Below are 72,089 nucleotides of genomic sequence, written 5' to 3' on the forward strand. Positions count from 1 at the left end.
AATCCAAATTTCCTAAGCGCTATACCCAATACAAATGTTCAGGAGTGATGGAAACTGAAAAATAAAAATGTTCAATTTTCGAAAAATCCAAAATTCCTAAGCGCTATACCAAATACAAATGTTCAGGAGTGATGGAAACTGAAAAATAAAAAAAAGTAATATTTAATGATATTTTTTGTCAAATTTGTTTTCATTCAATTCTGAAAATTTCGTTATTTGCAGGCTAGTGCATCACCGGGGAAGCCTCAGGTGTGAATGAAAATGAAGAATACAAATTTCGAAATTTTTCGAAAAATCCAAATTTCCTAAGCGATATACCCAATACAAATGTTCAGGAGTGATGGAAACTTGAAAAAATAAAAATGTCAAATTTTTCGAAAAATCCAAAATTTAATGATATTTTTTTGTCAAATTTGTTTACATTAAATTCGGAAAATTTCGTTATTTGCAGGCTAGTGCAGCACCAGGGAAGCCTCAGGAGTGAATGAAAATGAAGAATACAAATTTCGAAATTTTTCGAAAAATCCAAATTTCCTAGGCGCAAAACCCAAACAGAAGTTTGGACGACTTGTAACTAAGGAACGACTTTATTTTCTTACAATTTTTGGTGTTTGTAGGTCAGCACAGCAATCAAGAAAGTCTCGGGAGTAATGGAAACTGAAAAATAAAAATTTCGAAATTTTTCTAAAAATCATACAATTCCTGATATTTTTTGCAAAAATTGGCTTTTTTCTTAAATTCGGAAAATTTCGTTATTTGCAGGCTGATGTAATACCGGGGAAGCCTCAGGAGTGAATGAAAAGGAAATATCCAACTTTCGAAGTTTTTCGAAAAATTCAGATTTCCTAGACGCAATCACCTATACAGATGTTTAGATGACTTGAAACGTACCAACAAGTTTTGGCTTTTGTTTTTTCTATTACTCAAAATAGCAAAACTTCGGTGTTTGCAGCATAGGGCAGCATCGACGAAAACCTGTGAGTGATTGAAAATGAAGAAACTAAAGTCCAAAATTTTTTGAAAAATCCAAATCTCCTAAGCGCTATACCCAATACAAATGTTCAGGAGTGATGGAAACTGAAAAATAAAAATGTCCATTTTTTCGAAAAATCCAAATTTCCTAAGCGCTATACCAAATACAAATGTTCAGGAGTGATGGAAACTGAAAAATAAAAATGTCAAATTTTTCGAAAAATCCAAAATTTCCTGATATTTTTTGTCAAATTTGTTTTCATTCAATTCTGAAAATTTCGTTATTTGCAGGCTAGTGCATCACCGGGGAAGCCTCAGGTGTGAATGAAGATGAAGAATACAAATTTCGAAATTTTTCGGAAAATCCAAATTTCCAAGGCGTAAAACCAAAAAAGAAGTTTGGACGACTTGTAACTAAGGAACGATTTTATTTTCTTACAATTTTTGGTGTTTATAGGTCAGGAGAGCACCAGGAAAGTCTCGGAAGTAATGGAAACTGAAAAATAAAAATTTCGAAATTTTTCTAAAAATCATAAAATTCCTGATATTTTTTGCAAAAAATTAGCTTTTTACTTAAATTCGTAAAATTTTGTTATTAGCAGGCTTATGTAATTCCGGGGAAGCCTCAGGAGTGAATGAGAAGGAAAAATCCAACTTTCGAAGTTTTTCGAAAAATCCAGATTTCCTAGGCGCAATCACCTATACAGATGTTTAGATGACTTGAAACTTACCAACAAGTTTTGGCTTTTGTTTTTTCTATTACTTCAAATAGCAAAACTTCGGTGTTTGCGGCATAGGGCAGCATCGAAGAATACCTGTGAGTGATGGAAAATGAAGAAACCAAAGTTCGAAATTTTTCGAAAAATCCAAATTTCCTAAGCGATATACCCAATACAAGAAAAGAAATTTTAAAATGAAAATTCAAAAGTTTGAATATAAAGTAAAATTCCGATATTTTTTGAAAAATTTTTTTCTATTTAAATTCGGAAAATTTCGTTATTTGCAGGTAATTTACCGGGGAAGCTTTGAATGAAAAGGAAATAGGGCATACTGTAGATGCAAAAAATCCAGATTTCCGGCGCAATGGAGAAAACCAATACAAAACTGTTCGAAATTTTGACAAAAATTCAGTCAAAGTTCATGACAAAAAAATTTAATATTTTGAACATATTTAAAAACCAAAGTTAATTTTTAAAAACAAATATTTCAGTAACTATATATAGAAAATGTTCAGGAGTGATGGAAACTGACAAATAAAAAATCCGAAATATTTTGACAAATCCAAATTTCCTAGGCAAAATCCGTCATACTGATGTTTGGACCACTCATAACTACCGAACGATTGATTTTACAATTTTTTTTTTCTGAAAGTCGAAAAATGTTTGCACATTAACTATGATGGAAAATGAAAAACAAAAATTTCGAAATTTTCTGAAAATCCAAATTTCTCGAAATTTTTTCTTAAAAGTTATTTATATTGCAGACCGGAGAAAATTGTAATTGAATGAAAATGAAAAATTCAAATTTGGAATTTTTTCGAAAAATAGATTTCCTGGCACAAAAACCAACAGCTTCAAGCAACAAATACCTTGTTCAATTTTTGTTCACTATATAAATACAAATTTTGAAAGACATTTCGAAATTTTTCTAAAAATCCAAATTTCCTAGGCGCAATACCTCATACAGATGCATTTAGGACGAATGTAACAAAACGTTTTTTTTATTTTTTTTTCCCTGAAATCGCAAAATTTTGTTGTTTATAGGACAGAACTCCGGGAGTGATGGAAAATGAAGAATACAAATTTCGAAATTTTTTGGCAAATCCAAATTTCCTAGGCGCAATACCCAATACAGATGTTCGGGAGTGATGGAAACTGAGAAACAAAATTTTCAAAATATTTCGACAAATCCAAATTTCCTGGGCGCAATACCTCATACAGATGCTTTGACGACTTGTAACTAACGAACGATTTGTTTTCATAATTTTTTCCCTTGAAAGACGAAAGTTTTCGGTGTTTGCAGGTTAGAGCAGTACCGGAAGAGTCTCGGGAGTGATAAAAAATGAAAACAGGAATTTCGAATTTTTCGAAAAATCCAGATTTTCTAGGCGCAAAATTTCGGTGTTTGCAGCATAGGGCAGCATTGCAGAAGACTCGTGAGTAATGGAGAATGAATAATACAAAATTCAAAATTTTTCGAAAAATCTTATATTTTTAAGCGCTACACCCAATACAGATGTTCAGGAGTGATGGAAACTGACAAATAAAAAATCCGAAATATTTTGACAAATCCAAATTTCCTAGGCAAAAACCGACATACAGATGTTTGGACGACTTGTAACTACCGAACGATTATTTTTTATAATTTTTTTTCCTGAAAGTCGAAAATTTTTGTTGTTTGCAGGTCAGGACAGAACCAGGAAAGTCTAGGAAGTGATGGAAACTGAAAAATAAAATTTTCGAAATTTTTCGACAAATCAAAATTTTCTAGACACTATACCTCATACAGATGTTAGGACGACTTGTAACTAACGAACGATTTTTTTTTACAATTTTTTTCTTGAAAGACGAAAGTTTTCGGTGTTTGCATGTTAGAACAGCACCGGGAAAGTCTCGGGACTGATAGAGACTGAAAAACAAAAATTTCGAATTTTTCTAAAAATCCAGATTTCCTAGGCGCAATTACCTATACAGATCTTTAGACGACATGAAACTAACCAAAAATTTATGGCTTCTGTTTTTTTCTTACTCCAAATAGCAAAAATTTCGGTGTTTGCAGCATAGGGCAACATCGGAGAAGACCCGTGAGTGATGGAGAATGAAAAATACAAATTTCGAAATTTTTCGAAAAATCCAAATTTCCTAAGTGCTTTACCGAATACAGATGATCAGGAGTGATGGAAACTGAAAAAGAAAGAATTTGAAACTTTTTGACAATTCACAATTTCCGTCATACAGATGTTTGGACGACTTGTAACTAACGAAATATTATTTTTTTGCGAAAGTGTAAAAAATTTGGTGTTTACAGGCATTGCAGTCCAATGAGAAATATGAGTGCAGAGACAGTAGCAGGCATACTTGTAGAAGAATTTGTATGCAGATATGGAGCCCAAGTGTCATTCACTCGGACCAAGATTCTCAGTTTGAGAGTGCCTTGTTTCAGATTCAGAAGACCCGAACCACTCCCTACCATCCTTAATAAGTTGGGATGGTCGGGAGATTTTACAAAACGTTAGTTACCATGCTACGGGCCTTTGTGAATGACCGATACACTGACTGGGATAGACACTTACCATATGTCATGATGGCATATCGGTCAGCTGAACACGAGACAACTTCCAGCTCTCCAAACTTTATGATGCTAGGTCGAGAGACAACTACTCCATTGGATATACAATATGCCATGTCGAGAAACCTAAAGACAATACCACAGAATCAGTGGGCTCGGGAGCTACAAGAGAAGATGGAAGATGCACACCAGTGGGTCAGAGATCATGTTAACGGCCAGAGGTAGAAGAAACGTCATGACCAGAAGTTTTATCATGACACTCATTTCAGGCTGGTGATGATGTGTTTGTCTTCTTCCCCAATGTAAAGCCAGGACAAAGCCTAAAGCTAGCTTGTCGCTGGAAGGGTCCATTCCGTGAAGTGTCGAAGCTCTCTGATGTCACATATAAAGTACGTTGTGGGAACAAAGGAAAACTACAGGTCATACATGCAGACCGCATGAAGTACGGAAGTCTCAAAAACTTAGAAGCGAAAAGGCAGAGGATTTCGTTAAGGAAAAAGGCAAAAAACCCCAGATAGATAACAGTTGCTTTAACGATGAAAGAGAAAGTGATGATGAAAACATTAACTGGTGTGATAAGGGTGTACTCTTGGATGAAAGAGCAGAGAGAAATTATGAGAGAAAGAAACAAAGCATGGGTATGAACAATACAGAACCTAACTTTAGACAGAGTCATAGGTCTAGGAAAGCACCTGCCAAACACCCTGACTATATATTGTATTAGCTACGCGTTAAATCACCCTTATTCCGCGCGTCAATTTGTCACCTTAACATTGTGCTGTATATATCAGATGTGAGATGATTGATGACTAACTAGGTCATTTATTAAAGTTGTTCTTGTAAATAGTTTTGCTTCAATTCTTTTCGTTTGGTTAGGAAGCGTGGACGCTTCTCCTCGGAGGCGTGGGTAGTGTAGTACATATTTGCAGTAGGTATGCGAAATACAGGTCAAAACATACATTTGTCTAGGATCGTTGTTTACTGTTACTCATTACTTCCGGGTTTTTATTACTGACGTACACGCTTGAAAATAAAACATACATAATGCAAGCGCATTACTGATCATGAGTACTCGAGCGGGAGAGTACAAAAGGAGAGCCGGAGAGAGCGAAAGGGCACTTTATTCTCAACTGTCGGGACGATAACATCTCCAAGAAGAACCTACCTGTAGCTGCCTGTAAGCATTAGGAAGATGTAAAAAGACAGATCTGACTACGGCCTTCTTCTTGATCCGACAACAGCGCTTAGAACACAGTGTTTGGCAGTCTATGCTGATAGACACACAAATAGGTGTTAGAGCTATCGACTAAGTCTATATCTATGTCTGCCTCTGAGATTATATAAAAAAATTGAAAAAAATCGTCGGATAGTGTATGTTTCAAATTTTTGAACAAAACCTAACCAACGACAAATTTATCAAATTTTAGACAAAATACTAATTGCATATACCAGATTAGTCTTGAAGGGGGATCTGAATATTATAAATGAATTAAAGATAATTATTATGCTCAATGGCATTAGTAAACAAGGTGAAGAAGGATTAATAGCAGAAAATATCAGTACCAGTTATTTACCAGCTGTTATATTTTCTTTAATTCCAAGTAACAAACGAAAAGAAAAGAAAAAAGAAAAAAATCCATTCCTTTCCATTTTTGCATATTGACAATGGTTCCTAATGGAAGTTTTTGTTTAACTTTGAAATTGAACTTGTCATGTTCATGAAACAAATATTATGAAATAAAGGGCACTTTCTTGTCGACAATGTGCTACTCTGCCAAAGCATGAGAAAAAATCCAAACATATCTACTAACTAGCGTTTAATACAACGTGATCAGAGCAATATACAAAAATTTAGAGAATATCTTTTTTAAATCAACGTGTCTGCTAATCAGGGAATAGAGGAACTATTCCCTCTTCCTTACAGGAGCTAGGTGCTATGGCATAATTGTATTTCAACTACTATAATGCATTAAAACTCAACTGGTATTACACCTGTTAGTTCTAATAAACGATATGTGCAGATGTCCGAACTATGGGCATTTACCTTTTGTATATGGTCCCGATACATCTCACACATGCCAGATTCTAGAAACAACCAAGGGGGAAACTGTATTCACAATTGCATGCTAATGAAATCCAAGGTATATGTAGTTAATGAATCAATCATACCATGCTTACCAGGTAATTAATTTTATTAAGTACTACCTATCATGAGACCAATTACCAGTAAAAATACACTGATTATCAAAGCATCATTATTAAAATTTCGGTGATTTTTTCCCTTTTATTTCTTTATTATATTATATTTTCTCCATGTTTTCTTCTCAATCTATATCAGCTCACCTTTGAAATGTCGATTCAGATATTGGTCTGGACTCACAAGCAGACACATATTATTGGTGGACAGTTTTGTAGGTTTCAGTACCTGGAGTGTAAATTGGTGGAGCAAACCTATTCATTCAAAATAGTATGTCTATCGGATTCCTATGATTTAGCCATTACAGGTTACAGTCATTGAATAGAATATATCTATCAATTTGTAAACTTCACAGTTGTAAATATGAAAATTGTTTGTCAGGTAAACATGTATATAATTTGGAAAACTATTTACATCAATTTACAAATTCCATGAGGGAAATTACCAAAATGTACATTTTTAACTTAAACATACAGTGAAAGAATAATACACATATATATACTCAACAAAAAAAGAAAGGTTAACATGTTTCCTTGGCGAATACCTGTAAATGAGTGAAAACAAAATGACGTTTGTGCAATATTAGAAAATGATAATGTTTTACATCACAAAATCCAAGGGGGTTACCAAAAGCATTCAAATTGACAACTGTTCCTTAGATCCTTAGGACTTAGAAATCACTGAATCTTGCTATCTATCAACTTTATCATTATACCCCGGCTGTCACAAGTACAGAGAGAAAGGGATGTAGGCATGATCCAGGCTGGGGAGTCTCGCCGTCGAGTTGCACGGCATTTTAGTTGCCAATTGGTAAGTCGTTTCAACCAAACTGGGTCAACATCCATTGTCCCCGAAGCGGCAACAGGTTAATGCACCAGCGCACAACAGTCGCGTCAGCAGAACTTTCTTGCAGCAGAATAACGTACAGGTGTTAGATTGGCCATCTAAATCACCTGATTTGTCACCGATTGAGCATGTCTGGGACGTTCTTGGGCGACGCGTGAGAGAACGTCAAAATCAGCCGTCAAACTTGCAGAAACTGGCCCAAGCCTTGATCGCGGAATGGAACAACATCTCTCCTCGAATTATCTGCCGGTTTACGAGTTCCATGCGACGACTATGCAATGCTGTTTACTTCGCAAACGGTGGCCATGCCCGTTACTAATGGCATTACCTTTGAAATTGACCCCAAACGTCCTTTACAGTCGAATAAAATCAACTGAACACAAAGTTTATAATGGACCATGACTGCAGTTTTATCAGAATTGATCAATTACTTTATTCGTACATGATTGGTAAAGATTTATGAAGGGGTTAATTAATTAATCACAGAATAAAGTAGTGTTACCTTTCTTTTTTTGTTTAGTATATATGTACTAGTGTTTTGTATTTACATGTACAATGCACACTATATATAAATCAGATAAACGATTGCATGTTATATAAGTGTAATGATAACACGATATAGTATGTTTCAAATAAATATCAATCATCCATATGGTAATAAAATTACAAAAGGAAAATAAGCACATTACATTACTATCAGAATAAATATCTGCGTGATTTTTGTGATCAAAATAAATATGTGTCTGCCGTATAAGCTATATATATAAAAGACATTACATGGATGGCTTTGGTGGTGTGCGCACTATAATTAAACCATGCGGAGTTATTTCCCCTTGGTGAACTCTCGTTAAAAAGAGGTATATAAGTGATATTGGCTTGGACGTCTGGCGCGAATTCCAGGTTGGATGGCAAGCGGTGACTTCAACGAAAAGGAAAATGGACGTGTGTTCAAATTTAGTATATCATTCAGAGTACAATGGGTTCATATGAACTGGACAGCAATATCAACTCTGTGTCGGCTATAATAACAGTGTTACTTCGATGTCGCGACGAGAGTATGGTAGGCCTACGTATACGTACTAAACAATACGAACTATGTTGATGTGTTTTGAATTTATACATTGTATAGCGGCACACACTATGATTATTTGCTAATTTATTATTGCTATGTATATAAACTTGTTAATGTAAGAGAACGTCTCTGTTATTCCTCCAACTCAGCGAAAGCACAGCTACCTGAAGAAACGACCCACAGAAAATATAAATCCATACGTCAGTTTATCACCCTCTGACAATTACCTCGTTATGAACTGTACATTGTGCTGTATTGGGTCATATGTGACTGCATGTTTTGGAGTTCTAGTATTCCCATGTCTCCTGGGAACCGCCCCCTCAGCATACGTTTGTGTCCGAATCGCTTTCAGGATACTATCACCAATGTTGCTAATGTACAGGAAACAGTCCTTGCATACAGAGGGAAAAAAATGTATAATCAAATCGGTGTCTTTTCCTGTTGCCTGCCCTCGTAACATCACCTCATTTTCAGAACATCCCGGCACTCATTTGTCGTAGATTGAATATTCAGTTTATGATAAAAAAAAAAAAAATCTTTATAACTGAATTGAGACATGCACTTAGACTGACAGGAACTGTTTCTGATGATAATTTGTCTTTCAATATCCTGGTGGTTTCATTATCATTGTTAGTTATAACCTCAGATTTGGTCGGCACAAATCTATTGCCACCATCTGCATGTTGATCAACATCTTCGTCGGTCTCGTCTGACACGGAAATCGATCGCAGAAAATTTCTGATATGAGTCTGCATAATTGGGTTTACAACTGAGTTAGCATATTCGGAATGTGCAATAGGTCATTTACAGCATGATCAGGTTTGTTTGCATGACGAGATGGTCGATAACTCGAAGAAAAATACTCACTAAGTTCTCTGTCTATGTTGTCCAATAAATCCCCATGAGAAACACCAACAGTACAAAATCGATCAGGAATAATGAAATTGGAAACCATAGTTTAAGCATTCTGGTTCAACTCAAAAGTACCTTCAGTGAGATCAACGTGTTGACATCGTTACAAGCTGTCACTGCAGACACACGTCTAACACCGAAGTAACGTTTGGGATTCCCAGAGGTTTAACCTGTCAGCATCGCAATTCGAAAAGGTATTCTGCTTTAAAAACTCATACTAAAATGAAGTACTGAGCAAAAATATTTAGTTAAATTTCTTGTTTTGTTTATGTACATATACACAATATATGCCTGTCGTTATTGTCTTGTATTTGATCATTGTTTACAGCAGGTGATAGTTTATTTTTTAGCGCGGGAAACTTTGAACCGGGATATCATTTACGGATTTTCCCGTTTCTCAACTTTCAATGGCTATGTCGTATCTACCTGTATCTACATATAAGTAATCATATCGTAAGTGTCAATTAGTGTATTCGCTTCATTTCATTTTGGTAACGTCTGCGATGGTGTAATAAATAAGGTCGTGGTGCTGCGGACTTCCGGTTTGGACTGAGATGGAATTGACGTAGTTCATATCGCGGACCTTCAATCGTAAGTCATCGTTGCCTTCTTTGGCCACACAGGTGCCTAAGGTGTAGTGTAGTTGTGTCATATTTTGATTACTATTACATTGTAAATGGAAAAACTGACAAAGTAAAGTATTTTTGTATTTCACTGCCATTTCCTCGGCGTTGGCTGTAATGGCGGCGCCGGACATAACAGGACCCAGAACAGGTCGTACAAGAAAGACTGTTCTTATTTTGTTGATGTTGGTGACAACAAGATTATTACGCCTTTGAACATTATTGACTGTGTTGAAAATCGATGTGCTCTATTTGCCTGGTAACGATTTTATCCCCATTCCAAAGACGGAAATAGCGGATGGCACGAGATTTGTCAAGGTCAGGCTTACCCCTACACTTCCGTCCATACCATATACTGTAAAGTTAGACAACGCATATTACCGTGTGGTACACAACAATCAGAAACGTATGTTCTCTGTGCCATTCGATTGACCATCTATTCAGAAATTGTCCACAATTCAGCTGTTTCAAGTGTAAGGGGCAGGGACAGTATGCTCATAATTGTCAGACCGAGCCATGCAAGCGCTGCGGGGACGTCAGAGCCGATTGTCCGTGTGGAATGTCTACACCTGAGGGCGCGGAGGAAGTCACTATCCGTAAGATGTCCCTGTGTGACGCGTGTGAGTCCTTTGACTGTCGATGTGATGGCGATGAGGTAGACGACGAGCATTGTATTGACTGTGAAAAGTTAATCTGTGCTTGCCCGAAGTCTGATGATCGCGATGATACCCTGCAGATTACCGTTACGGATGAGGTAGCACAGCCCTGTAACAGCATGGACGTTTTTTAGAACAATGTTGACGTACATGTTGAGGACACTGTTCTCTCAAAAGTTGATAATGCATATAATAAAAGTATTTTGACGGATTCTGTTGTTAAAGTTCCACGTTCCCCCGATGTCTTTTGGTGGAGATGAGTGTGGAGAGGTTGAAAGGGAGTTCTTGGAAAGTCTGATACATCTTGTATGGAGGAGAGTATTCGGTGTGAGATGAATGATTTTTAGAATTAAAGAAGTTATGAAGTAAAAAGGTTAAAAGGCCGCCACAAACGTCGTCTTCACAAGTCCAAACACGGCAAAAACAGCGCATAACTTCCTTTCAAAAGTATACAAAGTAGATATTTTTGATATATTATTATTTATTATGTTTAACTTGTTATCTTACAGCTGTAATGGGTTGAAAGACATAACTAAAATACAACAAACTTTTGCTTGATGTAATGAAAATTGCTTTATTACAAGAGACGCACTGGAATGACACTTTTGTAAGTCAGATCAGTGACAAAAGGAATTACAGTGGTCATCAGGGTGTAGCAATATTGATTAGTAATTATATGGAAAAATATGTGATACATTCTGAAGGTCATAATGGTCGGATTTTACATGTCGATTTCGATATAGATGTTTCTATTTTAAATGTCTTTAATATTTACGCGCCAAATGTTCTAAATGATAGATTTGATTTTTTTTTTTTCATTTTGTAAACTCGAAGTTGAATAATGTGGACGGTAATATCATATTGGATGGAGATTTTAATACCACTCTTAGTCATTTGGACACTTAGTCATGTTGTTGATAAATGTGTTAGAAAGTTAAATGATATAATGAATTTATCTAATTTAACTGATGTATGGAGAAGAAGAAATAAGGGTTGTTCTGTTTTTTCGCGCAAACAAATCAGAAACGGCAATTTGTGTCAAAGTAGAATTGATTATTTTATCCCGTGAATGATTAAGGTGTATCCAGAACGTGTTCTATAATGACACTTTTTTGCTTGACTATGCGTTTGTTTCACTGAAAATTGATTTAGATAACGTAAAGAAAGGTCCAGGGTTATGGATTCTTAACAACAGCCTTTTATTGGAAGCGGGGTTTGTGTCTAAAATTAAAAAGATTAAATCTTATAGAAAACAGGATGAAATATATTACACCTATCATTTCATTTGTTGGGACAATCTAAAATATGAAATTTAAAAAGTTTCCCAACTGTAAGGTAAAAGTAGTATAAAAAGATTTAATTCCGAATACTATAAAATAAATCAAATAAATGAAGTGATTTATCTGCTAAGCTTGCTGGTGTTCAGATAGATACATACATTGACCAATACAAAGAACAGCAAGCCAAGTTTGAAAAGTTTGAAAAAGAAAAGTGTGATGGGGCGATTTTGAGATCGAAGGCTAAATGGGCGGTTGACGGTGATACGAATACTAGATATTTTTTTAGACTGGAAAAGTATAAACAATTTTTAAAAACTATCAAACAACTTACAAACAAAAATAGTGACTAAGTTTCTGATACAGATTTACTACTAAATGTAATATATTCCATTTACAGAGATTTGTATTCTTGTGTACAAGTTTGTGAATATAAAATTGATTCCTTTTTACAATGCATTGATGCAAGATTGTTTGAAAGAGAACGTTTATCATGTGATAATATTATTAGAAGAGAAGAAATAAAATCAGCTCTAATTGGAATGTCTAATAATAAAAGGGGAAAGACGATTTGACTGTAGAGTTTTAAAAACATTTCTATGATGATTTTGAAAGTATACTTTTGCATTTGTTTGACAATATTCGTGAAAAAGGGGAAGTTTCTAAATCAATGAAACTGGGTGTGATAAATCTGTTATATAAAAATAAAGGTGAAAAAAACTTGCCTTAAAAATTGGAGGCCTATTAGCCTTCTGAATGTTGATTATAAAATTCTAGCAAGAATTATGTCAAATAGATTTAACAGGTTTTTCCTTCAATTATCTCCCCTTTCCAGAGTTGTCGTGTATTGGGCAGAGACATAGCGGACAATATATCCAGTGTTAAAGATGTTATTTACTTGGTGGAAAGGAATAAATTAGAAGGCTATATTCTAAAAATTGACCAGGAAAAGGCTTTCGATAGAGTTCACCATGGCTATCTGTTAAAGTGTTAGAGAAGTTTTGATTTGGCCCGAACTTCATAAATTGGATTATTTTTACTGATATCAATAGTAGTGTAAAGTGTAATGGATTTTAAACCAATTTTTCCCCTATCCGGAATTCAGTAAGGCAGGGCTGTCCAATATCTGCGTTACTATACGTCCTGGTTGCTGAACCTTTTGGACAGACAATACTAAAGAATAAAGCTATTTGTGGTATTCCTATTCCTATGTCGGAGAATGAATCTAAAATCTGTAAACACACTGAAGATACCACTTTGACCCTTTCAAATAAAAATCTATTGAGTTAAAAATTGAACTAAAAATGTTTTGGAGACATATAGTCGATCGTCTGGTGCGAAAGTTAACAAATCAAAAACTGAGTGGAGAAATATCTGATAATGAATGTAACTTGTATCAATTCAAATTGTTAAAAGATGTTATTGTAATTCTCGGAGTATATCTGGGAAAGAGTGTCGCTTAAAACACTTTTACAATTATGGTCTCCGTGAAATTTGACTATACACGGAAGAGCTGCAGTCACCTCATCTTTGTTTTTGTCTAAATGTTGGTACACACTTGCTGTTACGAGTATACCCGATGGTGTGTACAATGAATTAAATAAGTTGTGTATTTGTTTTCTATGGAATAAAAAATCTCATCTTGTATCGTATGAAACTATGATCGGTGGACGTGACGGTGGATTACAGTTTCTTGATATAGACCTAAAGATAAAAGCTTTTCGAATTAAATCTGCATTCCGTTTACTATATGCTAATGACACTTCATACACTTTGTGGAAGGATACATGTAAATAGTTTTGTCTGGTGTAGGTGATATGAATATTGGAATTTTGTGCTTTTATTTCAAGTATACTTTTCGCCAGCTGACGAGCTTACCCCAATTTTATCAAGAAATGTTAACAGCTTGGTCAAATTGATATGAATTTTTTAGAATTCAACTATGACACGCAACATATTTATTGTCAGCCAGTATTTTGTAATTCTATGATTGTGAAGATGGTAAAACTTTATACTACAATCATTTTGTTGAAGCAGATTTATTGCAATTCAAAGATTTTACTTACGAATGTGTTCCCAGCTTCCTTCCTATGTCAACGATAACCGGGAGTATACGTGACGTAAATCCCAATATAGAAAAGAATGTAATATCCTCCATGTATTTGTCCATAATTGAATGTTTACCACAACTATGGGTTTCAACATTAAACAGTTACGTTAATCCGGTTACACGTAACCGTTTACAACCACATCCTGTTATGATCAACGTGACCGGCACGCGGTTCGTTCCTAGAACTACACGTGAGATTTGTATAGCCGGTATCCATACAGTTCTGGTCGAACACATTTCCTAACTTTGATGTTGACCGGATTTTCCAAACTGTACATGTATCTTACTATCCATGTGGTTGTGCAGAGTTAAATTTTAAAGTTGATCACAATTGTATCTTTACTCGCGATAAAATCTACCGCTATAAGATGTCGGATAGTGATCTCTGTCCTGTTTGTCAGCTTCATAGTGAAGATGTTTTTCATCTTTTCATAAAGTGTCCAAAGTTTAACAGTGCATTGATTATCTTGTAAATCTGAGACTATTTTTTCGATGGCAGATGTCGATGTCCTCAATTCTCAAAAAAATGAAACTTTCTTGTTTGGTTCGTCACAGAAAAATAAACACGCGAATATGTTTTTGTCAGTTTTTTTATGTCTGTTGCCAGATTTTGTATCTTTAAACGTCGTAATTTAGTGATAAATGGAGAAGGTCTTGTTGATATTAAGTCTTTCTTTGAATTTACAATCAAGGAATACATTAACTACAGCTTTAACTATTACTATTTCAGACAAAGCGGTGCTTTGTTTTGTAAATATTTTACAAACTCAAATCCTATTGTACATGTTATTGGATCTGAGTTACGAAGATTACTGTGGTGCCTTTTTTATGCGAGTAAGGCGAGTGTGAATGGTTAGAGTGTAGAAGTAAAATATAAGTACACGAGTGTGTATAATAATATTACATCCTTAAATAATAAATTAATTTTACAAACAAAAAACAAAAGGTCGCGGTGCTGTAATTTGAGATGTAATTCTCGTAGCCGAGGTTCGAATCTCGAACGCTACTGAATTTTATTCTTGTATCTTTCATATATCCCAAATTTCTATTGAACATATGGTATAGCGAAGAAGGATTATGTGATTATGTCTCGTCTACCTTACTTATGTTATTCTGTTCTGATTACTGTTGACATAGGTCATGTTAATACACACTGTCTCGGTGTAACTTATGACAAATGTGGAAGGATCGACTTTTAATATAATGTGAATTGTATTGTCTCCGTAATTGTTAAATCTTGTTTATTAGTTTACGTCTATACTGCATCGTGTTCATTAGTCACGTGCATACCTAAGTAGTCACTCTCGTTATTGTCTTTTTATATAATGTCGTGTGGTCATTGGTCAGTAAATTTTATTCTTACGTCACAGTCTTATGTCTTATTTCATTGATTCTTTCTTGAAATATCTGCGAACCAGTAAAGTAAAATTATATCTATTTTAGTATCCACCACACTCTCGCCAATTATTATTGTATTTGATCATTAGTATGGACGCAAATGACAAATGACAAGGAAATTCGTGAAGCGTTCCATATCTTAAAGTTGTGTCCGAATAGGGTTTACAGGAGAACATTTCCAATATTAAGATATATTCCTTGAATGTGCACAGAGATCGCAGGTTTGTGATATCGTATTACTATGTGAATGTTGGCTAAACGAAGAGTTTTCAGTTAAGTGCTTTGAGTTTTTTCCGCCTTTTAAAAGAACCAAATGTAAAGGGGTGATATGGTTTGTTAATTTAAATCATGGATGAAAGAATATATTTCGTTAATAACATTTGAAGCCGATCGTGTTGCTTATGAAATTAGATGGTAGTCTCTTTAAAGATAAGATTGATTCATATGCTTGCGACATTCTATAACAGTTATGATGTTGACATTTTTGATATTTTGGAATCTAGCATTGCCAAATATAGTAATATGGAGCAAGTTTTTATTGCTGACGATTTTGATAGCAGAACTGGTACAGATGCTGACTTTATAACATGTCCTTCATAATACATTAAACCAGATGGTGGATGGCGTTATTTCATATGAAAATGAAAACTGTAATGTCATTCGTAATTCTCAATATTCGTGTGTGAATCAATTTGGGTCGTCTGATTCAACTGTGTAAAGTTACTGGTTTAGTAATTTTGAATGGTCGGACTCCATGCAATATTGACGGTAAACTTACATTTTTTAATGCCTTAGAAACAAGCACTATAAACTATGTTCTTGTCCATGCAGATCATATGGACCTTGTTGAACATTGCACAGTTTGTAATTTCAATGAATATTCTGACCATGCACCACTGTATTTTAACTTGTATGCAGATACTAGTCGTTGCAAGTGTTGTGATTAACCAGATAACTGTTGTACAATAAAATCTGTCAATTGGACAGACGATGCTAGAATGAATTCTGCTGAATGCTTGAGTGAAAATACAGAATTAATTGCTAGTTTATTGGATGGGTTAGAGAATACCGAAGTTAGTGTTGATTCTTGTCTTGTCTTGGGAGACAAAGACGAAGCTTCATCTGATCATCTGATCAATGATATTTGACAGTGGATCGAGACGCAGAAGAAAGGTACTGACAAAGGTCAGGCAGGAATGTGGACAATCGTGGCTGACCTTCATGAGGAGCTTAAGGTCAATACATACATTAAACAAGAACCTAAACCTGAAGAGAGTAGTACTACATGTAACAAGTCAAGTGTAAATACAGTGTTTAAGAAGGAATTCAAGGTTACAGGAATAACAGTACGAGATTGACTATCTTACACAAGCTTAATGAGACAGATCAACAACACAATTAAGCGAGGGTATCCTGAACCAGAAATCATTGACGAAATCCTTAAAGCATTACCAATTGGCTCAGGTTTGAAGAACTATCTAGAGAGTAGACCCACATTAGATATAAGTTCTGTTAAGGGTATAATGCACTTGTGATGGAAAGGACATGTTCTGAACTTTATAGTGAATTGGACAGTATCATCCAGGGAAATAAGGAGAGTCCATGGGAGTTTCTCCTCGGAGCAATGGACTTAAGGAATAAAATTCTAATGAAAAGTGCGGAGGAGGAAATGAAATATTCCCCAGTATTAATGGAGGGTTTATTCAGACAAATCGTTTACACTGGTTTGAATGAGCTGGCAATACGGCTAGAATTCCGAACTACACTGGACAACTAAGCAGAGGATGAAGTTTTGTTCCACACCCTATTAAAGATTGTAGCAAAAGAGAATGAGAGGAAAACCACGGCTCTAATGTACATTCAGTGATTCAGTCAACCTTGGGTCAGGGGATAGTGATGGCAATGTGTCTCCACATTCTGAGCGGGAAGTTGGCGACGAGTCAATTGTATCTGAAATGCGGGTTCACCGGACAGAGGTTGCAGCACTGTCAAAGATTGTCACTCCGACTTCCTCAGAGAAATCCGCGAATGAGGAGAGAAAAACCGAACGCGGCTGTGCCAACTGCAGGAGTTCTGGCATAGGTAATTTGTGTCGCCACTCCTGGAAATGTGTTGGAAATGGACATGTTCGTCAGAACTGCCCAGAAATGCATAAAACACAGTCGGGAAACTGACCAGGACTGCTGGAAGTGAGGATACAGTAGTCCAAGAGCAACATATCCCACCTCAAGAAAAAATTATATCATTAGAAAGTGCACTGATTCTGAGAAAGATTACAGAACTCTGCAGGGACATGTTTATGAATTTTGAAGGGACAAAACAAACTGACTAAATTGGTAGGCCACAGTGCATTGTGAGATTAATGTTTAGTGATGGCAAACTTTCCAGTGAACAAGATGTATTATGGGATACAGGTGCCCAGGTCAGTCTTGCAAACATAGATTGGTTGAACACTCATCTTCCAGGCATGCAAGTAAAATAAGTAACAGAGATGTTCAACAACAATTTGTGTTTGAAGAATGCCAGTGGCGACATATTACCCTATGTAGGCTGGGTCAATTTTTCTCCGAGTGTATTACAATCATGCATTGATGTGCCATTCCTAGTCACCGAACCAAATTGTCGGGTACAATGTTATTACTTATTTTCAAGATGATTTAAACTTTGGGCCACATTTTTCGAGATAAGGATGATAGAACAGTGAGTTCAGTTAGTGCAGTATTGAGTAGTGAAGGTAAAGGTCATATTGGTAAGGTCAAGGTTGGTCGTAAGACTATTGTTATTCCAGAGAACAGTACCAGGTCTGTAAAATGATGTGTGCACACAGGTGGAAATCAAATGTCTCTACTGATACCCAACAATGCCGACCAATCGTATGGCGAGAACCTACAGATACAGGAAACATTGGTCAAAGTGGCTAAAAGTTCATCCTCCAGTGTAAGTATACTGGTAAGGAATAATGCTGTAAAATCTGTGGTGACTTTAAGATGTCCTGAGGTAAGAAATATATCTAGTTCTGAAGAATCGATCCAAAGAGTATATGTTACCTATATAAGTGATGCAGGTATAGGTGAAACGACGAAGTCCTGAGTTCACAGACCAGGAACATTGGGAAAACATGACAAGGAACTGGTACAAAAAACTTATACCTCCATACAACCGCCATGGTATCGTGAAGTAAAAGATCGCATATTGGACTTAATCAACCGTGATTGGATCAAGAAATCAACCTCACTGTATTGGAGTCCAGTGGTTTGTGTAAGGCATAAGGACTTGAACTTACGCCTATGCATTGACTACCGTGCTTTGAACCAAAAATCAATACAGGCACGGTGACCATTACCCAGGATACAGGATTCTCTCAACTGCTTGAAAGGAAATCGTTTGTTCTCCACTCTCGACCAGGGTAAGCCTATCACCAGGGTTTTGTGAAACCAGACTGTACACTGTACACGGCATTTATCACACCATGAGGTCTTTATGAATGGCATCGAGTCCCTTTTGGTTTATCTGGAGAATCTGGTGCTTTCTAAGAGTTCATGGAATTGACTCTGGCTGATCTGAGAGATGAAATATGACTGCCTTATTTAGATGACGTCCTACTATTCAGCAAGACATTCGATGAACATTTGGATGATGTTAGGAAAAGTTCTTCATCGATTTAAGGGATCTGGTGGCAAGTTGAAGCCGTCAAAGTGTAGTGTTTCCAGAAGGAGGTTCGCTTTTTGGGGTAGTTGGTTTCGGAGATTGGATGTCGAATTGATCCAAAGGATTTGGAGGCAGTTGTGAAGCTGAAGACACAAGGTCCAACAACTGTGCAGGAGGTGAGGCAACTCCTAGGACTTCTTAGTTACTACCGGAAGTATATCCCTAACTTCAGTCGCAGAGCCAGCTGCTTGTTCGAACTTCTGAAGGAGGATGAAGTGGCTAAGAGTGAGAAGCCGAAAGGGGTCCTATCAAGCGGTCTTGTCAGGGCAGTCTGTGAAGCGGACAGATACTTACTAGAAGGGTTTAGAGGTGCTGGTAGACGTTCTTACCACCTCCAGTGTGATGGATTTTCCTGATTTTAAGAAGCAGTTTATTTTGCATACAGACGCGTCTAAAGAAGGCTTAGGAGCAGTTTTATATCAGAAGAGAGATGACGGATGCCATGCTGTCATTGGATATGGTTCCAGGAAACTAACTCGTGCACAGAACTATCACCTTTATAGTGGGAAACTGGAGTTTTAGCGCTTAAATATTCCCAAGACTTTCTGTACTATTCCCTAGGATTTATATTTATAGATATGTACAGATAATAACCCGCTTACGTATATTTTGACGTCCGCGAAACTGGATGCTACCAGACAACGGTGGGTTGCAGAGTTAGCAGACTATCGACCAGGGCGTTTGAACGCTGATGCAGACACCCTGTCTAGAATGCCTGTTGATGTGGAAGAACTGCAGCGACAATATACTGAAGAGTGTGGGAAAGAAAATATTGTTGGCTGTTGTGGATGTGTTTGCTACAGTGGAGGGCTTGACGCATTGTAATCCAGCCATAGCCGATGAAGAAGAGGCAAGTGTCGATGCTGGGCGGCGGACTCCGCTAAAGACTATTCCCCACAATGATCTTGCTGTGGCACAGGACAAGGATTGGTTTCTAAAGAGAGTCAAGTGCTTGGTGAGAGGAGGTCAGGAACCCGACTGTAAACAGTTGAAGCAAAAGCATTGATATGTTCGTTCATGGTTGAGAGGCCGGAAAAAGTTGGAGCAAGGCAATTTGTTCGATGGATTCAGGGATCTCAGTCTCAGCCTGTAGAGCAGATCTGTCTCCCTTCGGAACTCCGACTAGTTGTGTATCGAGAACTGCATTCCAATATCGGCCATCTTAGAGCCGATCAAGTGACTATTTTGGCAAATGATAGATTCCATTGGCCTGGTATGGCTGGAGATATAACACACTTTGTTAAGAATGTGTGTAAGTGCATCAAGGACACGGCGTAAAAGAATATATATCAGTCCTAGTAGACCACTTCACGCGATTTGCTCAAACTTACCCTACAAGAAACAAATCCTCCAGGACCGCAGCAGACTGACTTTTCAACTTCATTCCTCGATTTGGCATCCCTGAGCGTATTACCATGATCAGGGGCAAGAGTTTGAAAATTAACTATTTGACCAGTTGCAGAAGAGGTGTGGAATTAACCAAATCTCGTACGATCCCCTACCAGAACCAGAATAGAACGTACACCGGATAGAAATGAGAAGACCGACTGGAAGAGCCATTTGAACAAGTTCGTCCATGCGTATCATCTTACGAAGAATGAGACCACAGGATATGCTCCATTTTACTTATTATTTGGGAGAACTCCGAGACTCCCTATCGATGTTGTTTTTGGAATCAGCCAAGATTCCGACAGAAAAGACGTACAAAAATTGTCTTCGGCTTACCGCATTGCCCAGGAAAGAGCACAGAAATCTTCATCAAAGGCCAAGGAAAGATACTACAAGGGCTTCAAAAGTGCTGCTTTGGGAACAGGTGATCGAGTAGTGGTCAGTAATCTCAGGTCAACTCTGGTCATATTAGAAGGACACGATACACGTTGTAAGGCGCAGGATGTCGTTAGATTCTCCGGTCTATGAAGTAGCAGATGGTTCAGGAAAGAAACGTATTTTGCACAGAATCTTGTTATTCCAGTGGGACTACCTTTCGATCGAGATGAAACCACTCCAACAACAACAACAACAAAAAAAAAAAAAACCCCAAAAAAAACCAACAAAACAATTGTATCTCAACAAGCCACTATGAAAATAAAAATGATACTCTCTAAGTATAGGCTGAGCTCACATAAGTTGAATGTTGAAACGGGTAGATACCATGGCGTTAATATTTCTCAAAGAATATGTACTCTGTGCGACAGTAATGGAATAGAAGATAAAATTTAATTTATCTTACTATGTCCATCTTATTCAGAATTGCGTATCTTATATATCAAGCCTTTCTTTTATCGCCGGCCATAATTATTCAACTATTATCTAGTAATGATGTAAAAATTCTCAGGGATTTTGGCAGGTTTCCGATTCACGCTACGGCAAAAAGAAAGCAATTATTAAATACTTATTATTTACTTATGCTATTCGAGATATTTTTGAGCAGTTGGGTGCTTCTGAATTAATCTATACATTTCCATTTGTCAAAAGTAACACTTCCGAGTACTGGTGCTTCAGAATACCACTCTGTTTAAAATTTGCTTGATATCTATGCAGATTTATGAATTCTGTGTCTTAATCTTATTTGCTATGGCTAATGTTCTCCGCCATCTTCTGTAAATGTTATTATCATTATTATTATTTGTGTATTCTCAATCTTATATCCTGTTGCACACGGAATGAAATAAAATCGAAAATTGAAACGGACACTATAATATAGGTATTGTAAAGATTACTATTTGACTTAGCTGTATTTTCATATCTTTATGACGTTGCGTTATTTCAAATTAATCTATTTGGATCTGCTGGAATGAAATGAAATCTATATTCTGATATTTTCATTAGAATTACAGTCTATTCATTTACACTCAAAAGTTTTATATTTCATTTAATTTAGCCAGTTTATTTATACATAATGTACTTATCATAATTGCAGATACATTCATACTTGTACTGTATCTATTATCTATTCTATATACTTTATGATTATATTGTATCAAGTTCTAATATGTTTTAGTCTATATTTGTTTGATGTGTATGTACAGTGTAGTTATATTGATTTATTTTTGTATATTCACAGAGTTCATATTCTTTCGGTTTAACAGTAAACTATGGTTAGAACTCTCAACAGGTTTCATGTCTTTCTTAGAACCTGGCTTAACCAACCTGTTGCATAATCATATGCGAGATGTGAACCATTAATGCTATTGTATGAGTGAAGTGATTAGCATGTCGTCATTTGTATGATGCTGATCAAAATGTTCATCATTCTCAATGGCTTATTTTAATTTGTTAAATGTGCGTTATTGTGTGTGTTTCTATTGAACGTTCTGTTTTTAATATATTACAGACGAATGCCTTTCGTCTAAATCTGAAATAAAGAAGAAACGGACTGAAGCAGAGACTGTTTTTTCTGCTGCTTACATACGAATGTAGACAACCAGACACATATACAAAAAAAGATATAGCTCAGAAATATTTTAGAGGGAAGTAGTGTGGATTTAAGAAGAGAAAAGTAACTAATAAGTAGGAAAAAACAAATCGTTGTTTTTTTTTTTTTTTTTTTTTTCAATCGTTTCCATCGTAGACGGTATGGTCCTGAAATGTGGTGAATATTAATGTCAGAGTCATCAGGTGGCATGATATCAGGGTGGTAAACACAGGAATTGAAACTGACATACGACACCATTAACAAATTTAAATAGTAGAAACACGTACCGCAGGATGTCATACATAAGTAGAGAGAGATAGAGAATTGGTCCGTCCGTTGCCTCCCAACTCAGGGGTACATATAGTATCGTTACAGATTTGGGCGAGATTCTGACTTATAGGCGTTCAGTCATAATCCCTCAGATGGTAGCTTCGCACCATTGGCTTATCAGCCAAGCACATAAACCAAATGTCTGAACCTGCGGTTCCTCTCATACTGAGCAGGATAACCATTGCAACGACGTGTCATCAGTAGGGTAAAACTAACCTGTCTCACGACGGTCTAAACCCAGCTCACGTTCCCTATTAGTGGGTGAACAAGTCAACGCTTGATGAATTCGGCTTCACAGTGATAGAAAGAGCCGACATCGCAGGATAAAAAAGCTACGTCGCTGTCCAAAATTTTATCAAACACAATAATTGCGCAATAATATAATAGAATGGCATCTCTGGCTGCCGTGTCGAAGTTCTAACAAAGTCGGAAAATAACAACACTTTGTTCGCTTCCTTAACATTCCCACTATTTTTTTTAGCTTAATTGAACCAGCGGAACTGCAAAAAAAAAGACAAATGTTTTCAGGATGGCGGCAATGGCGGCCATCTTGGATTTCAAACACACCTAAAAAATAACAACACGGGGTCAGGACTATATCAGGACCATTTCAAGTTTAAAATCAAACCACTGCTGCTGAAACGTAAGAAGTTTGAAATACGTGTTGCACAGGAAAACCACCATTTAGCAATCATGTTACAAAATGGCTTCCCTGTCTTTCCTATCTGCCACGTCGAAATCTAGACAAGGTGAAAAATAACAATACTCTCTTTGCAACCTTTCCCCAACATTTTTTGCCCAATGACCCTAGTGGAACAGGTGAAGATTAAAACATGTTTCTCAAGATGGCGGCACTTGGTCAGGACCATCTCAAGATCATTTCCTGTAAATTTGCACTCAATCCTACAAGTGGAACTTGAGAAGAAGTTTAAAATGTCAAAAGTTTACACATGGTGTACGACGACCGACAAAGCACTGGTCAGATGACCTAAAAACGTTTTTTTTTCTTTTGTATGCAAATCAAATATCATTCCTTTATACTTACAGAAATACATTTAAAATGTAACAATAGAAAAAACAACTACATATCAAATCAATAAATTAATATACCATATAACATTACTCTCAGGTAAAACAGGTAAAAACCCCTTTCATGAGCTCTTGAGAAGTATGTGTAACAACATGTATAACAATAAAACTGTGCATCACATAAATACAGAATATCAAGAAAAATAACTCTGTTACTCATTGTTAGACATACACACATACATACCCTGGAAAACCAGTAGAACCAAAAATTTGGCTTGAATTCCAAAATTCAAATTCAAAATGCCAGCATATTTTCTCAGCAAAGCAAAAAAATAAAAAAAAAAAAAAAAAAAAGAAAAAGGAAAGAAAAACCAAAATGGAAATGCACATTTAAAAGCTCATTCATACTTGCTGGTTATAAATCCTTAAATTTTGTATTGAAAATCGTAAATACTATTTAGTAGTTAAAATATATGGTGTCATATCAAAAGTTTAGAGTGACTTTTGATTTTCGTAAATAAACAAATAATTTCATTTCATTGGTAAGATGTCCAAACACCACACCCAAACTGCTGGACAAGAAAGCATAGAGATACAGTATTGAAAGTTATAAATGAACGTCTTCAGCTGTACGAAGGTAATCACTAATCCATAAGGGTTTGACAAGTATCTACAAATAACTCTGTAGGATTCATACATTGACCTTGTCTTGGACCCATTCAGCATGTCTATGGGACAACAGAAATTCACAGTTGACTATTATATTATAATTGACGAGGTAGTGTAGAATCTCCATGAAATTAAGATCTAGCTTGTCTTAAGATGGCGAATTTCTTTCTCCAGTACTGTGGTTACACGGATAGCTTCCTCTGCTTTTTCTCCTCCGATTCGTCTAAGAGCAGCAAGGGCTGCCTCACGTACGTTAGAAATGATGTCATTACGCCTGAAAACATACAAAAATAAGGTTCATTACACAGTATACCTATTTTTGTTTTATTAAACTGAACCAGAAGCATGAGCATGTTAAAAAAATCCAAAGATCAAAATTAGTTTTGTGGAGAAAAAGTGATTGTCTCCTTATCTGACACCTGCTTTCTCTGAAAACCTGTCAAATCTCACATACTCTGACTTTGTATCTAAAGGATTATATACGAGAATTTAACATTTTTAAAGACCTCAAATACTAGCATTTTGTAGATTTATTTGCTTCAATCTACATCTATGAAGTAAAAGCCTATAAATAGTAAAAGTGAACTAAATATTTTATTTTCCTTTACTGGAACTAACTATAATTTCACCAGATGTACTTTGTCAGTACGATAAACTATATTAAAACTGACCATAGATCCACCAACTTTTCTATGGATACAGTTGCTTTCATGACACCAAGGGAAAGACAGGAAGCCTCACGAACGATTCTGTCTCTAGAGCGAAGACACCTCATCACATTGCTAACAGTTTTGCCATCATTGGCTCCCGTTCGGGCTAAGGAAATGATAGCTACCGCCTGTACGTTAGGGTCTTTGTCAGTCAACAGGTCCCGCAAAGCATCAATGACAGTCACACTTTTGAATTTTCCTGTAATCAAAATTGTTCAAAATTTCATTCCAGTAAACTACCTGATGTCTGTACCCAATGTTTATTATCATTTCACTGACCTTGACCATCCATAATGACCCTGACCTTTTAAATGCAAAACCTTGACAAGCAAAACCTACCATCTTTCATGAGCTGGACTCGCTTTATAAAAACATTCCTGGTATCTTAGTCTGTATTTTGAAGTCCAAAGCAAAATTTTTTGCTCATTCAAAACAAGAAAAAATATCCAAGAACCAAAATGTTCAATAAATTCAATATTATGCTGTATCTTATAAACTTTCATTACCTAAGTTTTCGATGGCTTGAACTCTGACAGAGGAGTCCATTTTGAAAACCTCACGCATGGCGTAACTTTCTCGTGCCTGGTCCTGAATTCTTATCCACAGTGGACGAATGTGATCATCAATAGTACAAAACTCTGAATACAAAACATTGTACATTTGATGATAAAACCTTATCACAGACAGAAACAAAAAAGGGTTAGAGAAGTCAGATGGGGCAGTGTTTATATCTGGTCTTTTCTTGTACTTAATTATACAGCTAGTGCATTTCTCCATCTAGATTTTTACTTTTCTTCTGATCGCTTTGGATTTTTCTCAGTCGCCTCCTAGGCTTCAAAATGTAGGCCTAGAGTCCTCAAATGATCAAACAGCTATATATGCAGTTTAATTCATAGTTAAGCTTTACTGTATCTAACTCCAAATTTGCATTGAAAGGTGCTTTTCACTTGTGTCTTTTGAAGCAATGTCATCTATTTTTTACTATTAGATGTTGCAGATGGATTTTTAAAAAATGGATGTTCTCTTCACTCCATTATGTTAATGCTGACAACTTATTGTGTTTTTTCCATATTCCCCTAATGTGGAATTGTTTCAGTGTGTATTACCCCCTGAACAGTAATTTTGAGGCATCTACTTGTATAGAAGCTGATGGACACCGCACTGAACAATATACAGAAAGCCCTCCAGAGCAATTATGTCTTGCCCCAGGACACAACCATGCAAGTATTATGAGAAAACAAAACCACCTTAATTAAGTGGGGATCGAATCCAACAAAATTATATAAACCACCCACCTATATAATTATCTCTCTTTACGATTTCCTCAGCACCGATTTCCAGTTCTCTATGTAGAATAGCCAGTAACCATTCTGTATCTTCTTCTCCAAACGTTTTGTCGAAATCCTCTTTAAAGTCAGTCAAAATCTGTCTTTTAAACCTATTATAGAAAATAAAGAAATTTTCATTTCACATTTAGGATTACATTGACCTTGAAACCGAGGCTGACAAGGTCAGTGACATTGACTTGAAAAATGATATAATGGCAATGACTTTGACATTAAGACAAACAAGAAATCACACTGCACGTAGGCAGTAATGGTATAAGACATTCTTCTGTATCCAAGTATGACTATAAGTGTATATCGTTATCATTAATTTAGCTCTAATTCAAATTCTAAATCACCTTCCATGTATTTAAAACTAGACACGATTCAGAGCTTTATTTCTTAAATCTAGGTATTCTTTCATATGCAAAACTTTAACTCATTTAAATTTAATCCTCTACCTTTAAGTTATTCGACTGATGAAATTTACAAAATCTATGTAATTATGAAACTGCTGCACCTCCCTGTCTAGATTTTGACTTTTCTTTTGATCACTTTGGATTTTCCTTATTTGACACCTTAGCTTCAAAATGAAGGCCCTTAGCAGCATTGACAAGTCCTAGAAGGACAAAACAGCAATATGATGTTTAATTCATTGTTTGGCTCTACTGCATCTAACCCTATAGAATATTAGAAGGTGTTATTCATGTATGTGTCTTTTGTACGATCTTACAGATACTGCTAGTCGACTTTAAATCCCCAAGGTTTGTTGTAGCTTGCAAACCACTTTTAATTCACATCAAATAATAGCATGCACTTGACAGTGTTCTTAAACTATGATACATGAAAATTACAAAATTTACTTTATTATGAGGCTGTTGCACTTTCCCGTCTAGATTTTGACTTTTCTTTCAATCACTTTGGATTTTAGTCCCCTCTTAGGCTTCAAAATTTATTAAAAGTTGCTATTCACTTGTGTATCTTTTTTACAATCTTTAAATAAAAATGAGTAATTTTTTTGCTAGCGAAAATAAACACCCAATCAGTAATTGAAGTTATCTGTACAAATCATAATTGATCACATTCACCTCTGAAATTTTGAGGTTAAATTTATTTTCACTTTAACCTTTTGACTTTGTTTAGTTGTGACTGGAATAAAATAAGGAGGCCTCAACAGTCAGCATTTATACAATTGTTCATAAATAATTTGACTAAACTTATAAACATTCCATTAAAACTGATTTTAGACTTTCATTTATCAGATATGACAGAGCCAGTTAGGTATAAAATACTTTTCCCAGGCCACGTTTACAGATTTCCCAAAAGATCGTGACCAGTACGCAACACCATCCTCCAAAAAAAGTTTGGACTCCTTCAAGCTGATTTGCCGTGAAACTGATCGGTTGAGCATTCGTCTTGACTTAACTGGTGATTCTGGTTTTGATGAATTGCCTATAAGAAAACAAAAACGTTTTGATATTTTGACCTGATGGGTCATATATTCAGCAATTAATCAAAACTCAAATTCAAGTAAAACTAGGGTGAAATGTGAAAACAACTAAAACTGATGCTGGGATGGCGGCCTAATATCCGCCCTGCTCCCTTGCTCCCACACCAACAATTAGTTCTGGGGGAGTTATCCCAACAAGACCTCCTCCAATAGGTCTTCATTTGGTCACCATTGCCACCAAATGAAAACCATCTTCTTTTCGCAAATGGTATCATTGTATTTTTCATCCCCCTAAATGTTTTTTATACAAAATTTTAACTTAATAAGATAATATCTTAATTTTGGCATATTAGAAGCCTCCAATATGTTTCCGTGGTAATGGTTTTGGAAGATCTAATATATCAAATTATATTAGTTGTAATACCTGAGCAAGTTTAACTAAAATAAATTAATGGGCTAAGAGTTATGGCACTTCATTTGAAAACTTATGTATAGTGACTTGGTTACCATAGCAACCCGAATTTCTGCTAAAAAATCTGCATGCCTAATTACACATCTACACATAGTCCCCAACATCCCTGTGTAGTTTCAGTGTAGACAGGAGCAGTCTAATCATAGGCCTTATGTCATTACAATTACTACTTAATGGCGTCTGTGCTATTGAAAATGGTACCATTGTAAATGCTTTCCCTCACAACCCCTATACGTATTTCAATTTTCAGCACAACTGATTGTTTCCATAGTAATACTTATATAAATACCTGATGATCAGAATTACACGCATGGACAAGGGTCGGGAAAAGCACTTGTTCGGTCGTCATGGATGAGTGAAAAATGTCTCGAACAACCAGATTTATCTTTGTCAGTCGTCCGTCGGACGAGTAATTTTTCCAATGATATTAAAGTTAAAATTCAAATTTCAATAAAAATGTAAAGAAAATTTAAAACAAAGGAACGTGTTTACAGTACTTCAAAAACCAAATATTCCAGTCTGCACTCTAACTTTTGATTACACCGGAACTCCCATGACGTCAAATATAGCATTCTGAATACCTTAGTCCTTTTCCGCTGTATTACTGATGTCAGGTTCTCTCGGGCGTTACCAACATGTAACGGTCTGTATTTAGCAGCACCTAGTCAGTTGGATGTAAACAAACACTACGGCTAGGCCTAAGTCGCACACAAGTCTGACACAAAGCAGCCATCACTGCATAGTTTTTTCATTCAAACTTAAAATAACAAGAGGCCCAGAGGCCTTCTTATGATGATTCCATTTAAATATAATTGATAGCTTTCTTTTAAATCAAGGAAAGAAGATGGTCAAACAATATAGCAGAAAAACTCTTAGTTATAGCTGGACGGATGACCCCGGACAGCAGAAGCTTACTTGACCTTTAGATCATTGTTTAAAACACAGATACAACATATTTGAGACTTGCACAAGTCAACAATATATAGCAACAATTAAATATAAAGACAGAAAAAATTAAGGTTCATGTGATTATAAACCATAATCCTAATTCAAAATCAATAATAAAACATTTCATGCATATTATTAGTGATGTCACTCTGGTCAGTTAAGCCCCGGTTACTGGAGATTACTGATAACAGTTTACTGTAAGCCTATAAACACTGCATGGCAAATGTGATCAACTTAGAATTTCTTATTTATCTATGCTATAATTATGAAGAATCTGAAGCTCTTGCAATTCTCTTTCGGATCGTGTTGTCTGTATTTTAATGCTGTGAATAGAACATAAGTAATTGGCTAACATGTAGTTTTTCACATTACTTAGCTCAAGCCTCTGAGACCTCCAGGGGGCTTGGCCTAATCTATTTTTGTGTGACATCACTGTGAAAGGTTTTATAATTTATTCCAAAAACTCCCAGCCAAATATGTCCCATTCATTAAGACAGGAACGTTCTACATATTTGTATATAAGCCTTTACTGGCCAAATATGATGGCTTTTTGGTTAATCAGAAGAAGTTGTTTAACTATTTTACCAAATTTAACCCCAATGACCTTAATTATCATTATGGATCAAGTTATTTTTTTCACACATTATGTGGGCACCATTAAGGGAACCTTTTGGCAAAATATTATGATCCTCGGCCTTTCGGTTAATCAGAAGTTGTTCAAAGGTTTAATGCATTCGACTGTTGTGACCTTGAATATGGGTCAAGGTCATTTCTGTTCTCAAATATTACCGGGCATCATTGAAAACCTATTTCAGAATGATATCACTACCCTAGATGTTTTGGATATTTAGAAAATGTCATTTCAAGGTTTAACACATTTGACCCTTGTGACTTTGACTATGGGTCAAGGTGATTTCTTTTTGCAAACTTTCATGGATTTCATAAAAGGAACATACAGGCCAAATATAACGATCTAGGCTTTTCGATTTTTCAGAAGAAATTGTTTGAACGTTTTAACACATTTGACCTCTGTGACCTTGAATATGGGTCAAGGTTATATTTTTCGCAAAATTTGTTGGACTTCATCAAAGGATTCTGTCAGCCATATATAATGATTCTAGGCCTCCCGGCATTTTGGAAGAAGTACCTTAAATTTTTTAACACATTTGACCTCTGTGACCTTAAATATGGGTCAAGGTCATTTCTATCAACATACTTTGTTGGTCTTTATCAAAGGAACCTTTCAGCCAAATATAATGATTCTAGGCCTTCCGGTATTTTGGAAGAAGTCGTTTAAATGTTTTAACACATTTGATCCTGTGACTTGGAATATGGGTCAAGGTCATTTCTTTAAGTAAACTTTGTTGGGCTGCATCAAAGAAACCTTCCAGCCAAATATGACAACTCTACGCCTTTCGGTATTTCAGAAGAAGTTGTTTAAATGTAAAGTTTACAGATGCAGGACGGACGGACGCAGCGCTATGGCATAAGCTCACTTGACCCTTTGGGCCAGGTGAGCTAAAAATAGAAAAAAGTCACATGTGACATCCTCGCTGATTAAGTCACCATTTCATAGCTAAATTTGAATGAGTAAATTTCCCATCCGGACGAGTAAATTTTTCAGTCCACTAGTCTGTGCCCAGTGGTTTAAACTATTTTTCCAGACACCTGATTGATAAGTTACACCACCTGACCATGTTCCAATAAAATTGATAAAAAGATTGATGAGTTGTGGCCATTACATAAAAACCTGTTGATATTGACGTGGATTCCATGGAGCCCAACATTACTGCAAAAAAAAAAACCCAAAAAATTAAAAAAAAACAAAAAAAAACCTGCATGCACAGCTACTCATGGTGCCTAATATTTCTATGTAGTTTCATTGAAATCGGTTCATAGGTTAAGGAGGAGTTTTCCAGACAACATTTTTCAATTAAAAACTGTGTATGGTGACCTGTTTACTATAGCAACCCAAACTGTCTGCTAACAAATACGAGATGTGAATTTACACATGGTGACCAACATTCCCATGTAATATCATTCCATTTGCTCTTCAATTTTAGGAGGATTTGTCTGGACAAAACTTCCCTACAGACAGTCGAGCTCATTCTAGTATACCAACCACCCTGTGTTTTTTGGAAGGGAGTATACAGAAAGATATACATAGAAACTCCTGAAAAAGTATACAGAGAATAAAACCAGGTGTTGCAGAGGAGTAAGTGTCTTCTGCTTCATCCACGACACTCTCCAAGTAAATCTAAGTCAATCCAAGTAAGTCTTGTCAATTCTCAAATGGGAACAAAGTATTCAACAACAGAACCAAAAGGCAAACTAATGAACACCAGTTGAGGAATGTGAGTTGCAACACTAAATAAGTCATATCTCACAAATGTGAGTTGCAAAACTAAATAAGTCATATCTCACAATTTTTAAACATGAATTGAAAACTGAAGCTAAGCAGAATGAAACACATCAGAAAGTGAAAGTGTGAAGTTATTACCAGGTATTTTTTCATAAATGCCTATTCTCAAACCTTGTAGCGTTTTACAAAGCATATGTGGTTTTTTCTTTCAAATGGTCAATAAATTACAATGCACGAGCACTCATGTGAGTCTATTGCCATGATCATAGCCTGGTCTGATGAAAAACATATATAGCGACCCGTCAAATGTCACCCAGTGTAATTTGATGTAAACAGGTATCTTGCCCAAGAACTGACCAGTTCATTTCTCAGCTTCCTGAGAAACGCAAACAAAGGTTAAGGAACATCAAACCACACACATTGTATAATCACTTGATGTTATAAAGACACACATAACACTCTACCAACTGGTCAATCAGGACCCAGTTTTCCAACAAATGTAACAGAAACTTCAGCTGGTGGATACCTCACAGAACATCACACAAGATGTCCACCATCACGAGTAGGGAATGTGTGATCTTCAAGGCGAATAACATAATTCTGACAAGATCAGATCCAATAACTGAGTTCTGTTTTTAAATTAAACTTTCCAATTAACCAACCTTTATTTTCCTTTTTTTTAATCTCTTCCAGAAGTTTGAATACTTGGTTGGTGATATCCCTCAAATTTTCTACTAGGTCTTCTTCTGACAGAGGAAACCATTCAAATCCAGCAAGCTCCAAGCGCCTGGAACCAAAACATATTTTCTTAATAAGATGGTATTTTATAAAGAGTTATCTCTCTTACATTACTTTGAGCCAGAAACTTTAAACACAATTTCACATAATATTATACATGTAGTTGGTAATTGTCTGCACTTTTTCTTCTTACTGTAAGTCATGTTTTTAGTTCAAAATCAAAATCTATTTTGTTGAGTAGATGATAAGGGCAGGTTATGCAAACATATATTGTGATATTTACTGGGATATTGTGATATAAGATACGTGACCTTTTACTGTTTTATTCAATAGTTTGTTAAAATTGCAATTAAACAAAATATACCTAGATTTCATTTCATAGAATATACAATTTCTATTGTCTATTTAATGACAGGAAAATCACAATTCAGTCAATAATGCGTCTGTCTGCCTTGGGCATTGCAGGTCGTCTCATGGAATTGCTGAGAGTCTGGAAGACATCCTGGTGCAAATTGTTCCATTCCTGGACGAGTCTCTGTTCCAGCTGTGCTAACGTCAACAGAGCTCCACCAGCGACTCTCCTCCCCATTTCATCCCACACACGTTCTATCAGTGGCATAACTGGTGAAAGAGATAACCAAGGGAGGACATTCACATTATTCTGAGTAAGGAAACCCATAGGTACTTGAGCAGTGTGGAGACGAGCGTACAGTTTTGCTGGTAAGACTGCAGTTGCAGCTGTGCAGCAAACAAGGGAACAACGTAAGGCCTGAGAACGTCATCCCTACACACCATCCTTGTTACACATTGACGGAAGACATGAAGAGGTATCTCATTGTGGTAGCTGAAGACTCCCCATACCATCATGCTGCTGCCACCCCATCTGTTAGCCTGCAGGACACAACAATCGAATGTTACGACCGAAGTCACACAAACAATCCACCATCACCATGGGAAAGATGGAATCGAGACTCATCTGAAAGGAGAACTCGTTACCAGTCGACATGATGCCATCATTGATGATGCCTTGCCCATTGAAGATGTTGCTGTCGATGGTATTGAATGAGAATATGTCTTACGTAAGGACGTCAACAGTTAATGCCATGTTCAGATAGGCAACATCAGATGTCTTCTAACTCTGATGGTAGCTGTTATTTTTGTTACAGGCTGGGTCTGGTTACGAAAGTGAGCTACCTGGGTGTAGCAACCTTGATCCTGACTTGTCACCTTTGGTCTCCTTGTCAGTGGACGATCAGAAACAGAACCCATACGTCAGAAGCATCCAGCAAGCCTGGTGATAGTGCTAACATGATATCCCAAGTGCCTGGCTACACTAGTGCCCGCAAGCAAACTTCCAAGAGCCATTTCTCTCTGTAATTGTGTTAATCATGACATCATGTTTCATGAGCATTATTCGCGCTACCTTCTGTGAAGGAAGGTTTTTGGGATAGACCACTTTACCAAGGACACTTCTCCATGAAAACTCGCCTGTATTGGCAACACCTGCGATGCGTGCGCATGAAGAATTTTACGCATTGCACATGTATCTGTGTGAACAGTGTCTGGAGTGAACCATCAACACCCTACACCCCATTTCATCATTTCACATGAAAATATATGTTTTATGAGGTTTAGTTTATTATATATATATTAATCTAGACATCTAATCTTCCCCAAGTGGTAAGTCTCCTCAGAATATAAATAAATCCTTCTCCAAGAAAATATACTTTACGTATGGGAAAATTTCCCCAAAATAGAGAAAACTTTCCCAAAAACAGAACTAAGTAATATGTTTTTACTTGACATGTTTTCAAATCATGCTATAATGAAAAGGAATTATCAGTCTAACCTCATCATTGTGACATTTTATTTGTTATCTTCATGAATGTCATAAAGTGTTACCCTATCCCTCTTTTCAACTGTGACCAAAAGGACAGCCTAGAATTCTTACATTTCTCCAAATAACCCAAACATTCTCTTTCTTCCACAATGGTTATTATTCCCCAATTTCTAGATTAATTCATGCACTATGTATAATGTTTTTAACGTACTTTATTTCAACGATATTTTTTCGTACAACAAATGCATACATAAGATAGCACTAGCTTGAAATAAAGCAGTGATGTACTGGAAACTTCATCATTTTGACCACACAAGTTTAAAAACACATAAAAACAAGGTGAATTTGGGTTCCAATGAAAAATTCTTTACAAAATCACCTAAGCTTCTCTAGTCTCTATAATCTTAGAGAGGTGCCGTGATATGTGATACTAGAAATGATATTTCAGTAAATTATCACTATAGACACATATTGTGATATACTGACTATCACTACAGACACATATTGTGATATACTGACTATCACTACAGACACAAATTGTGATATATTGACTATCACTACAGACACAAATTGTGATATACTGACTATCACTACAGACACAAATTGTGATATACTGACTATCACTACAGACACATATTGTGATATACTGACTATCACTACAGACACATATTGTGATATACTGACTATCACTACAGACACATATTGTGATATACAGACTATCACTACAGACACAAATTGTGATATACTGACTATCACTACAGACACAAATTGTGATACATTGACTATCACTATAGCCACATATTGTGATATATTGACTATCACTATAGACACAAATTGTGATATACTGACTATCACTACAGACACAAATTGTGATATACTGACTATCACTACAGACACATATTGTGATATACTGACTATCACTACAGACACAAATTGTGATATACTGACTATCACTACAGACACATATTGTGATATACTAACTGTCACTACAGACACATATTGTGATATACTGACTATCACTACAGAAACAAATTGTGATATACTGACTATCACTTCAGACACATATTGCGATATTTTGACTACCATTGTCAACCCCCTGTAGCTACATGTAAGCAGCTAAGAGGCATGTAATGGAATTTTAAAGAAAAACTAGATTTGATCAAATGTGTTTGTGAAACACAACATATATCATTTAAACTTCCTCAAGATAATGAAGAAAATAATCTGCAAGTAAAACCAAAAGTGGACATTTATCTTATCAAAAGGAATGTATCTAATGCTCATTTAAATATTTCAATTAGCCAATCAGACTCTCTTAGTGAAGTTTCATCTCATTTATCTAGAAAAGAGAACATGTGAGCCCAGTAAATCCCAAAACCAGTTGATAATCACAATACTCTGCCAGTAGACATAATTCAACACTTTGGTTCACCTACAGGATACCAAACCACTCAGTAATATGGCTGAATTTTTACCATTTGTAATAAATATAAAAAGTTATTTTCTAAAACAGAAAATTTAACATGTCATTGCAAAACTGAAGGCACAATACAAAGTCATTTAATTTATTCCTGGAAAAAACAAGGGGCCCATAAGGTCTCACCTGGATCTTAAAGCCCAAAGATTTTATACATGCCTATAGGTTGGTTATTTCAATTATTTCCATATCAAAGTTAAGTCACTTTACTATTTTGACGGGGCAAAACCAATGGGTAAATTCTTATATCATTAGTGTCTTTCTCTTTTAATTCACAGTAAGAGTTAACATGGTTATCAGGATGGTATCTCAACTATATGAAAAATATAAGCCAGAATGAATGTCCCTTGAGGTGTGCCACACATACATAACAAATGTGTTTATCTCTTGAGGCCAAGCAGTTCTATACATGTATGGTTAATGGGGTGAGGATTTCAACTTTCAAATATATCACACAGAATTTACACCCAAGGTTCTTACATTATGCATGTGCTCATCTCTTTATGGGGGCCGAGACACACTTTTTATACTACAAGATATCCCAGTGGGATCTTGGCGCCCACCATTTGAGGATCTGTTTTCAGTTCTTAAAGATTTGTTTATTTTTTGTTTGTTTGTTACAGGTGTTTTAAATGTAAATGAACTGGTCTTCATTGAATGTACTCAATGATGGCACAAGATATTTTTATTAAGAACCTATTAGCAAATATAATTTAATATAATATAATTATTAGATAGCAGTCAGTTACAGGTGGATAATGGACATGGTCTTGAATCAATATGATAGAATATCGAAGAAAATATGCTTGTGTGAAATAAGTGTTGTATATACCAGGTATGCATGATATTCAAACTGAAGGTGGTTATTGACTCATAGCTGTAGGGTGATCTGCACAGGCCAACTAGTTGTGCATTGGGGTATTTGTATATACATCATGTATCAAGGACACTGGATGTATTGAAATACACTTTTTGTTTGTATTTTGCCAGGGTCATTTAAATTAAGATGTGCGATGTTTGGATGTTGGTGGAAAGCCAGAGTATTTGGGAAAAAAACATATTTTCTGTGGTTGGTACATGGCAACTAACAACGAGATCTGTGGGTCTTGAACTCAGCCATCTTGATTTCAGATCAGTCCAAAAAAGGTAAAATGCACAATTAGGGACCAAGGGCAACCTGCACATGAAATTTGAGAAAGATCCATCAAGTATTTTCTCAGAAATAGCGATAACAAACTTTTCAAAATCCAAGATGGCCGTCTTGAATTCGAATCAGTCCAAAAAAGGTACAATGCACAACTAGGGATCAAGGGGAAGCTCCATATGAAATTTGACAAAGATCCATCCAGTACTTTTCCAGAAATAGCGGTAACAAGAATTGTTTAAGGACGGACAGACGGACGGACCACGGACGCAGGGAGATTTGAAAAAAGGTTCTCCCCTATGGATGCTTTTGACCTTCAGACCAGGTGAGCTAAAATCTTACCAGTATTACAATAGTTAAAAATGACAATATACCACAATGTGACCCCAAGATTTGTTTTATGTACATCAAAGGATCAAACTATCGTTTTCTGTCCACGAGGTGTCGCACATGGAATCTTCAATTTTGCTATGATATGTTTCAGAGGTGCAGACAGTAAACGTGATTGTCACCTCTGAAGTGTCGAGGATGTATCTAAGTAAACCCAACTGAGCACACTCCTGTTTCATTTTGCAAGCATGTTAGGTGTAATATATTTTACATTTGAAACCTGAATGGATCATTGCTATCAGGCTAACCCTTGTTTTGGTCCTTTTACAAGCCCTGTATGTATGATCTATAATCATTAATAAATCACATAATTATATCAAAAATAACATTACAAACTTACATTCCATTGTCCATGAGATTGAGAAGTTCTTGGTTTGGAAGCAGAGCAACTGGAAGAATTGATTTGTTTGAGACATAAGCTAAAGCAAGCTGATCCTGACAAATCTTAGACCTAACTGACTCTGTATTCATGACAAACAAGAAAATCTGGAAAAAATAAAACACAGACAAACAAAGATTAGTGTTGTCAGGTTTACAACTGGTGTTGTCCAAGTTACAACTAAAGCTGTAAGGATTATGACTAGTGTTGTTCAAGTTACAACTAAAGCTGTAAGGATTATAACTAGTGTTGCCAGGGTTATAACAAGAATAGTCAAGGCTATAACTAGTGTCGCCAGGGTAATAACTAGTGATGTCAGGGTTATAACAAGAATAGTCAAGGTTATAACTAGTGTCGCCAGGGTAATAACTAGTGTTGTCAGGGTTATAACTAGTGTTTTCAGGGTAATAACTAGTTTGTCAGGGTTATAGCTAGTGTTGTGAGGGTTATAGCTAGTGTTGTCATTGTAATGACTAGTGTTGTCAGAGATATCACTTATGTTGTTAATGTAATAACTAGGGTTGTCAGGGTTATAGCTAGCATTGTCAGGGTAATTACTAGTTTTGTCAGGGTTATAACTAGTGTTGTCAGGGTAATAACTAGTGTTGTAAGGGTTATAACTAGTGTTGTAAGGGTTATAGCTAGTGTTGTCAGGGTAATAACTAGTGTTGTAAGGGTTATAACTAGTGTTGTCAAGGTTATAGCTAGTGTTGTCACGGTTATAGCTATTGTTGTCAGGGTTATAACTAGCATTGTCAGGGTAATTACTAGTGATGTAAGGGTTATAGCTAGTATTGTTGGGGTTATAACTAGTGTTGTCACGGTTATAGTCATTGTTGTCAGGGTTATAACTAGCATTGTCAGGGCTTTAACTAATGCTTCAAGGGTTATAATTATTGCTGTGAAGGTTACAACTAGTGTTGTCACGGTTATAGCTATTGTGGTAAGGGTAAGCACTAGTGTTGTCAGGGTTATAACTAGTGTTTTATGGTTATAATTTTTTGTAATTGGGGATATAGCCAGTGTTGTCGAGGTTATAACTAGTGTTGTTAGTGTTAAAACTAGTGTTGTCAAGGTTACAACTAGTATTCTCAGGGTAATAGCTAGTTTGTCAGGGCTATAACTAGTGTTGTGAGGGTTAAAGCTAGTGTTGTCAGGGTAATAACCATTTTGTCAGGGTAATAGCTAGTGTTGTAATGGTTATAGCTAGTGTTGTGAGGGTTAAAACTAGTGTTGTGAGGGTTAAAATTAGTGTTGCCAGGGTTATAGCTAGTGTTGTCAGGTTAATAACTAATGTTGCCGGGCTAAAACTAGTGTTGTTAGGGTTATAACCAGTGTTGTCAGGGTAATAACTGGTGTTGTCAGGGTTATAACTAGTGTTGTCAGGGTAATAACTAGTGTTGTAAGGGTTATAGCTAGTGTTGTTGGGGTTATAACTAGTGTTGTCACGGTTATAGTCATTGTTGTCAGGGTTATAACTAGCATTGTCAGGGTAATAACTATTGTTGTCAGGGCTTTAACTAATGCTTCAAGGGTTATAATTATTGCTGTGAAGGTAACAATTAGTGTTGTCAGGGTTATAGCTATTGTGGTAAGGGTAAGCACTAGTGTTGTCAGGGTTATAACTAGTGTTTTATGGTTATAATTTTTTGTGATTGGGGTTATAGCCAGTGTGGTCAGGGTAATAACCATTTTGTCAGGGTAATAGCTAGTGTTGTAATGGTTATAACTAGTATTGTGGGGGTTAAATCTAGTGTTGTGAGGGTTAAAACTAGTGTTGCCAGGGTTATAGCTAGTGTTGTCAGGTTAATAACTAATGTTGCCGGGCTAAAACAAGTGTTAGGGTTATAACCAGTGTTTTCAGGGTATTAACTGGTGTTGTCAAGATTATAACTAGTGTTGTAAGGGTTATTGTTAGTGCTGTGAGGGTTATAGTTATTGTTGTCAGGGTTATAGATAGTGTTGTCAGGGTAATGACTAGTGTTGTCAAAGATATCACTTATGTTGTTATTGTAATAACTAGGGTTGTCAGGGTTATAGCTAGTGTTGTAAGGTTTATAGCTAGTGTTGTGAGGGTTATAACTAGTGTTATCAGTCATTTAAATAATGCTTTAAGGGTTATAATTATTGCTGTCATGGTTATAAGTAGTGTTGTCAGGGTTATAGCTAGTGTTATCAGGGTAATAGCTAGTGTTGTCAGGGTTATATCTATTGTGGTAAGGTTAAGCACTAGTGCTATTAGGTTATAACTAGTATTGTCAGGGTTATAGCTAGTGATGTCAGGGTTATCGCTAGTGTTGTCAGGGTAATAACTAATGTTGTCTGGCTATAACTAGCATTGTCAGGGTAATTACTGGTAATTTCAGGGTAATAAGTAGTTTGTCAGGGTTATAACTAGTGTTGTTGGGGTCATATGTAGTGTTGTCACAGTTATAGCTATTGTTGTCAGGTTTATAACTAGTGTTGTTGGGGTCATAGCTAGTGTTGTCATGTTTATAGCTATTGTTGTCAGGGTTATAACTAGCATTGTCAGTGTAATTACTAGTGTTTTCATGGTTATAGCTAGTGTTGTCAAGGTAATAACTAGTGTTGTCAAGGTTATAGCTAGTATTCTCAGGGTAATAACTAATTTGTCAGGGCTATAACTAGTTTGTCAGGGTTATAGCTAGTGTTGTGAGGGTTATAGCTAGTGTTGTGAGGTTTATAGCTAGTGTTGTCAGGGTTATTGGTAGTGTTGTCAGGATAATCACTAGTGTTGTCAAGGTTATAGCTAGTATTCTCAGGGTGATAACTAGTGTTGTGAGTGTAATCACTAGTGTTGTCAAGGTTATAGCTAGTATTCTCAGGGTGATAACTAGTTTGTCAGGGCTATAACTAGTGTTATGAGTGTTAAAGCTAGTGTTGTGAGGGTTATAGCTAGTGTTGGCAGGGTAATAACTAGTTTGTCAGGGTTATAGCTAGTGTTGTGAGGGTTATAGCTAGTGTTGTGAGGGTTATAGCTAGTGTTGTAAGGGTTATAGCTAGTGTTGTAAGGGTTATAACTAGTGTTGTGAGGGTTATTAGTGTTGTCAGGGTTATAAGTGTTGTCAGGGTTATAACTAGTGTTGTCAGGGTTATAACTAGTGTTGCTGAGGGTTATATTATAGTTTAGTGTTGTCAGGGTTATAGCTAGTGTTGTCAGGGTAGTGTTCATATTGTTGTCAGGGTTTGCTATGTTACAAGGTTTATAACTAGTGTTGTCATAATTAGTGTTGTCAGGGTTAGTATAGGGTTATAGCACTAGTGTTGTCAGGGTTATAACTAGTGTTGTCATGGTTATAACTAGTGTTGTCAGGTAAAAATCTAGTGTTGTCAGGGTAATCACTAGTGTTGTCAAGGTTATAGCTAGTGTTGTGAGGGTTAAAGCTAGTGTTGTCAGGGTAATAACCATTTTGTCAGGGTAATAACTAGTGTTGTCAGGGTTATAACTAGTGTTGTCATGGTTATAACTAGTGTTAGGGCTAGCTAGTGTTGTCAGGGTTATAACTAGTGTTGTCAGGGTTATAACTAGTTTTGTCAGGGTTATAGCTAGTGTTGTCAGGGTTATAGCTAGTGTTGTGAGGGTTATAGCTAGTGTTGTCAGGGTATATAACCATTTTGTATAGCTAGTGTTGTGATAGGTTATAACTAGTGTTGTAGCTAGTGTTGTCAGGGTTATACTAGTGTTGTCAGGGTTATATCTAGTGTTGTCAGGGTTATAACTAGTGTTGTCAGGGTTATAGCTAGTGTTGTGAGGGTTATAGATATAGCCAGTGTTGTCAGTGTTTATAACTAGTGTTGTATAGGGTTATGTCTAGTGTTGTCAGGGTTATAGCTAGTGTTGGTTATTATTATTGTTGTCATATATAGTGTAGTGTTGTCAGGGTTAATAACTAGTGTTGTCAGGGTTATAACTAGTGTTGTCAGGGTAATAACTAGTGTTGTCAGGGTAATAACTAGTGTTGTCAGGGTTATAGCTAGTGTTGTCAGGGTATAACTAGTGTTGTAATAACTAGTTATATGCTAGTGTTGTCAGGGTTATAACTAGTGTTGTCAGGTTATCATTAGTGTTATTATTAGTGTTGTCAGGGTTATAGCTAGTGTTGTCAGGTAAAAAAATAAACATGCCGAGCTAAAGAAACAGTTAGGGTTATAACAAGTGTTGTCAGGGTAATAAATTGTGTTGTCAGGGTTAAAACTAGTGTTGCCAGGGTTATAGCTAGTGTTGTCAGGGTTATAACTAGTGTTATCAGGGTTATAGCTAGTGTTGTCAGGGTTGAATACTATCAAGGTTACCTAGTGTTGTCAGGGTAATAACTAGAGTTGTCATAGTTATATGTAGTGTTGTCAGGGTAATAACTAGTGTCGTCAGGGTTATACCTAGTGTTGTCAGGGTAATAACTAGTGTTGTCAGGGTTATAACTAGTGTTGTCATGGTTATAACTAGTGTTGTTAGTGTTAAAACTAGTGTTGTCAAGGTTACAACTAGTATTCTCAGGGTAATAACTAGTTTGTCAGGGCTATAATTGGTGTTGTCAGGGTTATAGCTAGTGTTGTGAGGTTTAAAGCTAGTGTTGTCAGGGTTATAGCTAGTGTTGGCAGGGTAATAACTAGTTTGTCAGGGTTAAAGCTAGTGTTGTGAGGGTTATAGGGTTATAGCTAGTGTTGTGAGGGTTATAGCTAGTGTTATCAGGGTAATAACTAGTTTGTCAGGGTTATAGCTAGTTTGTCAGGGTTATAGCTAGTGTTGTGAGGGTTATAGACAGTGTTGTGAGGTTTATAGCTAGTGTTGTGAGGGTTATAGCTAGTGTTGTGAGGTTTATAGCTAGTGTTGTCAGGGTTATCATTAGTGTTTGAGGGTTTATTATTATTTTTGTCAGGGAGTGTTATAGTGTTGTCAGTGTTATAACTAGTGTTGTCAGGGTTATAACTAGTGTTGTCAGGGTTATAACTAGTGTTGTCAGGGTTATACCTAGTGTTGTCAGGGTAATAACTAGAGTTGTCATAGTTATATGTAGTGTTGTCAGGGTTATCATTGGTGTTGTTATGGTTATAACTAGTGTTGTCAGGTGAAAAACTAGTGTTGTCAGCGTAATCACTAGTGTTGTCAAGGTTATAGCAAGTATTCTCAGGGTAATAACTAGTTTGTCAGTGCTATAACTAGTGTTGTTAGGGTAATAACTGGTTTGTCAGGGATATAGCTAGTGTTGTGAGGGTTATAGCTAGTGTTGTGAGGGTTATAGCTAGTGTTGTGAGGGTAATAACTAGTTTGTCAGGGTTATAGCTAGAGTTGTGAGGGTTATAGCTAGTGTTGTGAGGGTTATAGCTAGTGTTGTAAGGGTTATAACTAGTGTTGTGAGGGTTATATCTATTGCTGTCAGGGTTATAGCTAGTGTTACATGGTTTATAACTAGTGTTGTCATATTGATAGGTAGTGTTGTCAGGGTAATAACTAGTGTTGTCAGGGTTATACCTAGTGTTGTCAGGGTAATAACTAGAGTTGTCATAGTTATATGTAGTGTTGTCAGGGTAATAACTAGTGTTGTCAGGGTTATCATTGGTGTTGTTATGGTTATAACTAGTGTTGTCAGGTGAAAAACTAGTGTTGTCAGGGTAATCACTAGTGTTGTCAAGGTTATAGCTAGTATTCTCAGGGTAATAACTAGTTTGTCAGGGCTATAACTAGTGTTGTGAGGGTAATAACTAGTTTGTCAGGGATATAGCTAGTGTTGTGAGGGTAATAACTAGTTTGTCAGGGTTATAGCTAGAGTTGTGAGGGTTATAGCTAGTGTTGTGAGGGTTATAGCTAGTGTTGTAAGGGTTATAACTAGTGTTGTGAGGGTTATATCTATTGCTGTCAGGGTTATAGCTAGTGTTACAAGGTTTATAACTAGTGTTGTCATATTGATAGGTAGTGTTGTCAGGGTAATAACTAGTGTTGTCAGGGTTATACCTAGTGTTGTCAGGGTAATAACTAGAGTTGTCATAGTTATATGTAGTGTTGTCAGGGTAATAACTAGTGTTGTCAGGGTTATCATTAGTGTTTTATGGTTATTATTATTTTTGTCAGGGATATAGCCAGTGTTTTCAGTGTTATAACTAGTGTTGTTATGGTTATAGCTAGTGTTGTCAGGTGAAAAACTAGTGTTGTCAGGGTAATCAATAGTGTTGTCAGGTTTATAACAAGTGTTGTCAGGGTAATAAATTGTGTTGTCAGGGTTAAAACTAGTGTTGCCAGGGTTATAGCTAGTGTTGTCAGGTTAATAACTAATGTTGCCGGGCTAAAACTAGTGTTGTCAAGGTTACAACTAGTATTCTCAGGGTAATAACTAGTTTGTCAGGGTTAAAGCTAGTGTTGTGAGGGTTATAGCTAGTGTGGTGAAGGTTATAGTCAGTGTTGTGAGGGTTATAGCTAGTGTTGTGAGGGTTATAGCTAGTGTTGTCAGGGTAATAACTAGTTTGTCAGGGTTATAGCTAGTGTTGTGAGGGTTATAGCTAGTGTTGTAAAGGTTATAGCTAGTGTTGTGAGGTTTATAGCTAGTGTTGTAAGGGTTATAGCTAGTGAAGTGAGGGTTAGAGCTAGTTTTGTCAGGGTTATAGGTAGTGTTGTCAGGGTTATCATTAGTGTTTGATGGTTATTATTATTTTTTTCAGGGATATGGCCAGTGTTTTCAGTGTTATAACTAGTGTTGTCATGGTTATAACTAGCATTGTCAGGGTAATAACTAGTGTTGTCAGGGTTATACCTAGTGTTGTCAGGGTAATAACTAGAGTTGTCATAGTTATATGTAGTGTTGTCAGGGTAATAACTAGTGTTGTCAGGGTTATCATTAATGTTTTATGGTTATTATTATTTTTGTCAGGGATATGGCCAGTGTTTTCAGTGTTATAACTAGTGTTGTCATGGTTATAACTAGTATTCTCAGGGTAATAACTAGTTTGTCAGGGCTGTAACTAGTGTTGAGAGGGTTAAAGCTAGTGTTGTGAGGGTTATATCTAGTGTTGGCAGGGTAATACCTAGTTTGTCAGGGTTATAGCTAGCGTTGTGAGGGTTATAGCTAGTTTTGTGAGGGTTATAGCTAGTGTTGTCAAGGTAATAACTAGTTTGTCAGGGTTATAGCTATTGTTGTGATGGTTATAGCTAGTGATGTGAGGGTTATAGCTAGTGTTGTAAGGGTTATAGCTAGTGTTGTGAGGATTAGAGCTAGTGTTGTCAGGGTAATAACTAGTGTTGTCAGGTTGATAACAAGTGTTGTCAGGGTAATAAATTGTGTTGTCAGGGTAATAACTAGTGTTGTCAGGGTTGTAATTAGTGTTGTCAGGGTTATAAGTCTTATACTAACACTACTATCCACAACAGCCTGTCCTATTCTAGCAAAGATGTCTGCTCCACTCTTGATATCCTCAGTTTCTAGCCAAGCCCGGATTCCCTCACCCACCAGCTTTTCTGAAAACACATGTCAGCTTGAATTTTTGTTGGTGTTTCATTTTCTAAAATGATTTTTTTTTTTCAATAAAAATAAATTGCTATGACTTCCATTCTATATGGAATTTACATAAGGAATCTGAAGAATTATATGTTTTACCAAATTAGTGGTGAGGTTTACAAATCTGTTACAAATTTTTAAAAATATCATAACATTTTGTCTATCACATCAAACTTAAATGCATGTAAAATATTTTGCAAACATTTACCAAAAAATCTACCAAACCAGCGATCAATCATATTGATCAATATCAGATCATTCTCGTGGGCTTTTGGTTTAGTCACAATGCAGATGACACTATAAGTCAGATTTGTTACAATCAAAACAGCAGAAATGGTAAATGTTTCACCAATCACAGCTAGGTCTAATCCCTTCAGGGATTCCTCATTGGGACTCATTTATACCAAACATTGGACAATGTCCCTCATCATAGGACAGGCATTGCCAAACATCCAATACAAGTGAGTCCCAAAGAGGAATCCCAGAAGGAATTAAGCTAGCTTTATATCTCTGTGCTATTATACTGGATAACATGAATTGTGTGTATTACACTCATAACAGAAATTATGTGACAAATTGACAAAAATTCCAGTCCTTTCCTTAAAAATCACATATATAACATACCCCGCAGCTTTTTGGTGATTTCTTCATCCACCTGGTCATACGAGATCATAACATCCTTAGTCACTCCAGAAGTAACCAGTGCCAGTTTGGCAGTCACACATTCATTCCTGAGTTTACTCATTTTTTCCCTGTCTGCTATAAAGGGAGTAAAATAACAAGGTTTTAAATTGGATACAATACATCCCTAATTCCTTAGAGAAAACTGAGTTTATCAAATCTTATTTTTTTCTAAATTTCAAAAATACAATTAGTTGTATGTTTCCTACTTTTTACACAAATTGATAAAGTCTACCACTACTAAGTCTAGCCAATGAAGTTATACTTTGTAGAAATAACATGTTTTGTAAAAAAAAAAAAAAAAAAACACTGCTGAGTGCATTTTTCAAGTAGATTCAATTTGGCTGTACATGTCCATTGCATTACACTGTGTACTACACTGAACGGTAAACAAATTAGACAACACATACATGTACCGAATATTTTACTTTTGTTTGCAATTTACAAATGTCTGAATGGTCAGGTACCTGGTAATAAATCAGTTTTGGGTTTACTTTTGTCTGGACACCGTTGTGTCTGAGGATGTTTTTTTGTCCTCCGTAGAGAAAGGGTCGTTGTGTCGGAGTTACTTAACGCATTATCGAAAAAGGATGGCGGAAACGAAAGCATGTGCGTATTGAAGCGACTCGGTAGTCGATGGAAATTTACAATCACGTAGACAACATGGTATAAGTCGATTTCATATTGATCATATTCTGTGGTTGGATAAACTTAGACTTGACCACTATTACTTACATAAATATCTGACAATATCTTATTTCGGCTCAAATCTTGAACAGGAAGTTTACATACGTTGTCAGTCACAAACAGCCTTCACCTTTATCACTAAAACGAGGCTAACCTCACTTTGTATATGTTTATAAAATACTGCTCGCTTGAAAACTGTGAGTCACGATGGCCGAGTGGTTAAGGCGTTGGACTTGAAATCCAATGGGATCTTCCCGCGCAGGTTCGAACCCTGCTCGTGACGTTACATTTTCCCTATTTTTACATAGAGCACAGAAAATCAATCATGTATTTCGTTTCTTTTTCAATTTAACTTTGTATTTTCCTGTAATCAAAATCCAACATATTTTTCAATAATAACCATTCTTTACTATTTGGCATAAACGAATGCAAAACAAGTTTTATTCCATCGTATATATGTTATGCAATGCCTGGTATATACTATGATTTCAGTTTCTGTTTTTGCTGAAGTTTTACAACTTAACACTAAACATTACAATCACAAACATGTGCTATACAACTTTGCAAACTACGCACACAAATCAGATTTATAATTATCATTACTTGGCATGTCACATTCATCTCATTTTAAGTTTTACACAATACACACAAAAAGCATATGCCGGAGAGTGTTGTATCAAATCTATTCTGTCAACTATTCTTTCTATATAGCATACCCTTCACAATCATTTTTTTTTTTTTTTTTGAAAAGAGTACTGAATTTCTTATAAAGGTACTTTTTGGTCACTAATTGTACCTTTTAATTTTTGTTTGACCAGAAAAGCAAAATGGCTGACATGTTGCCATCTTGTATTTGACAGTAAAGCAGGGAAAAGATGTTTTTTAAAAGATCAAACAGTAGTGGAAGCCAATGTCTTAGAGGGACCTCTTAATTGCTTTTATTATTGTAATATGTGTTACAGAAGTGAACTCAAATATTTGATTGAATTTACATGTATGTGTAAGTAAATGATCGGTCAAAATGTTGGTATTGTCCCATTTTATTCCAAATTTGGAAGGAATGTTATTATGCTACAATCAGTAATATAATGCCATTTCAGCTTCCTGAATTAACAAAATGACCGCTGTTGAGTCGATGTGGCTTCTTACTGAAAATTTACACGTTTTCCAATTACAAGCAGATATTTTCAAGTATAAAGACACGTGAAACTTCATCTGTCACTATAGCAATCAGGCGGAGCCCATCAGTAAGGTCTGATTTAGATATAGATTGGTGTGCAGACGCAGTAATATATGACATCCGCCCATATTTAGCAATTAGAGAAATTATAAACATATTAATAATAATGTTTCTGAATGGTGTACATTTAGATATTGTCAGATATCAAATTCTAAATCAACCTTAGGCACGTAAAACCAGTAGGACAGGAGTATTATTACATCCCAAACACTTTGTTAAGCATTTGCTGTGGTAAGTTCAGGGACATTGCAATGTCCTTCATTACACCTACTGTATTAAGTGCTTATCGAATATCTAATAATTCACAACAAATTTTATGAAGCGATAAAGTGTTGTAACATAGGTGATTTTGGGGTTGTAAAATGATATAGATAAATTGTCATTATCACACATGTTTATATATTGATGTGACAGGTACATATATATTATCTGTAGTGGAACGGGAAAACACCTTTTCCCAGTTTTTAGTATATTCACGTGTTTTGCCTGTGCCACGATAGTCCTATGTGCACGTCCTGTGTATGTCCCGTGTACGTCCTGTCTTGTCCATATTTGGTGTTGTTATTAAGTTATATGCTAAATAGGGTGTAAGTTGTGAGGAAAGCATGCTAGTGTGAAAGTTAAGGATATCAAACCATTTTACAACCGCGCATTTATCGCAGTCGGCCGTAGACCAGGGTGGGGACGTATCCTCGGGAGTCCGCTTGGTTCCAATTTGACAAGACAACTGGCTTTGATACATTTTACCAGACCTTGTACAGGTCTTGGAAGGTAATTAAACGTTATATTATACATTTGATTAATCATTAATTAATAATTATAAATTTGGAATCATAATTGTTTAATTTTTTATATCGGTCCATTGTCACATTGTCATACAGAATAATAGGTGTTCTTATGAGGCCGTTTGTTTGTTTGTGTTTAGGGTTTTCCTCATGAGCGTCCGCCGATTATAAATAGATACAAGGAGGAGAACGACTGCTGTGTTTTCTTTGCCCTGTGACATTGATATAGAAGCAATGACCTTCTGCAACAGCTTGGTCAGTACCTTCAGAAGAATTGTTCTTTAGAAGCAATGCAACAGCTGAAGTTTTTCTCACAGGGTAACTTGCTTGGTTGATTATTATATTTGTGTGGAGAATGTTGTCAGTCACTGCTTTGACTATCCCTTAGACCAATTTCAGAACACCTGTTGGAGAAGCTTCTCAGAGTGCGAAGTTCATGCAATTTTCTTACCTATGTTTTTTATCTGACTTTGCTTTAGCCCAGGATCATATTGAAGTTGAATGGTTAATTAATTTCCTCATTCAGAAATTTTACTCTCACATGTTAAAGGCATAAGGGCACAGATGATACTACACTACTCTCAAAATGTTTAAATGTCATTTAAGGCTTGACTTGATCGATGAGAAAAAGAGAAGAAGCAATCAATGTGTCTAGATTTTGAATGATTAATGTAGATCGGGGTATGGGTATGTAATTTCTGCCTCAAGTATTCATTTTTTGTAATCCAATATGTTAAATGGTTACTTGAAAGTATCCAAAATCCTAAAGTTTAGACAGCACTGATAATTAGGTTGCCTTCTTATTGGTTAAACCGTATAGAGAATAAAAATGAATTTCAGCAACTGGTGTTTTGACCTGATATTGGGAAATTGATCTTGACGGCACAAAGTTAGTGTGATTATGTACGAGTAATTTCTTTTCTTAAGTTCATGTGCCATTGAGTTAAACAGATAATTCAGTTCAATATACAAAATGATTTATTGGGCAAATGACAAAATAACAGCGGAATAAGTATCTGAAAATGTAAGAAAACAAATATTTCAACTGCAACAAATATTCTCATAAAATCAGTATCTTTATGCAGTAAAACCATCCAGTTGAAACAATCAACTCCAAAATTTATTTAGAAAAAATATTTGATCAAACCTTATTTTATTTTCATAACTTCACCAATGAGGGTCCATTTTCTGAATCCCAATTCATAGAAACTTTGATATGTCAGTTGTCTGTTAGGCATGCAGTGATACCCTTGAGTAGAATGACATAAATGTATATGTAAGATAGTTTTGAAATATACTTTTTATGATTATTGTGTCTAGTTTGTCAGTCTGCTTGTCTGTTTTAAGGTTTCTGTCTAATGATTTGGGATTTTTTTTCAGATTTTAACTAAATTTGGTATGCTGTTTTCTATCAATATAACAAGTCCCTTGCTTTGTTTAGGCTTTAGTTGCATTTCGCTTTCTTTAATTTGTGGAGTATGTCCTATAGTCTACATTCCAAACTTTAGTTCATCTTAAGTCAGTTGCCTTTTACAGGAAGAGCAACGTGCCTTCTGGAAAGATCTGGTCTTGGAATTCCTACAAAACCAAATAAATATTTCCAGGATTTTCACAAAAGAAACTAAATAATCCAGTCCAGTAAGTTGATGAAGAATCCTGTTCACTGATAAACTTATCTTATAAATGCATTGACAGTAAGACAGCAGTTTGAAGTTCCCTTTATTTAATTGTACAACTGGTGATAAATATACTGTTCTTGCTTATATATAGTGATATATTTGATAATTAACAGGATTTGTGGACTATCAATTATTCATTAGATTTAGAAGATGCTGAAACAGAACAGAGGTTTAAGCCTTGAGTGGATTGTGTGATTGTTCTTCTCGAAGATTCCATATATAGTATAACATTACCACTAGCCTTCTATATATAGTATAACAATACCACTAGCCTTCTATATATAGTATAACAATACCACAAGCCTTCCATATACAGTATAACAATACCACTAGCCTTCTATATATAGTATAACAATACTGGTATGAGGGTTTCTGCTGGGTTCTGTAACCTGAAGTATACCAGAAGGCTTCTTTGAGTTTCCAAATATCAATCTTTATTCATCAAATGCTGCGCCCAAAGTGACACAATAAAATTTACAAATAAATTTCACAATACCTAAAATGAAACTAAATGGACATACATAAGTGCATAACGCTTAGATGATATCAATATTACACCTAGAATTATTTTGGATATACGCCTAACATATTAGGCATACGTTACAGTGTATGAGCATGATACTGAAATTAACCATTCATTTCGATCACCAGCCTGCGGCTAGTTCTCGGGTTGTAAACCATATAACACATTTTTTGAATAATATACTCCCTTATAAATAATGATGAGTATTTAGTCAAATTCTCGCAATTATATCTGATTTGCATTCTTCTAAAACTTCGCGATAACCAATCCGGAAATAAAACATGTACATATAAAATTAGAACCGATTCCGGAAAGGAATGGATTTCCGGACGAAACGGGATATGAATGAAATAAATAATCTAAAATCATCAAATTAAAAGTACAATATAAATCTGACGTTTACGTTAATAAAATCTTACAATAACTCAAAAATAATAAATATTTACATACATTATGATAAATCAAAAATCAATAGTAATGATAAAGATAAAAATAATACAAATAATAATTAAGATCCATTTAAACTGAGTCTCGATATTAAAAATAAGCATATTCTATGTAATACAATTAAAATGAACTTGACTCACCTGAAGTATACCAGAAGGCTTCTTTGAGTTTCCAAATATCAATCTTTATTCATCAAATGCTGCGCCCAAAGTGACACAGCTCAACTTTGGAAACACTAGTATACCCCAAAATGGTGAGAAGTTAGATTAGCCAATCAAATTTCGATTCTTGATTACCTATCCAATCAAAAGTTATATTTTTCTCAGTTGTTAGCGTTAAGTCTAACTGCGCATGACAAGCGTCCTATACATGTGTAAAAATATATCAAAATTAAACTCACCGCCCTCCGCCATCACTGCCAGCACTTAATGACTAAGTTTTTAATAGAAGTAGTTATCAAACAGTCGAACCAATTTCAGATAGAATTATTTATAACTTATCTTGACCTTTAAACCTTAGTTTTCCCTATACTCCTAATGGTATCTTTTTAGCATCGAGTCCCGCCGGAGGTTCCAATTGTAACGAACGACGTCTCGCGACCCGCTAGTGGCCGCCCCGCGGACGTCACCTCTGTAGTTACAATAATAAAAGTGCTCAATGGGTTCGACTGCCGCTTTCGCTTGCAGCTTTCACTAACAAATTTCGACCAAGTACTGGCAATAATGACGAGAAGAATTAAACAGATTCAACAATTTATTATATATTTTACAAGAGTAAAGTTTAGCATGAAAGACATTTAACCGGCTCAGTGAGTGTTTTAAATTAACCATAACAATGTACAGAAGCCACCTGAAATAAACAAATTTTTACCTAAACTAACTACCAGACAGGAACCAATGTCGTGGTTGTCGAAATTCTCTAGCTAAATTAACTCTCGGCCCACGGAATCTGATACCGTTCCTCGGAGCGAGTCTCAAACCTCGCCGAACGGACAAATCTCCGCCACGTGACCGACTCCAAATTTACAAAGTCCAACTCAACACTACCGCCTTCTCCTACGTTCGTCTTGGCGAGGGGGGCACACAAAATTAGCCTCACCGAACGAGAGAAAACTACTCCCCGAGAATACCAATTCTCGAATTATCCACTATTTAACAAATTTTCAACAGCTAGCGAACGTTCCCCTCAATCACGACACGAGGTTCCAGCCAAAACTTAAGTCTGCATAAATCGAAAAATATACCAAATTACACGGTCGGAAATCAAACCTATCGGGTTGTAGGTGGCAACTGATGTTTAGTAAACCATTTTATAACATTTTAGGGAAGAGATGGGCGCTGACAACACAAAAATCTAACAGATTACCCTGCCTGAATTTCAATACCGACCTATCGTATCTTGGCCTCCAAAGGAAGAGGCTGTGACGTCACTTTTTCTCCCAGAGTTCCTCGCCTCCTCGGACAGGGTTGTACCAAATTCCGGAAAACGACACGAAGCGACCCACGCGTCGCTACACATTTAACCGGCTCAGTGAGTGTTTTTAATTAACCCTAACAATGTACAGAAGCCACCTGAAATAAACAAACTTTTACCTAAACTAACTACCAGGCAGGAACCAATGTCGTGGTTGTCGAAATTCTCTAGCTAAATTAACTCTTGGCCCACGGAATATGACACCGTTCCTCGGAGCGAGTCTCAAACCTCGCCGAACGGACATATCTCCGCCACGTGACCGACTCCAAATTTACAAAGTTTAACTCAACACTACCGCCTTCTCCTACGTTCGTCTTGGCGAGGGGGGGGCACACAAAATTAGCCTCACCGAACGAGAGAAAACTACTCCCCGAGAATACCAATTCTCGAATTATCCACTATTTAACCAAATTTCAATCACGACACGAGGTTCCAGCCAAAACTTAAGTCCGCATAAGTCGAAAAATATACCAAAATACACGGTCGGAAATCAAACCTATCGGGTTGTAGGTGGCAACTGATGTTTAGTAAACCATTTTATAACATTTTAGGGAAGAGATGGGCGCTGACAACACAAAAATCTAACAGATTACCCTGCCCGAATTTCAATACCGACCTATCGTATCTTGGCCTCCAAAGGAAGAGGCTGTGACGTCACTTTTTCTCCCAGAGTTCCTCGCTTCCTCGGACAGGGTTGTACTAAATTCCGGAAAACGATACGAAGCGACCCACGCGTCGCTACACATGTCATAATTTGCTCTACGTAAATCCAACGTAAGCGTAAAGTCCACAATAATACCTAGCTCAATTAACGCCTATTGTAACACACGGTGGTGTCAACAAGTAACCATATAAACTGGTTTGACAATTTCTTTGATTGTAGAAATGAATACTGTTCCGAATAGCTATAAGTGAATTGCTGTAACAACATCTTAGATTTTGTATAGAACAAAATCTCCGCCAAGACCTCTAAATTGAGCATTACCTGACATCTTTTGTAATAGAACTTGACAAATAAACTAGCCACTAATTCTAGCCTCACAATTATACAATTAAAGTATTTTCCGCATTCTTTTACAATACAGTATTTTGTAACATGGAGCAGTTTAAAATTCTATTTCTAAATTAAAGTTTTACTTTAAATAAAAATATATAAAGTTTTTATTTGGATAAATTAATTTACTTAGTTTATTCAAAACAACTTTAATAAAAGGCGTGATAATACCACCATTCTTCTATATATAGTATAACAATACCACAAGCCTTCTATATATAGTATAACAATACCACCAGCCTTCTATATATAGTATAACATTACCACCAGCCTTCTATATATAGTATAACAATACCACAAGCCTTCTATATATAGTATAACAATACCACAAGCCTTCTATATATAGTATAACATTACCGCCAGCCTTCTATATATAGTATAACAATACCACCAGTCTTCTATATATAGTATACCAATACCACAAGCCATCTATATATAGTATAACAATACCAAAAGCCTTCTATATATAGTATAACACTAACACCAGGATTCTATATATAGTATAACAATACCACCAGCCTTCTATATATAGTATAACAATACCACCAGCCTTCTATATATAGTATAACAATACCACTAGCCTTCTATATATAGTATAACAATACCACTAGCCTTCTGTATATAGTATAACAATACCACTAGCCTTCTATATATAGTATAACAATACCACCAGCCTTCTATATATAGTATAACAATACCTCCAGCCTTCTATATATAGTATAACAATACCACCAGTCTTCTATATACAGTATAACAATACCACGAGCCTTCTATATATAGTATAACACTAACACCAGGATTCTATATACAGTATAACAATACCACCAGTCTTCTATATATAGTATAACAATACCAAAAGCCTTCTATATATAGTATAACACTAACACCAGGATTCTATATATAGTATAACAATACCACCAGCCTTCTATATATAGTATAACAATACCACCAGCCTTCTATATATAGTATAACAATACCACCAGTCTTCTATATATAGTATAACAATACCACTAGCCTTCTGTATATAGTATAACAATACCTCTAGCCTTCTATATATAGTATAACAATACCACCAGTCTTCTATATACAGTATAACAATACCACCAGTCTTCTATATATAGTATACCAATACCACAAGCCATCTATATATAGTATAACAATACCAAAAGCCTTCTATATATAGTATAACACTAACACCAGGATTCTATATATAGTATAACAATACCACCAGCCTTCTATATATAGTATAACAATACCACTAGCATTCTATATATAGTATAACAATACCACCAGTCTTCTATATATAGTATAACAATACCACTAGCCTTCTGTATATAGTATAACAATACCTCTAGCCTTCTATATATAGTATAACAATACCACCAGTCTTCTATATACAGTATAACAATACCACCAGTCTTCTATATATAGTATACCAATACCACAAGTCATCTATATATAGTATAACAATACCACCAGCCTTCTATATATAGTATAACACTAACACCAGGATTCTATATATAGTATAACAATACCACCAGCCTTCTATATATAGTATAACAATACCACCAGCCTTCTATATATAGTATAACAATACCACCAGCCTTCTATATATAGTATTACAATACCACTAGCCTTCTATATATAGTATAACAATACCACTAGCCTTCTGTATATAGTATAACAATACCACTAGCCTTCTATATATAGTATAACAATACCACCAGCCTTCTATATATAGTATAACAATACCACCAGTCTTATATATACAGTATAACAATACCACCAGTCTTCTATATACAGTATATAGGTTGAAGAATATTGCTATATTACTTGATCGTGAACTGCTAGAAGTCACCAGATGACCTCAGAAGACCTGTTGGAAAAACAATCTACATTTTACCAACTCAAGACAATAAATTGAACGAAAACCACAACACACTGTGACGACAAAGATGAACCAAAACAATAAGTTATATGGTCCTCATCACTCGGAGGCCTTAAAGGCAGGGTTAAATTGACAACAGTTTCTAAAATCTTCTGAAGGCTCAGAATCATGTATTCTTCATGGATGGATGACCAATAAGATGCTTTACCAGCATTGTATATTTCAAAACCCCAAAGTCTTGCATGGAATGTGTACATTTACTACAGTTTATATCTGAAAAATATTTGATTATGACTCAAACTTGATTAGAATTATTAACATGGGATAGCAGTGAATGTTATATATATGCACAAATTACAATGTAGTTAGTGTTTTTAGGACTTGTTTGTATAATGATCAAATCGCTCACTTCTTCACAATATTTTTTTTTAAATTGACATTTAGAGTCAGCAGTTACTTTTTAATTGTTCCTTAAGTTATGTTTCCAAGAAATCCTCTTCCTCAGTTTTCAACTGATTTTTTTTTTAATCTGGTAGGCTTTATTATAATGTTTTGAAATTGTGTTTTTTCGGCTATAATTTGATTTGACAATGTTTGTTTCATTGTAGTGTTTGTACCCATTTTCCGCTATTATGTACTTTTGTATTTCACACCAACAGAACAGGCATATGGCGTATGCTCTTGTTTGAGATGTTGTTATCTCATGCAAGTGTTAAAAGTTAGAAAGCAGTAACTATCAAAACAAAAACTGTCTGGGTGATTGTGAAAATACATTACTATTCAACTTATGTTCAAAACTAATTGTTTGTTGTTTATGTTAAATCTCATTGCATCTGGGTCAGCTTTGCAAGGAGATAAACATTACAATGTTTGCTAACTTTTATAAGGTCACATGAGACAAAATCTCGCCTTAAGGTGCTTTACCAAAACAATTTAATACTTTTGACCTCTCTAAAAACCCTGTTCCGATTTCAATAAATTTTTGAAGAAACCTTCCCTGGCCTAAGATGAACCAAATTTGGGAATTATGCATTCCCCACTCTCCATGGGCTGAGAGGCGGGGCAAAAAAGGGTCAAACTGACTTGGATTTCAAAAACATTTTTCTCAAGACCCAGCCATGGTAGAATCAAATGCATGTACTCTTCATGAATGGAAGCATCTTAAGGTGCTTTACCAAAACTGTGAATTCCATGGCCCCAGGGTCTCGCATGTCCCCGTGGGGAGGCGGTAAAGTTTACTGTAGTTTATATAAGAATACTAGATTTTTGAACATAATTTGTTTAATTTCCATTAAAAATATTTCAAACTTTGTTACAATTATGAGTGAAGGATGACGGCTTGATGGTATGCCCATTTTTATCCTGACTGACCCCAAGGGCCTGACGGTCAGGACCAAAAGTGGTCAAATTGACTGAAATTTCAAAACTCCTCATCTCAAGACCGAGATATGGTAGAATCGAATATTCTTCATGAATGAAAGCATCTTGAGGTGCTTTAATTGCCAAAATAAGCTTCACATTTCTTCCTGGAGAGGAATACTTTTTTAGACTTTCATGAGAAATTGCATTTCTGAGCATAACGGCTATTTCCCACTTGAAATAACTTTTATAAGAATTATCAGTATAGGATGACAGTTTTCATGGTATGCATATATTGACAATGGCTTACTATATTCCGTGTCACAATTTTTGTTTCATGACACTTGATAACTAATGGGGTATCAGAAGAGGGGACATTAGTAGACTTGAACACTAGAGCTGAGCATATTTTGACAGTATACTAGAAAATCTTTATTTTTCGTTGCAGATTTATCTACAGTCATTTCGTGTGTACCACAACTTCATAACTCCATGAACTGTTAAATCATCACAAATATATTTATTGACCTATTTTCATCAACGAAATCAAGTGTCCACTAAATAATACTTTTGACAACCCCAAAACTGAGTGCCACGAGATTATATTGTTTTATATGGGCAGTACTACCCTAGCAGGAGACATCTGATGTATTTCACAGACAGTACAACTAAAACACCTAACAGCACTGGACATAAGGTATGTCACTGAGCGTCACTGGTAACGTTATATTAAAATCTTATATAAGTGAAGTAATTTATCAAAAGTAATAAAATGTGTAAAGCCTGTATACAATTTCTGATGGTAAGCTGTGAAATCCATAACGGCAACATATCTCCTTATGACGTCTGATTATGATATAAATAAAATGTCTTCACTTGGATATCAATGTATCATCACCTGATAACGCCTGTTTCTGGTATTTATAAGACGTCTTCACTTAAATTTAAACACGTCTTCGCCCGATAACGCCTGGTTCTGATACTAACAGGACAAAGGCAAAGATGGCATCTAAGACAGGTCTGACTGTAACTTCCCTCACAATAATGAATACAAAAGAAACTGTTTAATTTGAACACTTTTATTTGCATGATAATTTATCGATAATATGAAAATGCAACAATGCAATACATCATAAAGATTTAAGAAAAAACCAATAGAAAAATTATGAACATATGCTGAAAGCCATTAAAGCCACTATGTTCATATAACACACACCTCAAAAATATCTATAATATCAATGACTCATTAATCAATATTAATAATAGTTCTAGTATTCACAGACTATTTCCTGGTGGTGTATATCTAGCAAATGTTCAAATTCTCTAAATGTATTTTCAAGTACAATTTGTGTGGGCAGATGATTCCACATATCAACAACTCTAAACAGTAAAAAAGATTCAATCAAGAGACTTGTAACATAATACAAAGATATCCATAAACTACACAATACCACAGTACAAACGAAACAAAGCAGATAAAATATCTCTTTCCATGTCTTGCATTGGATGAATGTATCAAAGTTCCATGTCTTCTCTCAAGAACTGTTTAATAGATATGATTTGGAACTGTTTTGATATAATACTTGAGATTTTGACAATAAAAACAAAAAACTTCATAACAATGCTGAATAATCAGGTCAACAAGACGATAACTTAAACTGTAAAAATGATGGCTAAACAAACATAAAGGCTAAACATTCAATATGTAGGAGAAGAAATGCTGAGTCAGTGAAAGGTCATTAGGAATTCATGTGCTTAATCAGATAGCAATCTCTAAAATGGTAAAGATGCTGATTGGTATGGAGATTAGGGAGCACACTCTACAAACCATGGAAGATAAAATGCAACTAAAGCTATGTTTCAGCCTGCCTACATCATAAACGAGTTAAGTTGATAATAACCTTTGAATGATCTAGCATTTACAGATTCATTTTGATCACTCTAGTCCAAAACATCAAAACAACGTAGTTAGATATAAAACTGTCCAGTATTTGACTCTCAACTTCAGGACCCTGATTTTTTTTATCGATTTATGTACATATATAATCTCATTTATCAATTTTGATTCATAAGATAATGTTATCAGAAAATATTCATTATTTAACACACAGAGAATGTGACCCTGACATTAAACATGCTGACGTTGATATTTGATCAGGTACTTCCTCAATTGATTCGAGTGAACCTTTCCGATAATGTTAAAACAAATGATTAAAGTATTCCCAAGGCAAATGTGAACTCTGACCTTGACCTGTAGTCAGATAGCCTCTCATTTGATTTTGGTCAATATTGCATCATGATGTCATAAAAGAATAGATAACAGTAATACATTTATAATTGACAGGTTTTTGACAATATATTCCAAGTTTTATCCATTGTAAGAGTGACCTTGACTTTTGATCTCTGGACTAGATGAATAATCCTAAGTATTTACTTTCTTCGATGAATTTTTCATTAACTTCTTAAAAGTCATTCAATTCAAGACCTGCATGTTTACCCTAAAATTGGCACTCGAATGATTCCTCACTTTGGAATATAAAAGAAATTTCCGAGCAAACTGACTAACAAAATCAATAAAAAACCTTAAGTATGGATGAAAATTCATGGCTATAGTGTTGCATTTAAAACTGTGAAACTAAGCAATACATGTCTCTTACCGGCCCCCACAAGCTATTACTTTATAACTATTTATAAAGGTCGGGTTGTTTGGTGTTAAATATGCAATTATTCTGTTACTGATTTTCAAAAGGAACAATGGAAAAATAAACATGACAGTCGGACAATATATCACCAATGTAATGATGTGTTATAGTAATTTGTTTAATCAAAATCCTCTCAGGAATGAAGCTACTAAAGTGATAACAATTTACTCAAAATTGTAATTGTGATCTTAACTGCAACCCAACAACACTGAAACTCAACCTTGTTCAAAATAATTTGATGTTTTATGAGAGTTTTCGATGAGAATCCCTCAAAGAATGAAGGACACCAGAATGCTAACAGAAGGAGTCTTGGTCTTATGAACATTTAACTAAATCTGTTCGGGAGTTCATGAAGTACCGTGCACATAAGCATTTTCATTCAAAACTGGTCGCGAGAGACTTTTGGCGCTAAACCTTTGCAAATGACCATCAAAAACTAATCAGACGTATGACTTGATGTGATACTATTTGTGAATATTGACAATCTTTCTAAAAGTTCATGAGACATCTTGTAATTTCCTTTGTACCATGAACACATAACCAACGTAATCAACATCTAACATCTCTCGTCAAGTTTTCAACCAACTGTACACATAATTAGCACATTGAATAGGTCTTAAACGTACTATAGAGACGTTAAGACATACTGCGTTCACATATATACAGGTTTATAGGCTTGTGATCATCATATATGCATACATCATTAAACATTTAAAAGAATATTTACAGCCAGATCTTACAATATGTCCAGGACCTGAATTCTTTTTCTCTACAGCTCCAGTTATTGCATTTGAGCAATACATACAGATTTGATTCCCTAAATTAAACCATTTCTTCAAATCCACACATCCAGCCCAACATCATGATGCTGCATATTTTCTCCACTCCTTGTATGTGTTGTCCGATAAGAAAGCTGAATAAAGGTACTTTTCTAACATACTGCCCAGTCTTTTGTTAAGAATACAGGTAATGTCTAACAATCTGAAATTGATTTTCGAGTTACAGTGGTATGTATGAATCTCCTCTTTTTTCACGCTAGCACTCAATATTGTGATACAGATAATTATCTTCAGTTTAATGTTAAATCTCAATGTGTTAATACAATACACATTCAAATGTCTATTTACAACAATACAGAATATAGAAAACAGAAAAAGGGGAAAAAAAACCCCCAAAAACAGAAAAAACCCTTTAAAATATTTATAGCACATGATTGGCCCCTTTCCATGCATGTGAAATATGACTTTTGACCATTTAACCATCACCAATGACCACCTTCATCTGACGTTAAAGGTGTACAACTTTGTAATGGTACAATGTGTTATAAATTAACTGAATTTGTTGAGAGGTTCTCATGATATGACCACTGATTCTACATTATGGGATGGAACGTAACAGGCCACACAAGGGTTAATTGCAACACTAATATTATGATCAATATAATTTGTTATCACTTGTCTAAAAGCTATCGGCTCTGCAGAGGAAACTAGAGGAAACTAAGAATCTTTACAACTATTATAAGCAAACCAATTGTGCCATGTTCTTTATAATTCTAATGATAAATAACAATCTCCTAGTCTTCATTGTTGCTATGAATGATTACTGTATGTAATTCTGCTAGTGGTTATGAAGCAACTAGAAAATATAAATGCCCCCGCCATCAAGGCATTGGTCTTCGACCCCTGAAACACAACCATGTCCAAAGTTCACTTATACTTGAATTTTGCACAGTTTAACAAGATTCCATGAAATAATGAAGTAACTTAGTGTTTAAATTGAATCTGTTGATAACTTTTTATATGCACACACACACATATATAAATAGTAACTATGGCCTTGACCTTGGGTCCCTTAAACACAACGATAGATACTAATAATTGACCTCTATATAGAGTTTGACCAAGATATCGCAATGAACAAAGCTGCTATTATGCTTATATTGAATCCGAAAAGGGTAGAATTGGCATAAAAATCTTAACAAGATTTGTTAAATTCCAGGTAATTGTTATCGGTGAAATGGGGCTCCATTTCAATATTTCTATTGACTAAGAACATTATAATTGCATAAAGGCTTCAAATTCTAAAATTATGTTTTCAGGTGAGTGTGATGTCCCATTAAGAATGAGGAAAGCAACATATTCGTACATTAGAGATTAAAATGTGAGAAACTCGTACCTCATTAACAACTATTGTGAACATTTCCCAAGACGGACAGTTTTAGCACAATTTTCCGTCTGTAAAGTAAATAGAAACCAAATTGTCCAGGAATCTTGTTGCTAGCCTTGCTTTAAAAGTCAAGGCCTAAAATAAGTAAACGGTATGATTCATAGTAGGTGTGTAGGTAAACCGTATGGTGTCCAAGGGAATGCAGAGATGACAAAGGTAGAGAATGAAAATTAAAAGAATAAGCTTAAATGAATTAACAGGCAAGTCTATGTACGCAGTATGGTAAGAGTTGTTCATTACTGTTTTGGGACAGTCCACTACTCTTCAAAGTTGAGACACACGCATAATTAAATACTATCTAAAAAAACAAGTGAAGATTACCAACTGCTTTCCAAAAGTTGCATCTTTTACACAAGATGTGGGTTGGTTAAAATCCTTAAGTTGAAATACAGTATTATACCCTTTAAAATTCCGTAAATCCTACAAAAATTACATTAAGTATAAATTATTTTTTCCCACAACATTCCTTTCCTTGCTCTTTAACATAATCTCCTTCAGTGGACTGTAAGTCTTCATATCACGATAAGGACTTTGGTTCTTTAGACTGAAAAATGGTTACAAATTTGTAACTAGTAAATAATGTATGCTTAAGTGGTTAAAAACTGCCTTCAAATCATTTGAATTCCAGGAAGCATATTTATATTGGCTGATAATAGAAATCAACTTTCAAATTTTTATTCTCTTGTGTTATCTGCAGTTTGTTAATGTACACATGTGAAAATTGAATTAAACTGTACTATGCAATATATCCATTGTACACTTAAAATATGCTGCTTAATTAAGAATATGTTTACAAGTGTCAGATAGAAATGATCTTATGAAGATACAGACTGTCTATGTCCACAAACATCCGTTATGGTGTTATAATTGGTTAGTCGTTACAAAACAGTTTTGTTTTGTTTAAATTTAAGGTGTCCATTTTAAGTCATTATAAAGGTATCATACATCAATGACGTTAATGTAGTACAACAATAATCAACTGCAGCAATATACATTTGTACACAACATATTAAAAGACCGAAATAGACATTTGAATCTTTTAAACAGATTAATTACTATATACTTTATGAAGTGGAGCAATAGTAGTTGTACTACAACTGACATGTAAATACCTCCACAGATATTTGCAGTTTGGCCACGTAATACTACTCCAGACAGAAGCACACCTCAAATGGCAACAGCGCTGCAGCTCTGTTTGTATGAAACCACCAAATATTGTTTAAAAAAAATTTGAATATTAATGAAATGTATCAGATAGCAAAATGTTGTTGTTTTATTTTATGTACATTTAGACATGAAAATTACATATAGGACGTTTTCAGTTCAGAAGTTTGAATTCTTCAACGGGGCAGAAAGTTCAATATTTTTTACGAGCTCGATACATGTCAAAGTTTCCAACCCACAAGATGAACTATATCATTTTCCCAAGCAAGAAACTATTAATATTCTATTTACTTCATTTTTGTATCACAGATGCCAGTTTGAATTTGCTGTATATATTTGATGTACGTGTTCTATTATTATCATTCCGCTGAATATTATACAATTCACATCCACAAATTATTTAAATAGTTTTTTATAAAACATATGAAACACTCAATTGATTATATTAGTAAAGTGAGAAATTTCTAAGTAAAGCAGCATTTCTTTCATTTCATAGGACTATCTCTACCAGAGTTACCGATCCTTAAGTCCGCAATGTATTCTGGGAGAACAGATATTTTCACTGCAAATACATTGATCTGATAGGTCAAAAATGATAGTTAAAATCAAATTTTGTTATCTTCACTGAAATATCGATATTTTCATTGTAAAATCTTATATTTCAGTTTGAAAAAAGTAATAAAAAGAAATCCAAAGTGTCCACCTACTTTCATATCTAAAAACTTCCCTATACATCTATGAGGCAAAATTTATTTTGGTCTTTTCTCAGCAACTTAAAATAGTGTAAGTCTCAGGTATACCAACAAGAGGCCCAAGGGGCCTGTGTTACTCTTATGACAAATTTATCTTTCAGTCATGTAACACAAATTTCTGAAATAATTTCCCTAATGGGTTCTGGTCTTGTATCAATGGACAATATCCATGTACAGAAGGTGGATTTTTAAGGACGTATCTTTCCTCAATTGGGTCTCACCCCACCTGTCCCTCGGGGCCGGGATCCATCATTTATACTCATTCTCCTTCACCTAAGAATTATTCAGACCAAGTTTGGACAAAATCCAATCAATCCTACAGGAGCACTAAAATATAGAAGAAGAAAAATCCAATATCATGCCCAAGGGGACTGAGAACTGATTTTTACACAAACTTAGTTCCTCTTCACCCATGAATGCTGCAGACCAATGTTTGGTAACATCCATTGATTCCTACAGGAGGAGTAGCGCTTTGTTGAAGACCCCAGATCACAGGTTTGACGCTTACATTGGGCAGTCGCTGACTGGTACTGACTGCAGGTCGGAAGTTTCTGCGGGAACTATGGCTTTCTTTCAGCATCCAAACCTAGCATGACCTTAAATGACCCTTGCTGTTAATGGGACGTAAAGCAACAATAAGCCAAACATACAATATATGACCGGATGGGGTGTCCTGCAGGGCCTTCGTATCAAGTGTGGAAGCACAATAATTTGTCTGAACAGTTCATGGTCTGGTGTGTTCTGATATCTATCTGACTTGGTAGTGATGAAGACAAACAACTGAGACAGGTTATGCTCCCTGACTCGAACAAAATTTAAGAATGAAAAATAGCAAAGGGCAATACGAGTGTTATGATTCTTGTGCCCTCCCACGCACTGAGACCTATCTACCTGGAAAGTTTCATGTTAATACCTCTTATAGTTTTAGTGTAATGCTCCGGACAAAACAAAAAATTAATGATGACATTTGTTAATGGGCAATAACTCCTATGCATAAGAGAGTGATGGTTCTTGTGCATTGCACTTATACTCACTGATACCTATCTATGTCGGACGTTTTATTTTGATACATCTTATAGTTTATGACGGACAGACAAACACAGTGGCGACTACATCCTCTCCCTTCTGGGAGAATGAAAGGAGAATAACTTAGCCAAACCACTCAGAGTAAGCCTCAGCACCATTGCAGCCTCTCGCAAACAAACACTAAAACAAATCTACAGTTGTATCCTTGCGTTTTACAATTATGTCACTATTTTCTTATTTATAGATTTTCTTTTTCCACTTTACCAAACATATTGACGACATAACAGGTACATTAAATGAATAGATCGTTGACATATGTGTATATCTAAAACGATGCAATTTAACTACTCTATTCCGTCAGTGTGTCATGACACTTTACTTCAAGATACCTGAGCCGACGCCATTTTGTCTGTGTTCATCGATTGTTGACAAATCCTGTGATGTTGTTGACACATTCGTTGAAGGTTCAAAGCACACCTGTTGGAGTCGCTTCACGATTGGTCAAAATGTAAAGAAAACCTCCTATCAATAGGAAAAGACGAACATGCCAATAAAAATCAGTAATCGATAACTTTGATGCACTGGACAACCCTCTCTGCTGATTATCAAAAATCGGAGTGGGTCACAATTTGGCGCTCCGTATGGATTCAGGAAAGGGGTGCAACATACAATCAATGGTCTGACCAATGGAATGCCTTCTCTCAAAAGACCTAATTATCACATTACATATATGGTCAACCGTAATTTGGGACCACCGTCCCTCTCATTTGTATAAAATGGATACTTGATTACAAAATGGATACTTGTCTTCAATTACATAATACACACAGTCTATTATTTCTAATAATTTTTTGTGTGCCCACGGATCAAAAGATCGGGGACATTTTGTTTTTGTGCTGTCTGTTTGTCTGTTTTCAACATTAACCTTGCCTATACCTATTGCACTGCAAGAGATATTTGGCATATGTGTTCCTTGTAGCACGACCTTTCCGATGGTACCAAACTTTATCATTATGTGACCTGCTTTACACTACTATTTTAATGTTCCACATCTTGTTTTCCGATGGTGTTTTGTCCAGGTGAAGATTAATAAGATTTGGTAACAGCCTAAAGTCCACATTTTTTATGATAGGTTGCCTGTATTGATGCTGCACATAAAAAAGTAAACAGACAAAACTGCAGCATTAAAGTAAGGTCAGTCGTTTTTATCATCCCATATTGATTGTACATAGTAGTATATATTGTCGATAGGAAGTAATTTCGAAGTAAGATATTTCAATATTGTATTTTTTTTCGCTGAGTTACTTCACAAATATGGTATTTATGGAAATTCTTACAAGAAAAATAAATTCCACACATATTCACGAGGAAGTAAAAGTTCACAAAAATACAAATTTTCGGCCCTTATCGGCTGTCAAGATTATCGCTATATTTCATCTTTACTGACAGAGTGAAACGAAGGGCAAGTAGCTCTGGGAGATCAGTGAAACTGATGAAAGCTCTACGAAAACAACTTCAAAGGGGCAATAATTCTGTAATTAATAAAGAAGTTGCAGGCCTTGAATTTGGTATACTGCACATTCTCTTAATATAACCAATGTATACATCAAGTTTTAATTACTCCTAAATCATGTAAAACAGAGTTATGTTTCTTGTATACTGTACTTCTCCGTATCGAGATCTATCTACCTATGAAGTTTCATTTTGATACCTCTTACAGCGTTTGTGATATGTTTCGGACTAGATACGACGGACGAACAAACCGACGGACAAAGCGCGGACTATATGCCCTCCTTCGTGGAGCATAAAAAATACACACAGTCCATCTATTGAACCAAATTCTTGCTGCCCTCATTGAGTTACTTAACCTTGTTCCAGTCGATCAAATGCACATTGATAATATGAGCTTGACAAAGAACTGGTGATATGTGGAGTAGAAAGGGAAACAGAAGAGCATGGAAATACCGATACAATATTTCTTATATTTCTTATTTTATACACGCCCTAGTACATGTGTCTATACTCACTGATTTCCTTATTTGGGATTATGGGAAATGCGCGTTCCTTACTTAATGACTACTGTCCCACAAATAAGTACACTTGTTATCGTACTGCCGTATCCTTTATAAACCACTTTTTACGATTCAGAAAGAAAAGAACAGTTATTGCATTCTGTATATTCAATATATATATATATTGTCTCCTCTGTAGATATAGAAACACAAAGTATAGAATTATTGCAATGTATATCCAATATATATATATATTAATGTCTAGCATGACTAGATGTACATTTTGTATATAAATATCGCGCCGTATAAATGCGATATTGAATGTAGCTAATTCTAATCGTTAGTATATAATGTGTCCGAATGTACTAGCATGACTGGAGTGTTTGACATTTTGTATATGGTTCCGTTGTGTAATATGAAGCTGGACGTGTTTGAAGCTCGTTAGTTTGCCTGTTGGTTCCGTTGTGTGATATGAAGCTGGACGTGTTTGATGCTCGTTAGTTTGTCTCTTGGTTCCGTTGTGTGATATGAAGCTGGACGTGTTTGATGCTCGTTAGTTTGTCTGTTGGTTCCGTTGTGTGATATGAAGCTGGACGTGTTTGATGCTCGTTAGTTTGTCTGTTGGTTCCGTTGTGTGATATGAAGCTGGACGTGTTTGATGCTCGTTAGTTTGTCTGTTGGTTCCGTTGTGTGATATGAAGCTGGACGTGTTTGATGCTCGTTAGTTTGTCTGTTGGTTCCGTTGTGTGATATGAAGCTGGACGTGTTTGATGCTCGTTAGTTTGTCTGTTGGTTCCGTTGTGTGATATGAAGCTGGACGTGTTTGATGCTCGTTAGTTTGTCTGTTGGTTCCGTTGTGTGATATGAAGCTGGACGTGTTTGATGCTCGTTAGTTTGTCTGTTGGTTCCGTTGTGTGATATGAAGCTGGACGTGTTTGATGCTCGTTAGTTTGTGTTGTTCGTTGTGTGATACTGGACGTGTTTGATGCTCGTTAGTTTGTCTGTTGGTTCCGTTGTGTGATATGAAGCTGGACGTGTTTGATGCTCGTTAGTTTGTCTGTTGGTTCCGTTGTGTAATATGAAGCTGGACGTGTTTGAAGCTCGTTAGTTTGTCTGTTGGTTCCGTTGTGTGATACCAAGCTGGTCGTGTTTGATGCCCGTTATTTTGTCTGTTGGTTCCGTTGTGTGATATGAAGCTGGACGTGTTTGATGCTCGTTAGTTTGTCTGTTGGTTCCGTTGTGTGATATGAAGCTGGACGTGTTTGATGCTCGTTAGTTTGTCTGTTGGTTCCGTTGTGTGATATGAAGCTGGACGTGTTTGATGCTCGTTAGTTTGTCTGTTGGTTCCGTTGTGTGATATGAAGCTGGACGTGTTTGATGCTCGTTAGTTTGTCTGTTGGTTCCGTTGTGTGATATGAAGCTGGACGTCTTTGATGCTCGTTAGTTTGTCTGTTGGTTCCGTTGTGTGATATGAAGCTGGACGTGTTTGATGCTCGTTAGTTTGTCTGTTGGTTCTGTTGTGTGATATGAAGCTGGACGTGTTTGATGCTCGTTAGTTTGTCTGTTGGTTCTCTTGTGTGATATGAAGCAGGACGTGTGTGATGCTCATTAGTTTGTCTGTTGGTTCCGTTGTGTGATATGAAGCTGGACGTGTTTGATGCTCGTTAGTTTGTCTGTTGGTTCCGTTGTGTGATATGAAACTGGTCGTGTTTGATGCTCGTTAGTTTGTCTGTTGGTTCCGTTGTGTGAAACAAAGCTAGTCGTGTTTGATGCTCGTTATTTTGTCTGTTGGTTCCGTTGTGTGATATGAAGCTGGTCGTGTTTGATGCTCGTTAGTTTTTATGTTGGTTCCGTTGTGTGATATGAAGCTGGACGTGTTTGATGCTCGTTAGTTTGTCTGTTGGTTCCGTTGTGTGATATGAAGCTGGACGTGTTTGATGCTCGTTAGTTTGTCTGTTGGTTCCGTTGTGTGATATGAAGCTGGACGTGTTTGATGCTCGTTAGTTTGTCTGTTGGTTCCGTAGTGTGATATGAAGCTGGTCGTGTTTGATGCTCGTTAGTTTGTCTGTTGGTTCCGTTGTGTGAAACAAAGCAAGTGGTGTTTGATGCTCGTTAGTTTGTCTGTTGGTTCCGTTGTGTGATATGAATCTGGTCGTGTTTGATGCTCATTAGTTTGTCTGTTGGTTCCGTTGTGTGATATGAAGCTGGTCGTGTTTGATGCTCGTTAGTTTGTCTGTTGGTTCCGTTGTGTGATATGAAGCTGGTCGTGTTTGATGCTCGTTAGTTTGTCTGTTGGTTCCGTTGTGTGATATGAAGCTGGTCGTGTTTGATGCTCGTTCGTTTGTCTGTTGGTTCCGTTGTGTGATATGAAGCTGGACGTGTTTGATGCTCGTTAGTTTGTCTGTTGGTTCCGTTGTGTGATATGAAGCTGGACGTGTTTGATGCTCGTTAGTTTGTCTGTTGGTTCCGTTGTGTGATATGAAGCTGGACGTGTTTGATGCTCGTTAGTTTGTCTGTTGGTTCCGTTGTGTGATATGAAGCTGGACGTGTTTGATGCTCGTTAGTTTGTCTGTTGGTTCCGTTGTGTGATATGAAGCTGGTCGTGTTTGATGCTCGTTAGTTTGTCTGTTGGTTCCGTTGTGTGGTATGAAGCTGGATGTTTTTGACGCTCGTTAGTTTGTCTGTTGGTTCCGTTGTGTGATATGAAGCTGGACGTGTTTAAAGTTCATCAGTTTGTTTGTTCGTTCCGTTGTGTGATGCAATGTTGGTCGTGCTTGATGCTTGTTAGTTTGTCTGTTGGTTCCGTTGTGTGATATGAAACTAGTCGTGTTTGATGCTCGTTAGTTTGTCTGTTGGTTCCGTTGTGTGAAAAAAAGCTAGTCGTGTTTGATGCTCGTTAATTTGTCTGTTGGTTCCGTTGTGTGATATGAAGCTAGTCGTGTTTGATGCTCGTTAGTTTGTCTGTTGGTTCCGTTGTGTGATATGAAGCTGGACGTGTTTGATGCTCGTTAGTTTGTCTGTTGGTTCCGTTGTGTGATATGAAGCTGGACGTGTTTGATGCTCGTTAGTTTGTCTGTTGGTTCCGTTGTGTGATATGAAGCTGGACGTGTTTGATGCTCGTTAGTTTGTCTGTTGGTTCCGTTGTGTGATATGAAGCTGGACGTGTTTGATGCTCGTTAGTTTGTCTGTTGGTTCCGTTGTGTGATATGAAGCTGTTCGTGTTTGATGCTCGTTAGTTTGTCTGTTGGTTCCGTTGTGTGATATGAAACTGGTCGTGTTTGATGCTCGTTAGTTTGTCTGTTGGTTCCGTTGTGTGATATGAAGCTGGACGTGTTTGATGCTCGTTAGTTTGTCTGTTGGTTCCGTTGTGTGATATGAAGCTGGACGTGTTTGATGCCCGTTATTTTGTCTGTTGGTTCCGTTGTGTGATATGAAGCTGGACGTGTTTGATGCTCGTTAGTTTGTCTGTTGGTTCCGTTGTGTGATATGAAGCTGGACGTGTTTGATGCTCGTTAGTTTGTCTGTTGGTTCCGTTGTGTGATATGAAGCTGGACGTGTTTGATGCTCGTTAGTTTGTCTGTTGGTTCCGTTGTGTGATATGAAGCTGGACGTGTTTGATGCTCGTTAGTTTGTCTGTTGGTTCCGTTGTGTGATATGAAGCTGGACGTGTTTGATGCTCGTTAGTTTGTCTGTTGGTTCCGTTGTGTGATATGAAGCTGGACGTGTTTGATGCTCGTTAGTTTGTCTGTTGGTTCCGTTGTGTGATATGAAGCTGGACGTGTTTGATGCTCGTTAGTTTGTCTGTTGGTTCTGTTGTGTGATATGAAGCTGGACGTGTTTGATGCTCGTTAGTTTGTCTGTTGGTTCTGTTGTGTGATATGAAGCTGGACGTGTTTGATGCTCGTTAGTTTGTCTGTTGGTTCCGTTGTGTGATGCAATGTTGGTCGTGCTTGATGCTTGTTAGTTTGTCTGTTGGTTCCGTTGTGTGATATGAATCTGGTCGTGTTTGATGCTCGTTAGTTTGTCTGTTGGTTCCGTTGTGTGAAACAAAGCTAGTCGTGTTTGATGCTCGTTAGTTTGTCTGTTGGTTCCGTTGTGTGATATGAAGCTAGTCGTGTTTGATGCTCATTAGTTTGTCTGTTGGTTCCGTTGTGTGATATGAAGCTGGACGTGTTTGATGCTCGTTAGTTTGTCTGTTGGTTCCGTTGTGTGATATGAAGCTGGACGTGTTTGATGCTCGTTAGTTTGTCTGTTGGTTCCGTTGTGTGGTATTAATCTGGATGTTTTTGATGCTCGTTAGTTTGTCTTTTGGTTCCGTTGTTTGATATGAAACTAGTCGTGTTTGATGCTCGTTAGGATGTTTGTTGGTTCCATTGTGTGATATGACGCTGGTCGTGTTTGATGCTCCTTAGTTTTTATATTGGTTCCGTTGTGTGATATGAAGCTGGACGTGTTTGATGCTCGTTAGTTTGTCTGTTGGTTCCGTTGTGTAATATGAAGCTGGACGTGTTTGAAGCTCGTTAGTTTGTCTGTTGGTTCCGTTGTGTGATATGAAGCTGGTCGTGTTTGATGCTCGTTAGTTTGTCTGTTGGTTCCGTTGTGTGATATGCATCTGGTCGTGTTTGATGCTCATTAGTTTGTCTGTTGGTTCCGTTGTGTGATATGAAGCTTGTCGTGTTTGATGCTCGTTAGTTTGTCTGTTGGTTCCGTTGTGTGATATGAAGCTGGACGTGTTTGATGCTCGTTAGTTTGTCTGTTGGTTCCGTTGTGTGATATGAAGCTGGACGTGTTTGATGCTCGTTAGTTTTTCTGTTGGTTCCGTTGTGTGATATGAAGCTGGACGTGTTTGATGCTCGTTAGTTTGTCTGTTGGTTCCGTTGTGTGATATGAAGCTGGACGTGTTTGATGCTCGGTAGTTTGTCTGTTGGTTCCGTTGTGTGATATGAAGCTGGTCGTGTTTGATGCTCGTTAGTTTGTCTGTTGGTTCCGTTGTGTGATATGAAGCTGGACGTGTTTGAAGCTCGTTAGTTTGTCTGTTGGTTCCGTTGTGTGATACCAAGCTGTTCGTGTTTGATGCCCGTTATTTTGTCTGTTGGTTCCGTTGTGTGATATGAAGCTGGACGTGTTTGATGCTCGTTAGTTTGTCTGT

At 36.1% G+C, this 72,089-nt stretch overlaps 1 protein-coding gene and 1 non-coding gene across 3 annotated transcripts; one reads left to right on the plus strand and one right to left on the minus strand.

Annotated features, from left to right (window-relative positions):
* Positions 1–24,253: 24,253 nt before the first annotated feature.
* Positions 24,254–50,718, minus strand: LOC132555370 (uncharacterized). 2 transcript variants are annotated; one of them, XM_060219718.1, is made up of 10 exons: positions 50,704–50,718; positions 45,867–45,998; positions 45,099–45,202; positions 37,699–37,844; positions 32,432–32,556; positions 27,830–27,989; positions 26,508–26,650; positions 25,719–25,850; positions 25,174–25,411; positions 24,254–24,776 (listed from the first exon to the last, which is right to left on the minus strand). In XM_060219718.1, the coding sequence occupies exons 2-10, from the start codon at positions 45,985–45,987 to the stop codon at positions 24,641–24,643; spliced, it is 1,305 nt and encodes a 434-aa protein (XP_060075701.1). In that variant the 5' UTR covers positions 45,988–45,998; positions 50,704–50,718; the 3' UTR covers positions 24,254–24,640. The 2 variants fall into 2 exon arrangements, with proteins under 2 accessions (XP_060075701.1, XP_060075702.1); XM_060219719.1 differs by lacking the exons at positions 45,099–45,202; positions 50,704–50,718 and having other exon boundaries at positions 45,867–45,919.
* Trnas-uga (transfer RNA serine (anticodon UGA)) lies at positions 46,812–46,893 on the plus strand. Its single transcript has one exon. It is a non-coding gene; the product is annotated as a tRNA-Ser (tRNA).
* Positions 50,719–72,089: the final 21,371 nt, after the last annotated feature.

The sequence above is a fragment of the Ylistrum balloti genome, unplaced genomic scaffold, assembly GCF_031769215.1.
Source record: "Ylistrum balloti isolate Yb309-2 unplaced genomic scaffold, AGI_CSIRO_Ybal_v1 Utg370480, whole genome shotgun sequence".
NCBI lineage: Eukaryota > Metazoa > Mollusca > Bivalvia > Pectinida > Pectinidae > Ylistrum > Ylistrum balloti.

What these genes read in the sequence shown, in the direction of transcription:
- LOC132555370 (XM_060219718.1), bottom strand. Translation starts at nt 45,987, where the DNA reads ATGAGTAAACTCAGGAATGAATGTGTGACTGCCAAACTGGCACTGGTT. An exon ending in AATCTCATGGACAATGGAAT is followed by an intron (nt 32,557 to 37,698) that starts GTAAGTTTGTAA and finishes TTTTGGTTCCAG; the next exon opens with GCGCTTGGAGCTTGCTGGAT. An exon ending in AAAGAGAGATAATTATATAG is followed by an intron (nt 25,851 to 26,507) that starts GTGGGTGGTTTA and finishes TTTTGTATTCAG; the next exon opens with AGTTTTGTACTATTGATGAT.